At 43.7% G+C, this 71,534-nt stretch overlaps 2 protein-coding genes and 3 non-coding genes across 8 annotated transcripts; 2 read left to right on the top strand and 3 right to left on the bottom strand.

Moving 5' to 3' along the window:
* The first annotated feature begins 310 nt into the window (after nt 1–310).
* On the top strand, nt 311–383 carry trnak-uuu (transfer RNA lysine (anticodon UUU)). Its single transcript has one exon. It is a non-coding gene; the product is annotated as a tRNA-Lys (tRNA).
* Nucleotides 384–3,001: 2,618 nt separating this feature from the next.
* LOC142391433 (histone H3-like centromeric protein A) lies at nt 3,002–9,575 on the bottom strand. The gene is made up of 4 exons (XM_075477196.1): nt 9,458–9,575; nt 8,857–8,978; nt 6,230–6,304; nt 3,002–3,139 (listed from the first exon to the last, which is right to left on the bottom strand). Exons 1-4 carry the CDS (start codon nt 9,573–9,575, stop codon nt 3,017–3,019), a joined length of 438 nt encoding a protein of 145 aa, XP_075333311.1. The 3' UTR covers nt 3,002–3,016.
* Nucleotides 9,576–16,444: 6,869 nt separating this feature from the next.
* trnas-cga (transfer RNA serine (anticodon CGA)) lies at nt 16,445–16,526 on the bottom strand. The gene has a single exon. It is a non-coding gene; the product is annotated as a tRNA-Ser (tRNA).
* Nucleotides 16,527–18,717: 2,191 nt separating this feature from the next.
* trnas-aga (transfer RNA serine (anticodon AGA)) lies at nt 18,718–18,799 on the bottom strand. Its single transcript has one exon. It is a non-coding gene; the product is annotated as a tRNA-Ser (tRNA).
* A 5,475-nt stretch (nt 18,800–24,274) lies between these two features.
* On the top strand, nt 24,275–64,183 carry LOC142391891 (NLR family CARD domain-containing protein 3-like). 4 transcript variants are annotated; one of them, XM_075478077.1, is made up of 11 exons: nt 24,275–24,440; nt 24,536–24,746; nt 26,951–27,061; nt 27,147–27,308; nt 51,583–51,661; nt 51,824–52,031; nt 52,184–53,972; nt 54,196–54,369; nt 61,855–62,028; nt 63,694–63,867; nt 64,021–64,183. In XM_075478077.1, exons 3-11 carry the CDS (start codon nt 26,994–26,996, stop codon nt 64,028–64,030), a joined length of 2,838 nt encoding a protein of 945 aa, XP_075334192.1. In that variant the 5' UTR covers nt 24,275–24,440; nt 24,536–24,746; nt 26,951–26,993; the 3' UTR covers nt 64,031–64,183. The 4 variants fall into 4 exon arrangements, with proteins under 4 accessions (XP_075334192.1, XP_075334191.1, XP_075334189.1 ...); XM_075478076.1 differs by having other exon boundaries at nt 24,533–24,746; XM_075478074.1 differs by lacking the exon at nt 24,536–24,746 and having other exon boundaries at nt 24,275–24,476.
* Nucleotides 64,184–71,534: the final 7,351 nt, after the last annotated feature.

Here is a 71,534-nt window from a genome sequence, read left to right as displayed (position 1 = left end):
CTGAGTTTGTCTGAACTCTTCCATCTGTCTGATCCCACATTATCCCAAAGCCTGTGAGCTTTTCCATTCCTGACCACACATCCCTCACACTGTTCTGCTGCAGATAGTTTCCCACCGACTTGCTCTCTTCCTTTTCTCTTCACACTCCTCCTTAACTCCCTGTTTCCCTCCATGAAGGCCTTCTTCTTTATGCTCAGTGGCTGCAACACAAGTTCACATCAACCAGGCGTTTGTTCAGAAAACAGCGTCACAGCTTTGGACTCAGGAAGTGTTTCAGATGTCAGCTGTCACTCAGACACACTTTCATAGGGCCTGGATAGCTCAGATGGTAGAGCATCAGACTTTTAATCTGAGGGTCCAGGGTTCAAGTCCCTGTTCAGGTGTAGAAATGTAATCTACCACTTAACCTGTACTCCCCTCTATGCCTGCACTCTGTTTCTACACTATCACCTCTGACAGAGCCTGGCTGATGCTTTTCCTTCTGTGTAGCTTATTGTTAGCTTTGCTGTTGTTCACAGCTGACACCTGTTACAATGAGTAGAAGCAGCAGAGTGAATACAAATGTCTGCAAAGGCAGCATGTTGAATGAAAGTAATGTTTGTGGTTTGTGTGTTGAATGTGGAAGTTTGTGTCTCTTCTATAGTTCAGTAACAGCTCAGCTCCTTCCTGAGTCTCTCAGTTCCTCTTTGATCTGTAGTTTATCTTCTCTCAGTTCCTCTTTGATCTGTATTTTATCTCCTCTCAGTTCCTCTTCCTCCTGGTTAACAGTCTGAACGCTTCATCTTCAATCATTGTGAGATGAGGAGGTGATACTTGTCGGACTTTAAAGGATGGATCACTTTAACCCTGTTTGAAACACAATGGGCCTCATGCAAGAACATTTTCGTATTTTTATTCTAAATTTCTCTCACTTTTTTCGTAAGAAGGTCTCGTACGAACACGCCACGTCAGATTCAACAAACGCTCTTAACTTCGGAAAAAGTGTGGAAACGACCTGCGTAAATGATGAATCACACCTGTGCGTATCTTAAGTTCACGTGCACGAGGATAGTAGATTTGCATACTGCACGCCCTAAATGAAACCATATAAGGCTGTGCTTCCTCGCTGCTGTGCCAGGAAGTGTTGAGTCATGAGAATACGGGCTCTGAGATTAAAGTTCTGCTTTCAGAGATCCGAAAAGGAAAATCTGTCATTTTTAGCAGTGTCAGCAGTGGAATTACGGGACCTGCTAAAGTGAAGAAATGGGAAGCAATTACGAGTGCTGTTAATACCATGTCACCGAAATAAAAAAATAAATGGTTTGATATGAAAATGGCTTAATAAAAACGTCTCACCATAGCCAGGCGATCGATGACTGCATAAAGCCGTGAAATCAGTTGTTGCCTCATCATGATGGCTCTTTGATGGGGTGGTCCATGAGGGTCTTCTGGCACAACACCTTCTGGTCTGTTCAGGTAGTGGGAGACCCTCGTTCATGGCAATATTGCGCAAATCTGGCATGCCTTATCTGGGCTATTTTGCCCCCCACTGTATCGAGTCACACCCACCTGGCCTTCAGCAGTGCGCACGGGTGTTTTGATGCCTATTTGTGTCTCGTGCTCCAATTGTGATTGGCAGTCCAGCCACGGCATGAAAGTCCCTCTTAATTTGTACTTGTTGGACAGCGGTGTATGGGAATGTGATGTAGGCCTACCATGGGTGATAAACTGATGAGAGCTTTGATGACCAAGGGGAGCGCACGCCTCACAGAGGACTGGGACACCCCCGATCTGTCTCCAATCTCCTTCTGAAAGGTTCCAGTGGCCAAAAATCCAAGGGTGGTGAGGACCTGTACGTGTGGTGGAATTGGGTTTGATCGGCGTGTTTCTCTCTGGAGTCGTGGAATTAAGCTGCATATTTGCAGCAGCACAGTCCTTGGCAATCTAAATCGCGATCTCAGCCATTCGTCTGTCTCCACACGCTCAAGTCAGCCGCTGGTTACGCTTCCCGTTATATACAGATTCAAATTAACCTTCGATTAGTGCATATTTTAAGTAAAACAGAATAATGTCAGCATCATTGTTGGGTATAATGTATATATTTATTTATGTTTTCTTCAAAGTAATTAAATATACAATCCATTAGTCAAGCAAAAGTGATTTGAATAACAGCGGACTATTTTACGAAACTCTTACGACAGCTCTGGATCACTCGTAAATTCTGTTCGTACCTGAAAGAAAACGTAAAATACGAAAAGATTGGTGAATGCGCAAATTCTCTTAAATCACTCGTACGGACGATTTAAGAACAAATCTGTGCGTACGAACGCTTCTTGCATGAGGCCCAATAACTTGTCCTTTTTTCATCACTGTGCCGTTTAAACCAGCTGAAACTAAACATCAGATATTTGTCCCTGATTCTATAAACAGTGAACAGACCATTTAAAAACACATCATTTCACTGTGTTTATATAAGGCAGAAGGTCTGAAACAGTAAAACCTATTATACATTGAAATATTTATTTTCATAGAAATAATATTTTAATATAGTTTACTTTCACATATTTATACTAATTGGTGATTTTCATGTCCATCAGCCCAATAAATCAACAATTTCTCAGGGATGTTTTTATTTCTTCACATTACTGTAATTATGTAAAAAAAAAAGTCAACTTACTCCACAGTGGATGATCAATACACAGCATGCTAAATGAATTATGTTGAAACATTTTGACATCGACCCATGTAGCACATTTTAATGTAAAGAGAACAGGTTGTTTGCTGGCTTTCTAAAATGAAGCTGTCTGCCCTGCAATGACAACATTTCTGTGAAGTCACCAGCTAGCTTCCTGCACAAGTGAAGCTGATCACACTCAAATTCAACTGTTAATTGCAACCAAAATGATTGAAGAGAAAGAAATAAAAATGGATCCAAAGCTTTTTGAACTCAATAAACACACTGAAGGGCGAAGGGATGTGGAGATGTCATCCCGCTGCTGGGACCCCCGCAGCCCTCGTGTTCTTTGGTTATTACATCCTATTCCTCCCCCCGGATAGCCTTGGCCAGCTTAATGTCTAATGATGACACAGTGACCCTCTTGGCATGGATGGCACACAGGTTCGCATCTGAGAAGAGCAGGACGAGATATGCCTCTGCAGCCTGGGAGCACAAGAAGACACACAAACGAATGTTGGATAAGCTCGCTGATCAGGTGTGGGCTCTCACTACTTTCAGTTTTTTTTATTTTAGAGGTCCAACTCTCAAGTTCTCATATAGAACTATCAGAAATGTCAGTGATAATACCAATAATAAAGCACATTTGCCTTTTCATGAAGAAGAAAGCCAATTAAGAAGTCATATATACATTCTTTTTTTTTTTAAAGTAACAGCCAGAAAAATGTTGTTATAAAGCCTTTAATGATCAGGCTCCATGTTATTTGAAATAACCTATATTTCCAAGTCACCCCACAATACCTTTTAGTCTCCAGAGTGCTGACCTACTTGTGGTTAACAGGTATTCTAAGACTAAAACAGAAGGAAGAGCTTGAAGTTTTCAGGCTCCACTGCCCCAGAATCCGGTTCCCAACTTAATACCGACTACCACTCAGATTTTAAGACAAAGCTTAAAACATACTTCTGGGAAAAAATTACTGGTTTGTTTGTGCCCAACTTATTCTCACTTGCTCCTTTTGTTTATTCTTCTCCGTTTATGTTTTGCTTTTATTACTGGGCTGCGACTGGAGATCAGTAGCATTAGGGAGCTCATTCAAAGCAAGAAAATCAAGGAGAGGCTATGCTCGGCCAGTAAAGCACAAAAAGGAGCATCGCCTTTGGTCCAACTGAAAGCACTGAGTGAAGGGCTTTGGAAGCTGTAACCAATTAAAAAGGAGGGACTTTGTGTGTAATTCTAATGAAACCTGAAAACTAGTTGATATGGAAATATGTTCAGTTTTGTCAAATTCACACCAAATAATTGTAAAAAGTCATCTGACTTGAGTTCTGTTAATGGTCATGAGATAACTTTATTTTGTAATATTTTGTAAAGTCAAATCAAATTTCTTTTAAATATAAGAGGTAGATTGTTAACATTTATTTTGTTCTCTGCGGTAAAAGAAGTTCTGCCTTTGACCTGTGGGATGTATGAGGCGCGGTGGTTGCTATGCTACCAGCTGTGAATATGGCAGCCACGTTGTGTGGATGGCGGAGAGCAATAAAGCTGTGAAAGTAATATAAATGTGGTGTTTACTGAAGTTGACAGTTGGTTTCCTTAGCTAAGCTACTTTTTAAAAATCGGCTTTGTATGTTTGAATTGCACTAATGTGGAACCTAATCAATTGGATTCGATTGGATTATGATGTTTTATAAGCGGACTGCAAGAAAGCTGGTGAGACAGTGGCGTTCCTCTAATTTAGAAGAGTCTCAGTAAGTCTGGAAAGATAGTTTAATAATGTATAAGAAAGCCCTTCGTAAAGCTAGAACTGCTTATTATTCATCATTGATAGAAGAGAATAAGAATAATCCCAGGTTTCTTTTCAGCACTGTAGCCAGTCTGACTAAGAGTCCGAGCTCTGCTGAGCCAGTTATTCCTTTAACTCTCAGCAGTGATGATTTCATGAGCTTCTTTATTAATAAAATTGTTTCTATAAGAGGGGAGATCGATGGAGTCCTTCCCACTATTATCACTGATGTATCATCAAGTTGCGGAAACTCATTTCGGCCGCTTGTATTCACGACCTCGTTCTTTCGGTCACTACCCACAGCTCGTGACCATAGGGAGGAGGAGGCGGCCCCGGGGGAGACCCAGCACACGTTGGAGAGACTATGTCTCTCAGCTGGCCTGGGAACGCCTCGGGGTCCCCCCAAAAGAGCTGGAGGAAGTGGCCGGGGACAGAGACATCTGGGTTTCTCTGCTTAAGCTGCTGCCCCCGCGACCCGATCCCCGGAGAAGCAGAAGATGATGGATGGATCATCAAGTACAGCAGCTTTAGAAGTATCTTTACAACCTGATTTGTATTTATTTCTAAACCATCAACTTGTATTTTAGACCCAATCCCAACCAGACTGTTCCAGGAGGTTTTCCCATTAATCAATACTTATGATTACAATGAATTGAATTCCAATTGGCTTGAATTGGACTATACTATCTAAGTGCCTTGAGATGACATTTGTTGTAATTTGCTGCTATATAAATAAAAGTGAATTGAATCAATCTGTCTTTGTTGACAGGATATGTACCTCAGCCTTTTAAGGTTGCTGTAATTAAACCTTTACTTAAAAAAACTACTCTTGATTCAGAAGTGTTGGCTCATTATAGACTTATATCCAATCTGCCTTTTATGTCTAAAGTTCTTGAAAAAATAGTTGCAGCTCAGCTTTGTGATAATTTACACAGAAATAATCTGTTTGAAGAGTTTCAGTCAGGATTCAGAGTGCATCATAGCACAGAAACTGCACTGCTGAAAGTTACCAATGATCTCCTCTTAGCCTCTGATAGCGGACTTGTGTCTGTGCTTGTCCTGTTGGATCTCAGTGCTGCATTTGATACGGTCGATCACAGCATTCTGTTACAGAGACTTCAAAATGAGTCTTAAGTCACACCTTTCTTTGCTTTGCTCTCTTATTAATTTCTCACATGATATTATGTACATGTGACATTATTGTGGTCATTAACGTGCGTTTTCCTGTTCCAACAGGTATCCTTTGAATGGTGTTACAGTGTTTGTTGTCCCCTCTTTTCTGTCTTCTCAAACCCCAGCTGGTGGAGGCGGATGGCCACCCTTCCTGGTTCTGGTTTCTTCCTGTTCAAAGGGAGTCGTTCCTCTCCACAGGCACGCTCAGGACAGGAGATTGGACTGAAGACAAGTTTCAGTACAATCTGTTGTTTCCTTAGCTCGGAAATTGTTTTTGAATTGGCTCTATATGAATGAATCGGTTAATTTTGAATTAATTGGTTTGATTGGATTATGATTACAATGAATTGGACTCTAATTGGCTTGAAATGGACTGTATGATTGCAGTGCCTTGAGATGACATTTGCTGTTATTTGTCGCTATATAAATAACACTGAATTAAATCAAGAAAATGTAATAATCATTTTACAGAAAAATAGCGCTGTTCTCCCAAAGTGCAGAAAATATCACTGTTGTGTTTTTTGCAGGTGGAGTTCAACCCTTCTTGTTAGCAATCTAAAATACATTTGCACCAGTAAGTATATTGGGTTATTACCCAAGTGATGAAGATGCTACTTACCTCCTGAAGGGCCATAAGAGCAATGACTTGCCAGCAGACAGGTCCTCTGCAATACTTCTGGCAAACCTCACGAACCTGATCCAAGAGGAACCAAGCAGCAATACACACAGGTGAAAGGAAGACATGTGATAAAGAAGGCGTACCTTCTGTGTTGTGTAAGAAGACATACTAAAACATCCCATGGTTCTTACTGCGCCTACGGCTTCAGATGAACAACACCATGCCATTATTTCACTAAAACAAAGTTATACAGAAGTAGTGGGGAGGTCCACCCATGATTAAATGACTTGGAAATGATTGTTTCTTGTATGACATTGTGAGTCTCTCTCTTTGCTGTGGAGTCATTTAGTCCAACTTCTCTTTATGTGAGGATAACACTGTGAAGAATGCGTCGTGAGCCGATTCTTCTTTGGCAAAAACTTGAGTCAAAACAGAAGTTTGTACAATGACCAAAACCCAAAGACAAATGTGATTGATTTGTGTGGACAAATGATGACATAGATTGGTTGCTCAATACAGAGTACAGCCCAGGAGATGTAAACTCAGTTTGTAGTGCATGTTTATCACACATAGCAACAGTGGGAGTGTGTGAAGATGGCAGAGACTCCCAAAACCTTTATTTGTCCTGCACACATGGATACACTGAGAATCTTCTTAAAAGGCTTCACTTTGGAAAGCATTTTTAATCTACATCCAGTGATATCCTCATGATGGACAGAGCCACAGCTCTCCACACAACCCTGAGCCATCTGAAACATAAAGATAGTTATGCCAGGCCTCTTTACATCGACTTTGGCTGGGCATCTAACACTATCTTCCTTGGCCTCCCACACTCTGGCTTAAGGACTTCCTCTGGGACTGCCCACAGAGAGTCAAAGCAGGGCCCCAGTTGTCCCGAGCGCAGGGATGTGTGCTGCGTCCCCTACTGTACACTCTGCATACCAGACTGTACCGCGCCTACCCAAGCAACTCCATGTGCAGACGACACGACAGAGGTCATCCCAGGGGAGATGCGTCTGCATACAGGGACGGGGTAGAAAACCTGTCATCATGGTGCAGCAATAACCACCTGGTCCTCAACACCTACAAAACTAAAGGAAATAATGGTGGACTTCCGGAGAAACAGATCTGACCCTCAGTCCATATACATCACGGGGACTGTGTGCAGTGAAGAAAGTATTTTTCTATTCTATGTATTGGTATCTGGGAGAGGGCATGGGTGGGTGGAGGTCTACGTCATCAGAGGTGCGGGACTGATGGGCAGGGCGACACAGCTCCACCACTTTCACATGAAGAATGCAAGGGGCTGAAACAGAGTCATGGCATGGAAACACCCACACCTGGCTTCCACCTACACCCCAACGCCAAGTACCTTATTCCCCTGGAGAAAACTGCTGGGAGCTCAGCCGTTTGCTAGCACAGCTTAGGAGTGCAATTCAACTGCAGTGAAGCTGTCTTGGAATGGCAACTGATTTCTGTGGTGTACGGGGGAAATGACAAGAGGTCCAGGCAATGGGGGGGGCACCTCTTGATACCCTGCACTAGAGCCCCGCTAAGAGCTGCATGCCATGAGTGATGGAGATTGCCAGGATATATCCAGGGTCAAGAAAGCAGGCTTTGCCACCATGTGTCTGATGTCAGAACTGTACACTACTGTTTTTATTGAATATCTATTTAAAGGATAAGACCGGTTTTTTGACATTGGGCCCTTGATTTCACATTATAACATGATGTTCTACTCACCCCTGCTTGTTGTTGGTCATTTGGAGCTGTTCCGAAGAAATTCACGAGGCGTCTGGCTGCTCTCTTGAGATATTCGGCCATGAAACGGTTTCCTATGGGCAAGCTTATACAGGCACAAACTATGCTGTTTATAATTTATTAATTACTCTACACTAGCACTGATAACGTGGAGGTGCGTCGCTTACTTAAAAAAATCCGGGTTATTGTAATTTTGATTTTTTTTTGTCGTAAAGTGGGTGTTACTGACGTCCTCGTCGTGCTACTGCCACAGACAGCCCACAGACCTGCTGCCTATTTATTCATTCGGCTAAAATTCAAAATTAGTAACCCTGATTTTTTTAAGCAAGCGACGCACCTCCACGTTATCAGTGCTAGTGTAGAGTAATTAATAAATTATAAACAGCATAGTTTGTGCCTGTATAAGCTTGCCCATTGGAAACCGTTTCATGGCCGAATATCTCAAGAGAGCAGCCAGACGCCTCGCGAATATCTTCGGAACAGCTCCAAATGACCAACAACAAGCAGGGGTGAGTAGAACATCATGTTATAATGTGAAATCAAGGGCCCGATGTCAAAAAACCGGTCTTGTCCTTTAACACAGCACGTGTACAATGAATCCTGAAAAAAAGAAAAAAAATTACTTTGCTGTGCTGGGGATCACTTTCTAACACCTGCGGCTGGTCTGTCAATACAAATTTGCAGTTGTTATTGCAACAGCCCTCATCAAACCCTGATAGTGCATTGAAAAACGTCATTCACTTCAGCTTGCAGGTAAAAATGTCCCCCCTGTCGAGTCCTTTTTATAAAGCTGAACATAAGATGGAGGGTATAGCAATACAGGTCCAGTTTTTATATTACACTCAGTTTGTTACGCTCTAACTCACCAATCGAGCAAAGGGGGCCTTGGGGATCAGAAGCTCTGTGCTCTTCTGGTACCTGCGGATCTCCATTAAAGCCTTGGTTCCTGGTCTGAACCTTCTCTTCCTGGCAGAGACCGGAGGCTGCTCTGAAAAGCAGGTTCACAGGGATTTTTGGCATGAAAAACTGTTTTTGACCTGCAGCTAAACCATTACATTTACCATTGTACTTATCATCTAACTCTGTGTCAGAGTAAACCTTTCCTCTGTGGTACCAGGTGCCAGTCTGAGATTGTATCCCAAAAAAGATGAAGTAAGAATGAAAATTAAATCCATGTTGCTTCATTAAAAAAAAGGAAATATTCTTTGTGTGTAATAGGGTCGGCTACTTTTTTTTTCCTTTCCAATATAGCTGGATATTATACACATTTATTACATTAATGATTTGGGGAGGGGTTTAATTCAGTTTAATGAACTGAATTAAACTAATTAACGTATTAAATGAAAAGGTACACCAAGGAAAATGTTTTTGAACAGTCAAAGAGTTTAACTGACAAATGCATTGACTTAGTTCTAGTCACCAGATCAAACATGAGCCCAGCCACTTAACACTCACTTAAAGCTTCACTCTTCTTTCCTTGTTTTGAGGACTTTGGCATCGACTTGGATGTTCCTGGAGCTTCCGCTCGAGGAAGCCGCCGGGGGTTTTTGCCCTTCCGACGACTGTTAGATGAACTGTGAGGCATGACTTCCAAAACACAAGTCAGGGCCACGAGAAATATTAAAAAAAAAGAATGGTAGCAACAATCTCACTGAGAAAGAGGAGAGAGACACAAAAAGAAAACATGTTGATGAAGTTTGGGCACTGCTGACAACTGTAATTTGTCTCACTAAAGATTGGGAGAGAACATTTCAGTCAGAAAAAAAGTGTTTCCAGGCATTTTAAAAGTCTGTCCAGCTTCAGGAGGAATTTCAGGGCTTTTACACTTTTCCCAAAGTAAAATTCAAGCCTTTTTTCCAAGCATTTCCAGGGTGAGTTTTCATGCTATATCAGCGCCTAAACAAGGTGATACATTACATGTGCTTTTAAGAGTGCATTAGGGCTGGGCGTGATGGGTAAAAAAGTCATATCACGATATATTTTTTATTTATTTATTATTTATTTATTTTTTTAAATCAGTCGATATCAATATATATTGCAATATAAAACAAATCACTATTTTGTGAAGCTTAAATGTTCCCCGTTACTCTTAATTAAGATCTGAAGATATCAGTAGGTTGATTTCTAATCTGTTGCAATACAATAAGCTACTGCATTTGTAACATCACGGGGTGTAGATTTGTTGTCATACGGCATGGCGCTGTTGCTGCTTCACGGAAGATTAGCTCTTGATCCAGGCTGTTTGAAAAAGTTTGCATTCTCCGTGCTCAAACGGGTGGTGCTGCTTCAGGAGATGAAAAAGATTAGCGCCATCCCCAGTGTGCATATATTCCAAGATGATAATTACACTTCATTAAATAAATGAAAGAATCTAATGTTATAGAACTATAAAAAAGATATTTACCATCTGTACAATTCTCAATAATACCATTTTTACACAAAGGTAGCATGTCTATAAGGATATTTTTTAACACCTTCTGAAACAACTATAAAAAAAGCATACATGTTGTACATGCGTACACACGTGTGTTTATATGTATGTCGAAATTCTGAGTCCACTTTCCCTGAGTAGCTACATGCATCAGAAGCTGCGGATGCATGATAAAAGCAGATGATCAGTATGAAGCTTGCTAACAAGCTTGAGTTATGTATGGATAGCAAATCACAGAACTGGATCATATACTGTCCTCATATACTGCAGATATGTTCACTTCTTTAAAGTACAATATTATTAGTCATTCTAATAATTGCGTCCCACAGACAGATTGCACTGAGTGGAGCAGGTGACCGGTCCAAGATGGCGGCCCCGCGGCTCGTCAGCGCCAAACGGTAAATGCGGCGTCTACTCTTTATATCTCCATGATTTAACTTGCTAAAATAAATAACATCAACAAAAAAAATGTAAACTGACTTGTTTCTCAAACGAGTAACCACCATAAAGATTTCTAACTCCAGTTTACACTAACTTAATCTAGTGTTTGGTTTCCACTTTAAACTACAAAATGGCGAGAGAAACACGAGATTCCATCTTGTTTTCAGCTGCTACGGTCAACGGGTAATCTTAAAAATGGGATTACCACACGTTCCCTAAAACACGACAACTGAAGAGGCCATTCAAGCCGCGACTACTTGATAAAATACAAACAACGCGACAGAAACAAGCAAAGGTTCTAGTTTCTTCCTTTGTTGAACAGCTATTGTGAGACATTTTCCCAGCCAAGATAAAATGAATAAATAAATAAATAGCAGCATGGCAACAACAGATTTTTTCTTAATGCAAAGTATTTTCAAAAAGTGTTCTTATGTCATAACACAAATGTTGCCATACCTGTGAAGGGCTCAATTTCCGAAGTCAGCGTTGTTGAAATTCTTCAGATGGAGCTAAGTGACTGAACAGTCCTCCAATCACACGTGCCACTGAGTTCACTGACGCCCGAACTGGCTTTTACAGGCCGAACGAACACATCTCTATCGCCCCCTGGTGGCTGGCCTAATACATTTTGTAATCTCAGACTAGTCTAAATTTAGGTATTCTCGAGACCCACAATCCTACATCTAACTGTACTCTAAGTTTTGAATGTATTCGGGTTGTTGTGGTCAACTTTTAACTCAAAATGTCAGAATGTCTGAAACAGACTGAAAAGCTTCCAGCCTCTTCCTCTCCTCCCCCAGTGTCCCTCTCTTCCTGTTTCTCTGGAATTCCTTGGATAGTGTTTATTGTATTGTCCACCACCTTTTTATTATTTTTCTTCATCCCAGCCAGAGATGGGATGAAGAACAACCAAACACAGCTCCAGGTCAACTTTGGTCTCCTTGGTTCTCATCTGGAAGGACTGCCTGCTCGCCCGCCGCCAACTCAAAGCCAAGCAACACAGCCTGTACCCTTTCTTCCAGCTTGGATCTCACCTGGACTAAAGTAAGGACAAGCATTTCACCTGTTACAGCATCTCAGGAACCTGGAGCTTCGTCTAACTTTATCCCTCTTCCTGCAGCCTTTCCAGTACCCATGAATTAAGCCTTCATCTGCTCTGTAAATAAATCCTTTCATTTGAATACCACCTGTCTGCTCTTTTCAGGCGGCTAGGACCTAGCCATGACACAACCGTCTTCATCATTTACAGTTTCAGCTGCTTTCACACAGAAAAACTCTAGACTACCTCACAGAGGAGACAAAGACCTGCCTGATGCAACCAGGAGCTCCATATTCACCTCACAGACGCCTCTTATTTAATGTTGTAAAAGGAGGTTTACTGCCCATCTGTCATGTGTTCATGTTAGCTGCACCAAACAGAGACATTTCACTCACTTTAAAAGAAATAGTATCACACATACAGATACATTAACACTAACAGGTTAAAAAACAAAGCAAAAGTAACATAAAATCCCCAAAATGCAAACATTGCTATATCTTTATAGAAGTTTAAAGTGGAGAGTGAAAGCTACTCAGAAGCTGACTCAGGTTCAGGTTGCTTTATTCTGACCAGCAGGTGCAGCAGTTTCACCTCTGAAATCAATCTAAAGCAGAGTTTGTGCCTGGACTTTGTATTTTCTGTCAATTTTGAACTGACGAAGGTGAAATGAGGGCTCAGCTGATTGGAAACGTTTAGTTCATGATCATATTTAATGTGGTATAAACACAGCTTGAATGAATGAATGAATGGACTTGATCTTTATCTGAGTGCATTTTAGATCAGACAGTTATTGCTCATTTAAATCCAACTTATTCCTCAGAAGTTCATCAAACCATTCTTTTCATCCAAGCTCTGCTTGAGCCACATTATTAACTGATGTCATTTATCATGAAGCGATTCACTTTACATTAGCAGCCTCCAAATGAAAATAATCTCTTCTTAAAAGTGGTGCAGAGATTGTGGTTAGGTTGCTGGTTTGGTGGCTTCTGCTGCCTCGTGTTAACCTCGGCTCCCCATAAGACTGATGCTCACTCAGGTGAAAGCCACAGACTGTGCAGTGATTTCTGCACCAGACACGGGCAGACACACCATAAATATACATGCATTTGGATAGTTCCAGGCATGTGTATAGATATGTTTGGAAGCACACAGCAACATCAGCCAGCATGACAGAAACTGACAGAAAGTGGCGTCCTAAAACAGATGCAGCTATAAAAGAGGGAAAGAAGACTGAACTCAACCTTCAACAAGTTTAAGGTTGAACTTGCACAACACTGTTATTCTAGTTTTTAGTATTCAGTCGTATTTTAGAGCAAAAATCATTATTTAGATGCATGTCATTAAACTTGTTTAAAAAGGGTTGTATCGCATCGCATTATAAGGTGAAACAGTGGGAATTAGTTTTACTACAAACTCCTGATCCAGCCTCATTTCTCTCTGACTGTCCTGTCATCTGTAAAGTGGTCCTGATCAACAGTTTTCTGAAGCTCTTTCAGAGCTTTTCTTTGGACATTTTTTGCTTTTTCACTCAGTTTCAGTCCAGTCCTTAACCTATGAACCATTTAGGCAGAAGAAAGGGATGGACCAGTGTTGTGTCCACACAGAACAGACAACTTAGCAAAGAAGCCATTTTAAATTGGATCTTTAGGCACTTTGTTACTAGAAGCCTGTCACAGAGACACATAATTTGTTCCCATTTCTTTAGTTGCATCTATGAAAAACAGCAAAGATAACACAGAAAATATGATTTATGCAGCAACAAGGTGATTCCCAAAGAGCTGTTAGCTGAAAACTTGGCATATCTCAGCATGGTGTGCAGTGTGTCCTTAAAACATTTGAGGAAACTGGACAAGTGGAGGACAAAAGAAGAAGTGTCAGGCCCAAAGAACTATCTACAGCAGATGAACAATATCTGAAAGTGATGTCCTTAAGAAAGAGGAAAAATAATCCAGCAAAGACCTGACACAGGAGCTGAGAGATGCATCTGGACCTTCAGCTGATCCATCTGCTGTTGGCCCAAGCCTCATCAGAAATGGGCTCCATGGAAGGGTGGCTGTCAGGAAGCCGTTCTTAAGGAAGGGAAACAGGGAGAAAAGGCTCAGCTGTGCCAAAGGACACAAGAAGTGGACTGAAAATCAGTGGCAGCAGGTCTGATGGTGGGATGAATCCTCCCCAGAGCCCGGAGCTCAACATTACTGAAGCAGTGTGGGATCATGTTGGCAGAGAACGCAACAAAAGGCAGCCCACATCCAAAGAAGAGCTTTGGGATGTCCTTCAAGAAGCCTGGAGAACTGTTCCTGAAGACTCCTTAAAGGAAGGACAGAAAGCTCGTCTCAGAGGGTTCAGGCTGTGTTGGAGAATAAAGGAGCTCAGACCAAACATCCACATTCAGTCTTGTTGGAATTATACAAATATATTGTCTTCTCTGCTGTATTTCCATTCATTATATATTAGTCTACTTATTTTCAATCAAACAACAATTTAAATTCCTAATATTAATTAGGACATTTGTCTAAACATTCTGATGAAGAAAAAATGTTTCTGTGTTTGTGGTGCTACTTAGCAGCTTTTGAAATGTATGTATCCCCTGAGATACGTTGCCAGATTAGGGGTAGAAATTTGGTCAATGTGCATTTTTCAAAATTTTGTTTTGGTCTGGATGGGATTTTGGGAGACTGGGGAGCGATGAAAGATAAGGCGGGAATAGCTACATTGTTGATAGTGATAATGGTCTCCCTATTGGTGTGTTGCATTATACCCATTCTGAGAAGGTGTTTGCTGCAAGTGATGTTCAAACAAACAGTGGAAGGAATCAGGAGGCAGATGACCATGCGAGACCGGGTCTGAGGACCAACGCATGGGAGAGCGGGTCAACGAATGAAGGTTATCAACGGACGGTTCACAAGACTCTTTCTTCGGGTGTGGAACCAAGTACAGCCTGACAGGGAGAAGAGATGCTGAAGATCTCTTTGATTGGGAGTGACGTATTGGCGACCTCTCCTCCCAGAGTTAGCTTAGCAGTTTCAGACCCAGCCGGACAGATGTTCGGCCAGAAGCAGACGACACCAGAGTACGGGAGATGGGACGGGTCTGGAAGAGCTGCATTACATTGGATTTTATTACTATTGTTGTGTGATAATCAATAATTTTATGTATTGTACTTGGTACAAAACTGTGAATAAGTCATTTGATGGCGGTGTAATCATTCGATGTGTATTATCAATCAGAACTGATCACTGATATGTCCATTGCCAGTTGTGTTAGTCAGGTGAGTGCGACCTTTGGTAAAGTGGTCGGTCGCAAAGTGGGGTGGGGCCGTAGGTGAGTTTTCCCAAAATAAGAACATGAGTTACGAAAGTAGCGGCCAGTGGGTTTTTCGCTCCTATGCACTGAGAAGAGTGGACAAGTGTGATGGCAATGTTAAAATTTGTATTGTTGTTGAATTCAGTATCGTTTAATTTCATCAATTAATGATTTAATGTGATTCGGGTACATATATATTCCTTTTCATTTATTCAATATGTTCCCTTTGACTTAGAATGTAGATTTATTAGAATAATTTAGGATTTCAACTCCTAAGACAGACCTAAGTTATGGCGATCAAGAAAAAGCTTATTTTTTGTTTGTTAGAAATGGTAGGTCTTCGAAATGGGTCAGAGCAAGGAGTTGTGTCTTCAGAGATCAATCTGTGCAGTAATACATGTGATCAACGACACGTCTGGCCTTTGTTTTATTTCACCAAATGGTCAAAGGAACTTGTGCTTCTTTCCAGGTTAACTTTTAGCAACCCTGAGTCAGTAAAGTTATCGTTGTCGGCACGATTCGAACCTACGCGGGGATACCCCATCGCCTTAACCTCTCGGCCACGACAACCACATACACTCTTGTTCACCTTTGACATGCTAGTGTTACAAATCATCATTTTCATGAAGGACTTCAACTGCTGAGACAGACCTAAGTTTTGGCGATCAAGAAAAAGCTTATTTTCTGTTTGATAGAAATGGTCAGTCTTCGAAATTGGTCAGAGGAAGGATCTGTCTCTTCAGAGATCAATCTGTGCAGAAGTTCATGTGATCAACGACACGTCTGGCCTTTGTTTTGTTCATTTAAATGGTCCAAGGAACTTGTGCTTCTTTCCGGGTTAACTTTTAGCAAACCTGAGTCAGTAAAGTTATCGTTGTCAGCAGGATTCGAACCTACGCGGGGATACCCCATCGCCTTAACCTCTCGGCCAAGACAACCACATACACGCTTGTTCACCTTTGACATGCAAGTGTTACAAATCATCATTTTCACGAAGGACTTCAACTCCTGAGAAAGACCTAAGTTATGGCGATCAAGAAAAAGCTTATTTTTTGTTTGTTAGAAATGGTCAGTCTTTGAAATGGGTCAGAGGAAGGAGTTGTGTCTTCAGAGATCAATCTGTGCAGAAGTTTATGTGATAAACGACACGTCTGGCCTTTGTTTTATTTCATCAAATGGTCTAAGGAACTTGTGCTTCTTTCCTGGTTAACTTTTCGCAACCCTGGGTCAATAATGTTACCATTGTCGGCAGGATTCGAAACTACGTGGGGAGACCCCAATGGATTTCGAATCCATCGCCTTAACCTCTCAGCCACGACAACCACATATACATTTGCGTTCACCCCTTAACATTCAATGCTTACAACTTATCATCTTCTTGAAGGACTTCAACTCCTAAGACAGACCTAAGTTATGGCGATCAAGAAAAAGCTTATTTTTTTTTATTAGAAATGCTCAGTCTTCGAAATGGGTCAGAGGAAGGAGTTGTGTCTTCAGAGATCAATCTGTGCAGAAGTTCATGTGATCAACGATACGTCTGGCCTTTGTTTTATTTCATCAAATGGTTAAAGGAACTTGTGCTTCTTTCCTGATTAACTTTTCGCAACCCTGGGTCAAAAATGTTACCGTTGTCGGCAAGACTCTAACCTGCGCAGGGAGACCCCAATGGATTTCTAATCCATCGCCTTAACCTCTCGGCCACGACAACAACATACATGAGTGTTCACCTTTGACATGCAAGTGTTACAAATCATCATTTTCACGAAGGACTTCAACTCCTAAGACAGACCTAAGTAATGGCGATCAAGAAAAAGCTTATTTTTTGTTTGGCAGAAATGCTCAGTCTTCGAAATGGGTCAGAGGAAGGAGTTGTGTCTTCAGAGATCAATCTGTGCAGAAGTTCATGTGATCAACGATACGTCTGGCCTTTGTTTTATTTCACCAAATGGTCAAAGGAACTTGTGCTTCTTTCCGGGTTAACTTTTCGCAACCCTGGGTCAATAATGTTACCGTTGTCGGCAAGACTCTAACCTGCGCAGGGAGACCCCAATGGATATCTAATCCATCACCTTAACCTCTCGGCCACGACAACGACATACAGGAGTGTTCACCTTTGACATGCAAGTGTTACAAATCATCATTTTCATGAAGGACTTCAACTGCTGAGACAGACCTAAGTTATGGCGATCAAGAAAAAGCTTATTTTTTGTTTGATAGAAATGGTCAGTCTTCGAAATTGGTCAGAGGAAGGATCTGTCTCTTCAGAGATCAATCTGTGCAGAAGTTCATGTGATCAACGACACGTCTGCCTTTGTTTTGTTCATTTAAATGGTCCAAGGAATTTGTGCTTCTTTCCAGGTTAACTTTTAGCAACCCTGAGTCAGTAAAGTTATCGTTGTCGGCAGGATTCCAACGTACGTGGGGAGACCCCAATGGATTTCTAATCCATCGCCTTAACCTCTCGGCCACGACAACGACATACACGCTTTTTCACCTTTGACCAAGAAGTGTTACAAATCATCATTTTCATGAAGGACTTCAACTGCTGAGACAGACCTGAGTTATGGCGATCAAGAAAAAGCTTATTTTTTGTTTGTTTGAAATGGTCAGTCTTCGAAATGGGTCAGAGGAAGGAGCTGTGTCTTCAGAGATCAATTTGTACAATAATTCATACAATCAACGACACGTCTGGCCTTTGTTTTATTTCATCAAATGGTCTAAGGAACTTGTGCTTCTTTCCGGGTTAACTTTTCGCAACCCTGGGTCAATAATGTTATCGTTGTCGGGAGGACTTGAACCTGCGCAGGGAGACCCCAATGTCTTTCTAATCCATCGCCTTTACCTCTCGGCCACGACAACGACATACACGCTTTTTCACCTTTGACATCCAAGTGTTACAAATCATCATTTTCATGAAGGACTTCAACTGCTGAGACAGACCTAAGTTATGGCGATCAAGGAAAAGCTTATTTTTTGTTTGATAGAAATGGTCAGTCTTCGAAATTGGTCAGAGGAAGGAGATGTCTCTTCAGAGAGCAATCTGTGCAGAAGTTCATGTGATCAACGACACGTCTGGCCTTTGTTTTGTTCATTTAAATGGTCCAAGGAACTTGTGCTTCTTTCCGGGTTAACTTTTAGCAACCCTGAGTCAGTAAAGTTATCGTTGTCTGCAGGATTCGAACCTACGCGGGGATACCCCATCGCCTTAACCTCTCGGCCACGACAACCACATACACTCTTGTTCACCTTTGACATGCAAGTGTTACAAATCATCATTTTCATGAAGGACTTCAACTGCTGAGACAGACCTAATTTATGGCGATCAAGGAAAAGCTTATTTTCTGTTTGTTAGAAATGGGTCAGAGGAAGGAGTTGTGTCTTCAGAGATCAATCTGTGCAATAATTCATACGATCAACGACACGTTTGGCCTTTGTTTTATTTCATCAAATGGTCTAAGAAACTTGTGCTTCTTTCCAGGTTAACTTTTCGCAACCCTGGATCAATAATAGTTTCGTTGTCGGCAGGACTCGAACCTGCTTGGGGAGACCCCAATGGATTTCTAATCCATCGCCTTAACCTCTCGGCCACGACAACGACATACATGAGTATTCACCTTTGACATGCAAGTTTTACAAATCATCATTTTCATGAAGGACTTCAACTGCTGAGACAGACCTAAGTTATGGCGATCAAGAAAAAGCTTATTGTTTGTTTGTTAGAAATGGTCAGTCTTCAAAATGGGTCAGAGGAAGGAGCTGTGTCTTCAGAGATCAATCTGTGCAGAAGTTCATGTGATCAACAACACGTCTGGCCTTTGTTTTGTTCATTTAAATGGTCCAAGGAACTTGTGCTTCTTTCCAGGTTAACTTTTAGCAACCCTGAGTCAGCAAAGTTATCGTTGTCGGCAGGATTCGAACCTACGCGGGGATACCCCATCGCCTTAACCTCTCGGCAGCGACAACAACATACACGCTTGTTCACCTTTGACATGCAAGTGTTACAAATCATCATTTTCACGAAGGACTTCAACTCCTAAGACAGACCTAAATAATGGCGATCAAGAAAAAGCTTATTTTTTGTTTGTTAGAAATGCTCAGTCTTCGAAATGGGTCAGAGGAAGGAGTTGTGTCTTCAGAGATCAATCTGTGCAGTAATTCATGTGATCAACGACACGTCTGGCCTTTGTTTTATTTCATCAAATGGTCAAAGGACCTTGTGCTTCTTTCCAGGTTAACTTTTCGCAACCCTGGGTCAATAAAGTTATCTTTGTCGGCAGGACTCTAACCTGCGCGGGGAGACCCCAATGGATTTCTAATCCATCGCCTTAACCTCTCGGCCAAAAATGGGTCAAAAGGGACTGCCCGGCGAGGAAAAAAAAGGAGAGTAAAAGGGGGGGGGACGAGAGAGAAAGAAAATGAGGAAAAAAGAGGAGAATGTACACTATATATAATTTTTTACCTACTCTTCTATCTTCTCAACATTGTTTACACACAGTTCTGCACTTATTGCAAGGTTTATCATCACTTTAATCGTCATGTCTCTTGCGGGATACGAACCAGTGCTGTGGCAATATCACTTGCATCTTAGCTTGCTCTCTCGTCTCGCAATGTATTTTGGGTAACGTAGTCATTTTTAACACAGGAACTCTTTTTCCAGACAAATCACCAAAGTAATAACCCTGTGATTATGCAGTTACGCACATGAATGCATTTAATATGATGAAATGAATATGATACAATATTCAAATAATTAACTCAAATTGCCATGTGCTACATTTAAAGTTAAAGTATTAACAATCTATAACTGTAAATGTAAATAAGTCCCACATCATGTTTCCCCTCCTTCTTTATTGTAATCTCAATTATTTGAGAGACTACGTCTGTGCAGCACAAATGAATAAAACAAATTCCAAATTGAGCAGCAAAGAGTGTTGTGTTTTGTGAATAAATGTAAATGATTCTGGCTTTGGTTTTCACAATCACATTCAGTGGATGACACTCACTGTCCTGTTATTCAAGAGGAAATTAAATAAAAACATGAAGGTTGTTGTTGGCAAAAATTATTAACTTTAATTTAACATACACTTTATACATATAGTTCAGGAGGTCAGGAGTGCATTAAAGTATGTACATGCCCGTCCCTCCTGTCTCACTGAAACAGAACCGACCAGAACAGAACTATTGGCACCCTCACGCACACACACACACACACACACACACTCACTCACTCACTCACTCACACACTCACACACACACACACACACACAGCAGCTCCCACACTGTGCACCTCAGCTCTGGCCCTGTCATATATCCACGCCAACAGACAGAGAGACGGACCGGAACAACCCAGAGACAGACAGACAAACACCAGAGAGAGACAAGTAATGGTGACTATAGGCCTCCACTCTTCCTCCAGCCATCCAGGGTCTGTCCTGACTCTGGACAGTACCACCGCCCCTTTAGCTGGGTGTGTCCAGTCTGTTTGTTTTTGTCCTGGCCACACACTTTGCAGGTGTAGTGGTATTTCTCCTTTTTCAGCCTCTTCCGGGGCTGTTCCCCCCTTGCCATTCGCTCCTCATCCTCCTGGGCAGCTTTGTTCAGCCTCCAGGCAGGTTGCCTTGGCTGGGCACCTGGAAGGCCCTCTGGAGGAGCTTGTGGTTGAGGAGCCTGAGAAAAAGCTGGAGCATGTGTAGATGGAAAGTGGGGAAATGGGGGAGCATATGAAAAGGGAGCTTGCTCTTGTTTCTAATATGTGAGCCATGCTGATTTTACATTCATTTATCTTATTAAAATGTGACCAGATTTACTTCAGTTAAATATTGTGCTTTAGAGTAAGGTGTTACAGAAAGTGTTATTGACCTCTGTGACGAGGGGTCCGGGTTCAGCGTCACCCATCACAGCACTCGGAGGATCACCAGCCCCTATCGCAGCTGACTGGCCGACAATGTCAGGCGTGCTGAAGGTGTCATCCGGCTCCCCCTCCTCCTCCTCAGGCACCTGCGAGGGGACTTCAGGGACCTGCGATGGAGCCAGGAGGTCACCTCTGTTGGTCTGGGCCAATAAATATTCCACTCCTATGCGCTCGCCTGTAACCAGTATAAACACAAAGATGAAGAAAGGACATGCATACACATCCATCTCCAACATGAGTAGCACAATCATCACACAGCAGAAATGCATGTCCTCTGAGTAGGGGGCAGCCTAAGGAAGAGAGGAGGAGGGGATGGAATACTCTGGTCAATCAGTGTTGCTTAGTTTGTCCTGTCTCTGTGTCTCCTCTCCCTGTCTCTGTGTCTCCTCTCCCTGCCTCTGTGTCTCCTCTCCCTGCCTCTGTGTCTCCTCTCCCTGTCTCTGTGTCTCCTCTCCCTGCCTCTGTGTCTCCTCTCCCTGCCTCTGTGTCTCCTCTCCCTGTCTCTGTGTCTCCTCTCCCTGCCTCTGTGTCTCCTCTCCCTGTCTCTGTGTCTCCTCTCCCTGTCTCTGTGTCTCCTCTCCCTGCCTCTGTGTCTCCTCTCCCTGTCTCTGTGTCTCCTCTCCCTGCCTCTGTGTCTCCTCTCCCTGCCTCCGTGTCTCCTCTCCCTACCTCCGTGTCTCCTCTCCCTGTCTCTGTGTCTCCTCTCCCTGCCTCTGTGTCTCCTCTCCCTGCCTCTGGGTCTCCTCTCCCTGTCTCTGTGTCTCCTCTCCCTGCCTCTGTGTCTCCTCTCCCTGTCTCTGTGTCTCCTCTCCCTGTCTCTGTGTCTCCTCTCCCTGCCTCTGTGTCTCCTCTCCCTGTCTCTGTGTCTCATCTCCCTGGCTCTGTGTCTCCTCTCCCTGCCTCTTTGTCTCCTCTCCCTGCCTCTGGGTCTCCTCTCCCTGTCTCTGTGTCTCCTCTCCCTGCCTCTGTGTCTCCTCTCCCTGTCTCTGTGTCTCCTCTCCCTGTCTCTGTGTCTCCTCTCCCTGCCTCTGTGTCTCCTCTCCCTGTCTCTGTGTCTCATCTCCCTGGCTCTGTGTCTCCTCTCCCTGCCTCTTTGTCTCCTCTCCCTGTCTCTGTGTCTCATCTCCCTGGCTCTGTGTCTCCTCTCCCTGCCTCTTTGTCTCCTCTCCATGTCTCTGTGTCTCCTCTCCCTGCCTCTGTGTCTCCTCTCCCTGCCTCTGTGTCTCCTCTCCCTGCCTCTGTGTCTCCTCTCTCTGTCTCAGTGTCCCCTCTCCCTGCCTCTGTGTCTCCTCTCCCTGCCTCTGTGTCTCTTCTCCCTGCCTCTGTGTCTCCTCTCCCTGCCTCTGTGTCTCCTCTCCCTGCCTCTGTGTCTCCTCTCCCTGCCTCTGTGTCTCCTCTCCCTGTATCTGTGTCTCCTCTCCCATCTCTGTGTCTCCTCTCCCTGTCTCTGTGTCTCCTCTCCCTGTCTCTGTGTCTCCTCTCCCTGCCTCTGTGTCTCCTCTCCCTGTCTCTGTGTCTCCTCTCCCTGCCTCTTTGTCTCCTCTCCCTGTCTCTGTGTCTCCTCTCCCTGCCTCTGTGTCTCCTCTCCCTGCCTCCGTGTCTCCTCTCCCTGCCTCCGTGTCTCCTCTCCCTGTCTCTGTGTCTCCTCTCCCTGCCTCTGTGTCTCCTCTCCCTGCCTCTGTGTCTCCTCTCCCTGTCTCTGTGTCTCCTCTCCCTGCCTCTGTGTCTCCTCTCCCTGTCTCTGTGTCTCCTCTCCCTGCCTCTGTGTCTCCTCTCCCTGTCTCCGTGTCTCCTCTCCCTGCCTCCGTGTCTCCTCTCCCTGTCTCCGTGTCTCCTCTCCCTGCCTCTGTGTCTCCTCTCCCTGCCTCTTTGTCTCCTCTCCCTGTCTCTGTGTCTCATCTCCCTGGCTCTGTGTCTCCTCTCCCTGCCTCTTTGTCTCCTCTCCATGTCTCTGTGTCTCCTCTCCCTGCCTATGTGTCTCCTCTCCCTGCCTCTGTGTCTCCTCTCCCTGCCTCTGTGTCTCCTCTCCCTGTCTCTGTGTCTCCTCTCCCTGTCTCTGTGTCTCCTCTCCCTGTCTCAGTGTCCCCTCTCCCTGCCTCTGTATCTCCTCTCCCTGTCTCTGTGTCTCCTCTCCCTGTCTCAGTGTCTCCTCTCCCTGTCTCTGTGTCTCCTCTCCCTGCCTCTGTGTCTCCTCTCCCTGTCTCTGTGTCTCCTCTCCCTGCCTCTGTGTCTCCTCTCCCTGCCTCTGTGTCTCCTCTCCCTGCCTCTGTGTCCCCTCTCTCTGTCTCTGCGCCGACTCGGACTCGACCTGCCTCCATCTGAACCTCTGCTGCCTTACTGGAGCCGTCCTCTCTGTTGCAAGTTTGACCATAAAAAATTCCGTCTTAAACTACAGCTGGTATAATTTTATTTTTACATTTTAGATCTGTTCATATTTTTTTATTAATTTTTATATGTAAATATTAGCATTTTTGCTCAATAGCTTCCAGGTCATGTCATCAATTGACTCCAAATCAGTTTGGGATCATGTAACTACACTGGCTGCATGAGATACGCCTTTTATTTTTACATTTTAGATCTGTTCATATTTTTAATGAATTTTTATATGAAAATATTAGTCTTTTTGCTCAATAGCTTCCAGGTCATGTCATCAATTGACTCCAAATCAGTGTGGGGTCATGTAACTACATTTGCTGCATGAGATACACCTTTTATTTTTACAATTTAGATCTGTTCATGATTTTTTATTAATTTTTATATGTAAATATTAGCATTTTTGCTCAATAGCTTCCAGGTCATGTCATCAATTGACTCCAAATCAGTTTGGGATCATGTAACTACACTTGCTGCATGAAATACGCCTTTTATTTTTACATTTTAGATCGTTCATATTTTTTATTAATTGTTATATGTAAATATTAGCATTTTTGCTCAATAGCTTCCGGGTCATGTGATCAATTGACTCCAAATCAGTGTGGGGTCATGTAACTACACTGGCTGCATGAAATACGCCTTTTATTTTTACAATTCAGTTCTGTCCATAATTTTCAATAACTTTATACAGTCGCTCATCTCTGCTTTAAATATATTTTTTTTCCTTTTTATTTTATTTTGAAAACAGGAAGTTGGAACACGCTGCAGTCGTCCTCTCCGTGTGTTTACTGTAAAGTCTGCAATACGGGTACACTTGAAATGTTGGAGTGGCTTGCTTGCGAATGTCTGTCGAATATCCAACTTAAAACTAACTTCACCTAAGTTCTGAACTCTAACTTTAGATCAAACCTCTCTGAGTCACAACGTCCTGCGATTCTCTTTCGATTTCCAAGTACGCGCAAGTGAGCTGGTGTTCTGTCAGGTTAAGGTAAGCAGTCACATCTGTTATGCTCTTTAACACCTGCTCTCGGCAACTTATTCCAGCAGAAACCCGCCGCTTTTTACTAAGTGAATCAACATGTTGAGGAGACGGAGATCATCCGCTGCTTTCCCCGCTGTCTGAGCTGCAAAACGCGGCCTGACTTTGGCCGGACCTCCGCTGGAGAGCAGCTCCGTCTGTCTGCGTCTTCTTGTGCAAATTGAGAGACTCCTGTGATACAGTTGGTGACCTGTTAAAGCCCCCTGGATGTCGTTAAGGGTTCGTGGGCCTGATTATATCATTATTTCCAACAAGAGTTTTTTTATGGTCTATCATTTGTTTTAACCGGCTTTTGAAGTGCTGAAAGTAAACAGGGCAACATTTAACCAACATTAGTGTTGTTCTATTGTTCTATGTTATTATGTTTTATATAAATGTTGTTATATATTAGCAGCTATTTTGCAGGTTTGATTTGATATTTTTGTGTTTTACTGATTTATACCATTTCAGAGCAGAAGTGTGAATTTTACTGCTGTATTTAAAGTCACTTCATCCAGTTCAAATGTATAAAGTAGCTGGCTACAGACTCAGTGTGAGTGTTTTTACCAAGCAGAACCTTTTCTCCCAGTCATGCAGTGGCTGCTGGACCTGTAATCCAACATGAATCGGTTACGTTGAAGCTTTCAGAGACTTTCTACCTTCCCCGGCTGAGGAAACAGTGAGAGCAGAGCTGAGGTCCTCAGTCCAGTCACTGATCAGGATCAACACCTTGTCTTAGGAGCAGTTTCTTAATTAGATCAATATTTGTTTAAATAACACTTCAACATGTTAAAGAAATTAATTTAAAACGGAGACTGAGAGCATTTTATGTTACATTTAAGGGCCTGTCAAACAAATTGAATAATACTAGTTTGCAGCTTGGAAAAAGTGAAGATTATATTTTTAAAATAGCTTTGATTCATGAATAATGCAGCTCTAATGCAACTAATATCTCCTCAACACACGCAGAGTCGATGCTGAAATGATGTACTGTACCTACAGAGTTCTGTTGTTAACATTCTGGTGGCAAACAGACATTTACATTTATCAGATCGAATTTCCACCCTTAGTTATGGAATAATGACATTAATTGGCTGGAATAATGAGGAATTAAATCCTTATCAGTGAGCTGCAGCTCATTCAGAACGCTGCAGCCCGAGTTTTAACCAGAACAAAGAGATCACATCACATCACCCCAGTTCCCAAGTCTTTACATCGGCTCCCAGTCAGATACAGAATAGATTTTAAAGTACTGCTGCTCGTCTACAAATCACGGAATGGTTTAGGTCCAGAACACGTGAATGACATGCTAGCAGAGTATAAACCCAGCAGAGCTCTGAGATCTGCTGACTCAGGTCAGATAGTGGAGCCCAGAGTTCAAACTAGACCTGGTGAAGCAGCTTTTAGCTGTTATGCTGCACACAACTGGAACAAACTACCAGCAGAACTGAAATCAGCCCCAACTGTAAGCACTTTTAAATCCAGGTTAAAAACATTTCTCTTTCGGTGTGCTTATGGTTGAGTTTATATATTTCTTTTTCCCCTCTTCTTTGATTGCTTTTAACTGTGTTTTTGTTTGTCACTTCAGTTTAAATCCACATGATGGAAAAGGATATTTAGGTCTAGGTTCTCTCCATCCTGCAAACACAAGTGTCAAAAATGACGTGTGTCTGTTTTGTTATATTTTTTTGTTCATGTGCAGAACTGCACACCTCCAGACTGATATTTGGATGACACAACTTATTTGAAGTTTTTATGCAGAAACCAATTGAAAATGAGTTGCAGCCGACTAGCTGCTGACACGAATAGTTTCAGATTGAGGTTAATTGTTAAAAAGTAATATTTGTTTTGTTAAAATGTTAAACCTAACCCAGGATTTTATCAGAGCAGAGCGACAGTCTGGAAATGCTTTAAGTGAGTTGACAAGTAGTCTTAATGGGCTGATTTTCAGTATCAGTTTCTGACAAAAGAAACAGAAAAATATGTGAATAAGAGCAGCTTTATTGGGAATTCAGCTGGATTAATTCAGTTATAATAACTTTACTGTTATTATAAAATATATGCGCTAGAGTGCCTAGAACCACTGAATCTTGCTTAGTGTATAGATACAGAAGTGATTCAGTCCCCATCTGCATTATCTGGATCCGTTAGTCTGGATTTAAGGGCTTTGATTTTGTAAGATTATTTTTGTGTGCATTTTAAAAGTCTAGTTGTACTTTTACGAACTCTAGAAACTACGATTGGCCACAGTTCCTGTAGGGTGAACACAAAAAGATCAGTAATTTCCTCCAATAGTTTAAACTGTGAAAAGGTTCCTGTGTGTGCTGGGCTGCTCTTCACTCTGCTTCATCGAGTGGACTGATAGATGGATGTATACCAGCAGCAGCGTGAGGTAGAAGAAGCTGCCGTGCTTCTAAAATTGATCATTTGTGTTCCCTCTGTAGATGAAGGTAGAAAGTGTGTGTGAGCTGATGTGAGTTCAGCAGCATGGATCAGTGTGAGGACACTAAAACCTCTCTGTGTGGGGAACATGAGAGCCCGAGCAAAGCTCAGAGGTGAGAGGACCATCTCTAACTGTCCATGACTCTTCTCCATGTCAGAGCTCAGCACTCACATCACCAAACCACCTTTTATTCACAGGAACCCACCAGAACCTGAACCAGAACCTGAACCAGAACCTGAACCAGAACCTGAAAATGAGTCTGAACCTGAACCTGGACCCAGCTGTTTGTCCTTAAAGAGCAATGAGTCAAAAGGTCTTGGTATTTCATTTCAAACTGACCAACCTTCTGCTGCAAATAGGTGAGTTGCATGTAAATGTTGTAAATATGTGAACTATAACTGAGTCAGTTTCAGTTGTTTTTTTATGCTGCAACTGCAGGTGTTGAATAAAAATTTACATCGAAGTCAAACTTTTTAAATGATTTCTGAAAAGCTTTTGTAGAATATATCAACAAGAGAGCAGACCTCTTTAACCGATCATGGGCAGCTGTTTACATGCAGGAAACAAGATGTCTACCCACCTCATAGTGTACACACAGTTTTTTTTAAGCCTCTGCAATTGAGCCCACAGAGAAGGGGGAGGGAAAGAGATGAGACTGATTAGGCCTCGGATCACACCATGACAAAACACCTCCCTGTGCTGAGTCTGAGACGTCATTGTTGATAGTTTCATCAGTGACTGAAGGCCTCCAAAGATAACGTCTTGTTTGTGGTGTAAGAATTTAAAATATGGGAGCAAGTTGTATTTCTTGTTTTCAATGTGAGCAAATGTCAGGGTGAATTTTACAGTGTGTGTGAGCTTTAATAAGAGAAATACTGTTCTTTCAGGATCCATCAGAGAGTTGAACCTGAACCTGGACCCAGCTGTTTGTCCCTAAAGAGCAATGGGCCTCATGCAAGAACATTTTCGTATTTTCATTCTAAATTTCTCTTACTTTTTTCGTACGAAGGTCTCGTACGAACACGCCACGTGTTCTGCTTCAAATAGGTGAGCTGCACCTAAATGTTTGAACGATTTTGCTGGTGAATACATTGGGCCTCTTTCACCAACAGTTCTGCTGACACACTTTTTAAGAAAACTTTGGCATTCACCAATGTTTTCTTACCTTTGTTCTTAGATAAGAGTCCATCAGCCGCGCGATAAGCTGGTAGTACATGGCTCATTGATACACATCTTTTAAGAATTAAAATGTTCAGATGTTTCAGACTCACCAGGAGATTTTATTTAATCAGATGCACGCACGCACATGCTCGCTCCACAATAGAACAAGCCATAGGCATCTTAAAAGGATGCTGTGTTTGCACACGGCCCTTCAGTCTCATGCCCTTTTATGGGCATTTCTGGGTGTTTGCCTTTGCAAATTAGGGACCGCTGGCACGTCCTTTTAATTCATGAGGAGATTTTTTTTGGTATTGGATGTATTCAGATTGTATTCCGCTCCAAGTTGTTGTTGTCACACCATCGCCTCAGATGTTGAACCTCTTCCCTGTAAGCTGATTCGTTGCGTCATCGGACTTACTTGAGCAGGATGGGTGTGGACCTCTGTGTTGTGTCGGTCAAAGTGGGCGAAGAACTGGTTCAGGGTGCAGGTGTGTGTGTGTCATTGTAGCCAGTGAGTGTTTCCATCTCCTGCCACACGTGCCTGGGCCCTCATTCATCATTAGTGCGTAGAATCCCTTCTAAATCCTGTCGTATGAGTGAAATTTAGAATGTGCCCAAGTACAAAAAAATCGGCATTCATCAAATGTTCTTAGACAGGTCGTACGCACACGGGTAGGTAAACTGCAATGATAAATACCACACCTGCCAGTTCACCTTGCGCGGGCACGAGCAGACTAATTTGCATCATGGAACGCCCCCAAGTAACCATATATGGCACCAACATTCCCTTTAAAAGCCACCGGAACTTGCTTGCGCTTGACTCAGAGCTCGGATCTCGAAAACACATGAGAAGCAATACAGAATCATACGCAGCGGACAGCACAGCTTTATGCCAATTACGCACTCAGGCTCCACACCTCCACACACGCATCGCGTCTGCAATCATAACTCATTAGGGGAAATCACATTTTGCCAATATTTTAGAGACCCCCCAACATTTCCCAAATCATGTTTTCAGGGGGTCTCGTGTCAGTTTCAGGGGTAGTTCGAACACTGAATATAACCAATGTTGCAAACATGCTGCGCAACACTCACCAATAAGCCATCCATCTTCAACAGCTCCTTCCTGTAAACGAAGGCCCACGGAGCTGTTCTTCAAAATAAAGGAATCGTGCGTCCCCCCTGGCCATCGGGCAACGACATTGAGAAGCAGCATATCACTGTCGCATATAAGCTGTACATTAATGGAGTGCTTCCCCTTCCTATTCATGAGGTTGTATTTGTGCTGTGATGGTGCTTTTAGTGCGACGTGAGTGCAGTCTATTGCTCCTATGACGTTGGGGAACTGCGCGATACCATAAAACTCTCGCTTAATGTCTGCCTGGCGTGGACCCCCATAAGGGAATCAAATGTAAGTCGGGGCCAAAGAAATAATCGCATCCAACACTGGTGGCAGAATTCGGCTCATGGACGGCTGAGAAATGCCGCATCGATGGCCCCAATTCACGGCAGAGGTCGATCAATATATGTTTTGGAAATCTGAACCTGCTTAGAAGCCACTCACTACTTTCTGTCAATAAATCTGCACGCTCCCTAAACACGCGCTCCCTCCGTAGCGCACGGTTTTCCAGATCCTCAAGCAATGCAAGATGGGCCATGTTGCGTTCTGAATGGCATGTCCTACGTGTGCCTTTTATACCCATATCAATTAAACTAGGCTGATTATTATCAGGTCTTCTGGTGAAACAATTATTGTTACACTCTGAAAGAAATGCAATGAACGCCAGGTAGGTCTAATGCACCGTGCTTTGGAATTGCATAGGCTACACGGACCCAAATGCCGTCAGACATACTGTAATGTAACAATTGAATGAACATTGTAATATTCCCCTGGCGATCAACACCATTTGCAGTTTCGTAATTCTACCACTAGGCAATGTGCGTAAGCATGGTCAAAGCTGTGCGTAGATTTAGGCACATTTCTAAGTTCAAGTACATGTTCATAAATCCCACACTTTGCTCAGGAATGATCGCACGCACGCTTTACGCACAGATCTTTTCCCAAGAACGCTTGATAAATGAGGGCCCAGGGACGTTGCTAGGCATACAGCTGTACAGGGTCACAGGCCCCCAGCCCAGGCACGTCACCCTTTTTACCGGGGCACGTGACCCTGTAAACATGCGTTGTGCCCCTGATAAAAATCCCAAATACATCCTTCAGACTACGCTAAGACTGATGTGCCAAGGAAGAATAACATAGGCACGATTTTAATTATTAAAATCTACTTACCCACTTTAGCCTGCATAGGTCTACCAAAGAGTGAAGTGAAGAGGTTGTATTCGCAGGCATTGAAGTCTGTGCATGTTCAGCGAATTGCCGTTTGTGAGACGTAGCGCGCAAAATCAGAGTTGGAAGTTAAGATACTGCGGCCCGCACGTCATAATTATCAGCGGATAGTAGCCCACACATTTTGCCAATTGAAGCGTAGTAGGCTATATGAACCCCTGTGCCCCTGTACAGCTGTATGCCTAGCAACGTCCCTGCCCCAGCCAGAACCCCGCCAACACTTCCTTACTGTATACAGAAAAGGAGCCTGTACTGGAAGTATAAGAACAGGTTTAACAGAGCTACAGGCTATCTAAGCAAATAAAAACACCTCAGTTCAGCCATTTAGCTTTTCAATTCCTCCTTCTGTGGCTCATCAAACATAATCAAGTAAACCTTTTACCAGAGGAAATATTACTAAAAAACACAGTATGCACAGTGTTACCATTTTCAACAGATACAAAATAATCAACAATATTTCAGTCCAGGAACTGAACATGTTTTAATCTCACTGTGGCACAGTCATTAAATACTTCTACAAGAGGGAATATTGCTAAATAAAAAGTCAAAATCTTAAATTAAGAGTTCCTTATATGGTCTGATAAGTTATTCCCCTGATTGAGTAGCCTTTTAAACTAGCCTACCCACATTTTACCCATTATTAATGCCTAAGGAAGTTTAGTAAATAGGCTATAATAGGCAGAATAGGATATTGTCTCGCGTTTTTCATGTGCTATGGAACCAGACACTGTTTATTTGGTGTAAGAAATTAGAGTGGCCTATAGGTAGGGGTGGGCGTCGACACAACAGAAAACAAATCTCTCACCTCCCTCCACTTCATGCTCAGTTCTCCTTGTTGCTTCTGATTCTGTAAGAATTTCCTTATGTCCATGACCACGATGACGGCAACCCATCAGTGTGTAGTGGTTCATACAGCCTACTACGCTTCGATTGGCAAAATGTGTGGGCAACTATCCGCTGATAAATATGACGAGCAGGGATGCAGTATCTTAACTTCCAAATCGCGCGCTACGCGTCACACACGGTCCATTCGCTGAACAGGCGACGCACCCAATGCCTGCGAATACAACCTCCTCACTTCACTCTTTGGTAGACCTATGCAGCATTGGCTAAAGTAGGATACGTGGTTGAAATAGGGAAAATCGTGCCTATGTTATTCTTCCTTGGCACATAAGTCTTAGCATAGTCCAGGGATGTCCAAAGTGAGTCCTCGAGGGCCGCTGTCCTGCAGGTTTTAGATGTTGCCCTGCTTCAACACACCCAATTCAGATCAAGACATCGTTAACAGGCTTGTGCAGAACTTAAAAATCTGTTGAAGGGATCCATTGAAGATCACAAACCTGTTGTGATTATTTTTTGATGCTTCATTGACGAGTGACGCTTTGCTTTGCGGTAAGACGTATTGCATCACTTCCTGTTACCTTGCTTGTGTACTGTGGAATTTCTTGCTCCTCTTGGACTACTGATAATCACTTTATTTCTATCTATAACTTACACAATTTTGCATAGCTAACTCTATAGCTTACCGTTCTGTTCTAACACACTCCTACAGATCTTTATTCTCACTTTTTAACGGTGTGTCTGGTTCTCTAGCGTAGCATTGCTACCGGTTCTCTTCCTCCTTCTCCTGCTTTCACCTGCTCCGTGTGTCAGATGTTTAGTTACTGCTCTGCCTCCTTTAGCGATAATGGTACATGTAACAAATGTAGTCTTTTTGTAGTTTTGGAGGCGAGGTTATCTGAATTGGAAGCTCGGCTCAGCACTGTTGAAAATCAACCGATAGCGAGCCAGGTCCCTTTAGCCAGTGTGGAGCCACCTAGCGTAGCTAGCTCAATTAGCCTCCCCCTTGCAGAACCCGAGCAGCCGGGATTACAACGTGGCTGGGTGACTGTCAGGAAGAGGCATAGCTCTAAAGTCAAGCCCGTTGTTCCACATCGACCTGTCCACGCTTCAAATAGATTTTCCCCACTCAGCGACACACCCGCTGAGGACAAAAGTCAGAAACGTGGCATTAGAGACACCAGCGGCCATAGTCAAATGCATTCCAGGGGCCAGAGCGGGCGACATAGAATCCTATTTAAAACTGCTGGCTAAGGATAAACGTAAATATGGTAAAATAGTTATTCACGTCTGCGTTAATGACACCCGGTGTGTAATTTTGCCAAAACAATGTCGGACTCCGTAGTTTTCTCTGGACCCCTGCCAAATCTGACCAGTGATGACATGTTTAGCCGCATGTCGTCCTACAATCGCTGGTTGTCTAGATGGTGTCCAGCAAACAACGTGGGCTACATAGATAATTGGCAATCTTTCTGGAGAAAACCTGGTCTGATGAGGAGAGACGGCATCCATCCCACTTTGGAAGGAGCAGCTCTCATTTCTAGAAATATGGATGAATTTATTTGCCACCCTAAAACATGACAACCCAGGGCTCAGACCAAGGTGCAGAGTTGTAGTCTTACACACTTCTCTGCAGCTTCCCACCTGCTGCTACCCACCCAATCAATTAAAGCAATACTATGTAACATTTCTACCTTAAAATAATGTTGTGGAGAAAATAGAGACGAGTACGCGGTCGGTCAGCAGTCCATTGGGGAATTTATTGAACAAACTGTCACAGCAAAACGTGCATACAGAATGTACAAAATGTCCACCGTCTTCATTCTGGGACACCCTTTTATACCGTTTTATCATAACAAGTGTACGTGGCCCTCTCTGGAGGCGCCTAGCTTTCGCAGTTTATCATAAACACGCTCATTCTAACCATCAACAAGGCCCAGGATGTAACTAGGCCAGAAGTCATGAACATGTCATGACATCCTTCTCCCACATAGTCCCCCCTGAAATCACTTATCAGTGATTTAATAAAGAAATAATCTAAAATGAAAGAAAATCATCCCACATAGTTAATTAAGAATTAATTAACATAATCACACTAAATTATTCTAATAATTCTACAATATCAATCAACGGGACCAATTTGAAGAACTGAAAAGGAATATATATATGCGTACTCTAATCACATCAAATGATTAAATTAATTTACACGATATTGCATTCACCAACACTACAAGTTTTACATTGCCAACATAATTGTCCACTGTTCGCAGTGCATAGGTGCGAAAAACCCACCGACTGCTACTTCCGTAAGTCATGTTCTTATCTTGGGAAAACTCACCTACGGCCCCACCCCACCTGGCGACCGACCACTTTACCAAGGTCGCACTCCGAACAGTTGACTGACACAGTTGGCAATGGACATATCAGTGATCAGTTTTGATTGATAATAAACATAGAATGAATACACGACCATCAAACCGATTAATCACAGTTTCGTCTCGAGTACAATACATAAAATTATGGATTATCACACAACAAAGGTAATAAAAAGCAATGTAATGCAGCCCCTCCAGTCCCGTCCCATCTCCTGTGCTCTGGTCTCGTCTGCTTCTGGCCGAACATCCGTCCGGCTGGGTCTGGAACTGCTAAGCTAACTCTGGGAGGAGAGGTCGCCAGTACGTCACTCCCAATCAAAGAGATCTTCAGCATCTCTTCTCCCTATCCTACTAACCGTGGTTCCACCCTCGAGGAAAGAATCATGTGAACCGTCCGTTGATAACCTTCCTTCGTTGGCCCGCTCTCCCATGCGCTGGTCCTCAGACCTGGTCCCGCATGGTCATCTGCCTCCTGGTTTGTTCCATACTTCGTTTGAACATCACTTGCAGCAACCACCTCCTCAGAATGGGTATAATGCAACACACCAATAGGGCAACCATTATGAATATTGACAACATAGCTAATCCCGCCTTCACTGCCATCGCTCCCCACTCTCCCAAAATCCCATCCAGACCAGTCCACCACCCTTCACCACCACCAGCATTACTCTTTAGCTCCTCCTTCAGCTCCCTGATCTTCTTCATGGCCGTTGTGAACGTACCATCAGCTGCAGTATTCCCGGGTATAAATGTACAACATTTTTCCCCAACCATCTGGCAAACGCCACCTTTCTCCGCTAATATCCAATCCAAAGCTTGTCTGTTCTGCCAAGCCATCCTACTCGTCTCATGTAGTTGTTCTCCAAAGGCTGCAAGCCCTTCACTCGTGTAGTTAAGAATTCTCTGTTGGTTGTAATAAATGTAATTAATCCACTCCACATTTTTGTTAATCGTGATCCACGGCAAAATAGACTCAAATCCAGCTGCAACCTCACTGCGTGCTTTGAACTCAAAAGGAATCCCTCTCGGCTGCCCTATCGCATCCAAGTAAACGTGCTTATCCATGATATAATCACCACTAGATCTTTTAACTCTCCCATTTTCCACATCCAACCCCAGTAACTCGTTTACCTTGTCGTACACTAACACAACCGAAGTTTTCATCCTCACAAGTGCACACAGACCTATCCACCTGTTGGGTAACACATTTAACAAAACATCATCTCCACACATCCAGTAGCTATCAGCTATTGGATGTGTCTGATCCCCAAACAGGTAGAGAGTCGGAATTGTCATTTCGATATCCTCACATTTTTGATCCAAAGGAACTGGATTTTCAAACCACACAGGTTTCCTGATAAATATTGGTTTCATATTTGCGTGTGGAAACCAAGATAAAACCCATGTGACGTTGCATTTAACGGTAGTATTACCTACGTGAGTTCCACTGTCATTAGTAAATCCACCACTCGTAAAGCATTCAAACTCACCATCGTAATCTACTCTATAATCAGTCGGAGGCCCGTCCTGTGTTGTACTAAGATTAAATTCAGCACACGATGACTCCAATTTGTGGCCCCTCCCTTTTTTGAAAAAGTCCTGTAATTTATTTGCCCCAAACATCAATCTGCACTTAATCCCACACATAGGAAGTTCAAACAATAACCATTTATCCTTCTGCGGTGTAAACCTACCTTCTCTGCATTCCCGTTGCTGGACCACTGCACAGTCCCTGAAGGTGTGTGGCTCTGGAACAACAACAGGCAATGCCCCCGGAGCGTCTGCGCATATGAGGCACTCCGTCGCCGTTAGTTCTCTTGTAGTGTACCATGCCCATCTATACCACATATTCTGTGCTGCCTTCCCCCACAAACCATCTTCCACACTTACACTGTTTTCCTGCCTCTTCCTGTGCATGTACCCTCCATATGTTCTTGGATTAACATGATTCTTCCGTCCTGTAGTGCTAATGGTATCAAGTCCCCCTAGATTCTCACGAGACATCTTCCTATTCTTACCACCATTGTGAACAACTCCTTTCTGGCCCGAGGACACCCTGATTTTCCCAGATTGTCCCTTCGTTGTAGCGTCCGGAGGCGGTGGCTTGGTCGTCTCCTCCACCGGACCCATGATCCACACTTCCTCACCATCCTTTATTCCAACATACTTAAATTCAAGCTTAACATCTGCCTTCTCATGAGTAGCTCTAGTGTGTAATGCTGGCAAAGTTTGTGGCGCGGCATGGTCCGAGTGGGTGTGTGTTGTTGCATCATACTCATCTGACCCAGGCTGGCTACTTCCCCCGCTCGGTGTCTTCCTCACTGGACCCCTTCCCGCCTCTCTTGGATGTGGAATCCCGTCCCACACCTCCAGGCCTTGCTCTCCTGAGCCCATACCGTCGGCCCACACCCACACCTGGATGCTCATCAGTGTCAGAAATCTTAACATCTTCCTTTCGTTCATTCTCCCCCTCGGACTGAACTCCGTCTGTGCCTTTAACCCGAACCTTAGTGCAGTGATTCAAATGGTACCATGTGTTGCTACCTTCCACTTGAACTGCTGTTGGCGTTGCTCGCACCACTGCGTACGGTCCTTCTCGTCTTGGCTCGTGCCACTTCCTTCGGAACACTTTGATGTACACCTGGTCGCCTGGCACCACTGGTCTCTCAACCGGCTGCTCGAGACTCACGTCTCTGGACTTCTCCCGTAGATAGATTGTTCTGTGGATTGCAGTCAGCTGCCTCATATAAGCTTTCAACTCTGTTTGCAACTGTTCAAGTGGGGGCCCTTTAAATGGACCTCTCAACTGAGGTGCCGGCATGGGTCGACCCGTTAGCATTTCATGCGGTGTTAGGTGCGTGACTCTATGAGTCTGCATACGATAGCTCATTAGTGCAAGCGGCAAAGCATCTACCCAGTTTAGTTTAGTTGAAGCACAGATTTTATTCAATTTCACTTTCAAGGTTCCATTGATTCTCTCAACCATCCCTTGACTTTGTGGGTGATAAACGGCCCCGCAGCGCTGCTTAATTCGCAGCTGCTGCAGAATGCCTTTCGCCACCTTCTGAACAAATGCTGAGCCGTTATCTGAGCTAATCTCTGCTGGAATGCCAAACCGAGGAATCACCTCTCTTACCAAAAACTTCACGACCGTCTCTGCTCCCAAATCCTTGGATGGAGTTGCTTCGACCCACCGGCTGAAACGATCAATCACCACTAGCATGTACCTTTTCCCTTGTACTGTTTTAATCATGTCCACATAGTCTATGACCAATGACTTAAAGGGTCCTTCTGGCACCGGAATGTGTCCCACTGGTGTCTTCACACCCTTTCGCACATTATTCTGTGCACAGATTTCACATTGACCCAACACTTCATCAACCATTGCATGCATGTATGGTGACCAATAACCTTGTTGTTTTACCTTTTTCACTACCTCTGCCCTGGCGCAGTGATCCACACTGTGAACATCAGAGATCAGCATTGTCAGCAGAGCCACTGGTGCCACCAGGAGACCATCCTGTGATCTCCACAATCCCTTTTCGTTCTTCGTGGCGCCCCTCCGCATCCAGACATCGTGCTCCCCCACCCCTGCTTCCTGTTGCATTAGAATGATGTCTTCTGGCGTGACAACTGGCTCCAGTGACACCATCGGTGCCAAAACGGCCACCTGGCACCCTGATGCTACTTTCGCTGCTTCATCAGCCGCGTTATTACCTTTACTGACCATCTCGTTACCTTTCCGATGTGCCTGACACTTTATCACTGCCAGTTTCGAGGGGAGCATCATGGCTGCAATCAGCTCCCTCACTTGGACCTCGTGCCGCACTGGACTCCCGTCTGCCCTTCTGAATCCTCTCTGCTTCCAAACTGCTCCAAACAAATAGCAAATACCATGAGCATATGCAGAATCTGTGTACACATTTGCAACCTTACCCTTCGCCAGTCGACATGCTTCCGTTAATGCCCTCAGTTCAGCCAACTGTGCCGAACATGGCTGTTCACACTTCTCAGCCTTCACCGTCACAAAGTCTCCGTCCTCCTGCTTCACGACTGCAAAACCTGCATGATTACCCAAATGATCTCTGAAACATGAACCATCCACAAAGTATGTGACATCAGCCCGCCCAAGCGGAGTTGCTTCTAAATCAGGTCTCAATTTGGTATATCTCATAGTTTCTGCTACACACTCATGTGGTTCTCCTTCAAACTCGAGTGGAATGACATCCGCCGGATTCAATGTAGTACACTTCTGTATTCTCACATCCGGATATGTCAACAGATGCATAAACTGCAAACACCTCGCCTGAGTCACAACATACTTTCCCTGATTTATTAGTTCTGAGATGTTATGGTGTGTCATGATGTTGACTGGATACCCCATTGTTATTGTGGATGCTTTCTCATAAGCATACTGCACTGCGGCCAACCCTTGATAACACGGTGGCCAGCCTTGTACAACATTATCCAATTTTGTACTGTAATACGCAATGGCTTGTTTTCTTCGACCACTACACGTTTCCTGCATCAGCACTGCAGAAGCATACATGTTGTGTCTGTTCGAGACATATAAGAAAAATGGCTTCTCATAGTCTGGTATTGCCAGTGTTGGTGCTTTTTGCAAATCCTGTTTCAAACTTTCGAAGGCTAACTTAGCCTCGCTGGTCCACTCCAGTGGTGCTTTCAACCTTTGGTCTTTGGATTGTTTCATGATCCCTCTCAGGGGAGCGCATTTAATTGCATAATCTTCTATCCAATCTGCACTGAAACCTGTCATCCCCAAAAAGATCATCATTTCCTCGATTGTTTTTGGACATGGTGCTTTACTCACTCCCTCCAAGTGTGTTGGGGAAATAGCAATCGTTCCCTGCGAGATTACCCTCCCCAGATAATCTACTTTAGGTTGACAATACTGCAGTTTTGATTTAGAAACTTTGTACCCTCCCTCTGCTAGCCTCTCAAGGATCTTCATAGAGTCCTGATGACATGCCTCAAGTGTTGGTGCGCACAGCAAGAGATCATCAACCTAGCGTAGTAGGGTACCGTTCAATGCGAGGCCCTCTAGGTCCTGTCCAAGGAGCTGGTTAAACACATGAGGGCTGTGTTTAAACCCTTGAGGAAGTCTGGTGTAGGTGTACTTCTTACCTCTGTATGTGAATGCGAACAAATACTGGGATTCCTCAGCTAGAGGAACGCTGAAAAATGCAGAACATAAATCAATTACTGTGAAAAATTTTGCGTCAGGAGGCACGTTGGTGAGGAGTGTGTATGGATTTGGCACCTCTGCTGGCCAATCTTCCACAATCGCGTTTATCATGCGCAAGTCATGTGCTAACCTGTATTTAGATTTGTCTGCCTTCAGTACTGGAAATATTGGAGTATTACACACACTGACTGTCTCAACCAACACTCCTTTTCCAACAAAACCTTCTACTGTCCCACTTACCCCCTCCTCTGCTTCTGGCTTGAGTGGATACTGAGGACGATTAGGAAGTTTGACATTAGGTCTTAACTCTACTTTCACTGGGTTAGCAGATTTCACCAAACCAACATCGGCCTCATTCTTAGACCACACTTGGTTTGGGACGTGAGCTATCATTTCTTTCAACAAATCATTCTCAACACTTTGTGTCTCACTTTGCTTAGCTGTCTGGACTGCTTGGTTCGCCAATGCCATAACAGCCTGCGGTTTCGCCAATGCTGCCACGCTGCATAGGATTTTAATCATCGTGGCATCCTGTGATTGGAAAATTAACGGATTCTCTGTTCGCTCCCACTTTACTCCTAACGCTGTTTTCATCATGGGCCCCACATCCTTTGCTTTGAAATTCTCATTCACCAACAAAGTAACATGTGGAGCAGATTCTGGCACATTGTACCATTTTGAAATAAATGCATTTGATTCCACATTCATGGCTGCCCCTTGTTTTCCAATGATAATGTATTGAGTTGTCAAATTTATCTCAGAGTGTTCCGTTTGTTTGTCCCATGGCTCTTCGAACTCTCCACTTTTTGAAACATCATAATACATTGTACAATGATAATCCAGCGTAGGTTTCCTTGCTTTAGGGCACTGGGCTTGAAGGTATTTTTCCCATTTGTTCCAAGCCACTGTTACTGGCTCAGAAATGTCTCCCAACCAATAGATTCTTGCTGTGTCTGCCTGTGTTGACTCTGGAAACTCCAGACCTCTTTTATCCAAGATTATGCCTTGCGGTGAACACCAAATCTTAATTTTTAATTTGCACAGAGCATCCCTCCCCAGCAAGTTAAGGGGAGTCTGAACCGATACCCCGATTGGCATCCTGATTTCATTTTCCCCTGTGGAGATGCGCACGGGGGCGGTCATTTGTACTAGCTGCTTAATTCCCGAGAATCCTATTGTCTCAATAAATTTATTTGACATGGGGAGGTGTGTGGCATAATGTTGACTTACACAAGTGTAGGTGGCTCCAGTGTCCACCAACATTGGAGTTGGCTCATCCTCAATTAGAACCTGCAGCATCGGTTCTTCATCAGCTCCCATCATTACGACTGGAAACTGACCCTCCCCTCTAGGACTCTGTGGGCACCCCTAATAACCAAAGTTTGGACTCACCCATGGGCCTGCCGGGCCACTTGATCCACCCCGCGGGGACTGGCCGCGGTCCTGCCGCACATTCTGGTTTCCTGGTGCTCGCGGACATCTGTCAGCAAAGTGTCCAACCTCGCCACAAGTCCAACATGCTCCCGAGGACCTCCGTCTCCCAGCTGTGCCTCTCCCGAACCCTCTCTGGGCTCGATACTGGCCTCGTCCTCCTGCCCGTGGTGTGTATGGTGGTTGCGGGTAGGCTTGAGGTGTGACGGGTTGAAAGGGTGCAGAGGGTGTAGAAGGTGTAGAGGGTGCAAAGGGTGGAGGTACCTGTTCAGTGGTCCCCGGTGTCATCAGGGCCTGGCCTCCCACCTTTGGTCCTTCCAACTGCATCTGTGTGAGTTTCCTCTGCAAGTTCCTATCCTGCTCCTTCCGTTTCCGTTCACTTTGCCTGTATTTGTCAATAGCATGCACAACATTATCCCGGAATGCCGCATGTGTCATTGATTTCAACTCTACCACATCCTCCAGCCTCGCTCGAACTGGGTCGGGCATGGCTTCTAGGATAGAGTCTCTGAACACAGAGTTGAGCACTGTGTTAGGTTCAATGTCTTGTTCCAGTTCTTGTTTCCATCTTTCCAACTGGCGTGCAACGTACGCCGCTGGATTATCTGTATCCAACAGTGTATCGCTCTTTAACGCTTTTGGATCCGTTTTCGTAGGATACTCAGCTCGCAGAGCTCCCCACAGTGCAGGTCGATGTGCATCGAACCCAATTCCATCTGCTCGATGGCCCACCATCCAGCCATTCATACTGTTTCTCAAAATGCCCTCCATGGTAGTAGTTCCAAAACACCTTGCCCACACGGCCTTGATGTCTCCCACCGCCAACAGTTTGCCCACAGTTTCTTGTTCAAAAGCTCTTATCCATTTGCTTGCACCTGTGTGAATGTCCGGCAGTCTGGCAACCAGCCCCGCTAGGTCGAGCATCTGCCACGGCACATACTGTCCCTGCATCCCATTCACCAAAATCGGAAAATTACCCGCAGTATATTTCTGTGGTGCATGAATATTTGGTCGGTATCTTAAATTAAACTCTCTGTCCCTGCCGTTTCCCTGCTGGCCGGGTGGATCCTGTTCCTGAACCTGCTTTTCTGCTTGATTTATCTCTTGCTGTAAATCAACCATGGAATGAGCATGCTCTATCCAATATGAATCTTCTGTAAGTTTCCCCTCATATTCTGCATAACAGTCTAACCCGTGTGGTGTCTTCCTGGCCGTACTACAATGTTTGGGAGGCCTTTCATGTAACATGGATTTTTCTTGTGACGTCCTTTCCTGTAGTATAGACTTTTCTACTATGGGAGTGGTGGTACGATCTAGGTGTAGTGCTTTTTGGTGATCTGAGGCCTGTTCCGTTGCTGAAGCTGAGGCTGTTGGACTCCTAACCTCTACAACAGATAGTGGTTTCGGATAACCTAAGGCCTGGGCTGATGTTGAAGCCGTTGGACTGTTGTGTTCCGTGCAAGATGAACATTGATCACATGATGGTTTTTGATCTGACGCTGCCTGATATTGTGGGGGGTTTCCCCTTGCAACCTGATCTGAACCACCGACAGCGCCTGGCTCAGGAACTCCCTGACTGCTCGAAGCCGCTGTTTGTGGTTCAGGGCGTACATAAGGTACTTCCTGATTTTTCATCTCAAAGTCTCCTTTTATGTTCATCACCCCTGACAGTGTTGGATATAGTCCTGCAGACTCATGCTGCTTGACCTTCTCCACTACCGGCTGTTCCCCCCTCAGTATGGCTACACCTTCCTTCAAATTCCTTCTGTAACGACGACCTTCAGTTTCAAAGAAGTGCAAAATTTCTAATTCAAGCTCCCTCTTTTTCTGTCTCTTTTTGCTTTTGTTTTTTGATTTGTGGTCGTTGATTCTTTGTTCCATAACTTCACAGACAGCTACGTCGAAAGTGCCATCCTTTGGCCAGGGTGGGAACATATTTTTGGTTCTTTTTTCCCATTTTTGAGATAACTTTTGAATGTCTTTGTAACGTCCTGGATGCCTAGCGCTAACGATTATTGTTGGTGTTACATCCATCGTCTCACCTAGTTAGTTCCCTAGAACCGGGAATAATAATTATTATTATCCCTCCCCCCCCTTTTTTTTTTTTTTTTTTTTTTTTTTTTTTTTTTTTCAAACAAATTTTGAAGACCAATTTCTAAATTTCCTAATTTTTTTTTTTTTTTTTCAAACAAATTTTGAAGACCAATTTCTAAATTTCCTAATTATTCAACTCTACTGCTTATTTAATGCTCGGCTAAATTTAGCTTAGATGCAGCTAATTATTGGATTGGATATTATCAATGCTACTGTTAAGCTAATATAGCTCGTTGCTATTTTGATTCCTAATTGGGAGTTAGGTTCTTATTAGCTTATTGTTAATGCTATTGTTTGCTATCCAATGCCAACTGCTGTTGGTTTCCCAGCTGTTGTTAATGAATGCTAGCTTATTGCCAATTAAGATTTAAACCAATATTTGCCTTATTGCTATTGTTGATCAATGCTAATTGTGTTTCTGATCAATGCTAATTATGGCTAACGAAATGCTAACAAATGCTAACAGATGCTAACAATGCTAACTATTGCTAATCAATACTAGCTTCCTTGTTGACCAATGCTAATCGAATGCTAATTATGCTATTTAATGCTAATTATTGCTAATCAATGCTATCGATTGCTAACCAATGCTAATTTATGCTAATTTATTGCTAATTATTGCTAATCAATGCTAGTTATTGCTAATCAATGCTAATTTATGCTAATTTATTGCTAATTATTGCTAATCAATTCTAATTTATTGCTAAACAATGCTAGTTATTGCTTACTCTGTTTAAAGTGACTCAGGCTTGGCGCCGCCCCAACCCTTGGTCACACCCGGATGTTTCTGATCCAATCCACACACAATGTCCTCCACCAATCCAGATGATACAATGCACGTCACAGCTACGTCAATTTCGACCAATGAACTCTGAACACACCTCTAAATCCGACTCCAATGAAACACGTCTACGACACGTAACTTCTAACCAATGAAATATGAACACACCTCTAAGCCCGCCTCCAGCGAACCACGTGAATTGTAACCAATCAAATATGAACACACCACTTAGTCTACCTCCCAGGCTGTTATTAACTCCTCCCAATCATAACAATTGGACCAGACATAACACTTGAACCACACCCAAACTCAAAATGGCGTTTGTCACACTTTGTAACAAGTTAAGAAAAAGGAGGAAATACAAACTTTCAGCTGGACAGAGAAGAAATACAATTTAACACAGAAATAACAGTTGCACTATTCTTCACCTCGAAATGGCATTTGTTAAGAAAGAGAAAGAAATACAATTTAACACGCTGTGGACAGGGAAACTACAAATCAAAAGATACAGAAACAATGCATAAGCGAAAAACTTACTTTATCAGGAATGTCACATTCAACTTGACTAGAGACAGCAACCTCTTCTCTAGGATTGCGAAACCCTCATTACTCGACTGATAGCAACTCCGCAATTAGCACATTACCTAAAGAAAACTAATAATTATTACAGTTCAACCATAAATTGCCCCTGGAAGACACAAGGAAAGAAAGTGTGATCACACACGAACATTTGAAGCAGCAGGAAACTCTCAAGGCCAGAGCCCGCGCCTCCACACCGGCCTCGTGAACGCGCAGCACCCTCTGTCCCCCTGAGAGCCGGAACACAATTCACTCGCCTGTTAAGAATAGAACTTTAGAAACTTAACACCAATCACAGCAGTATTCAATAATAACAAGATGCACTCAACGAAAATATAGAGTCTTAAAGAAAGAAACCCACAGCGTTTAAAAATAACAGCACATTTCGGCAACAACACCTTATTTCCCCAAGTTATTAATGCGGCAACTATCACAATTAAGCAGATTATACCAGTGAAGCAAATTATGACCATAAAGCCAGTTATGCTAATGAAGCAAATCTGAGTGTGAATTAAAATACTACGAATACTCAAAAGTCAAGGGATGATATGAGTCAGAACCTTTTCTCTTTTCTTCTCTTTCTTGATTCACACAAACATCAGATTTCACACACACATTGACAGACAACAGAGACCGGTCCCACACACTCAAGTCAGTCGGTCAAAAGTTTTGTATCAGTCACCGTTCAAATCTTCACATTTTTAAATTATCAATTTCTTTCAATTAGACTTTTAATTTTTTCAGGAGATGTTGGTGTCGGCAATATATGGAATACAAAATGTGTTTTCCCTACAAGCCTTGTGATATGGTTTCTTGACCAATGCAGCAAATGCTGACGTGTATTTATCAGCTTCGCTGTGACCTCTTAATAAAAATCTCCTGTGGCCAATTTCATAAACGAATTTGACTTTTCTTCTCCAAATGTCTTTATACTGAGGTCTCGGATAACTCCAAAGAGTTCTAAGCAGATATATAAAATGATATAAACATATATACTTAAAATGTGCCCGTATAGAACTGGAATTGACTTTTTCAGAGTTTTCTTGAACTGCCGTTTTGATTCCACCTCCAAACTTTTATGTTCGCAAGTCAATCAAATACCAGCATTCGTCTACTCCTTGACTAGTGAAAATAATTCTTCACATATATTAATGACTAATGCAAACCATAATCCCACGGTAGCCCGAACCCCCAATGCATTAAAGGTCGGCCGTCGGCTTTATGACATCACTATGAGCGGGTGATTTCCACCCTGCCTGCTCTAAAAGCGTATCTATTATTCCAGTTTAAACTCATCGATTTATTCCCTGCCCGAGCATGAGCGACTAGTCCTTCTTAATTATCACAACAATACATCACACGATAGCCCGACCAACTGCTCACAGCTGTCTGCTTTACAACTCACATAAGCTGCTGTTCACCCAATTTTTATCTCAATTAAAACACTTGGCTCCCCTTGGCCCACAATTTCAACAATTTCAACAGCCCCCCTGCGCAGAGGTAACAATGAGATGCTTACCGAATATACTCGTCCTTCTCCCGTGTTCTTTTAAATTTGTGGAGCTGTCGGAGGCCCGTCACCTGTACACCAGCAACAGACACCGCCGTTTTCAGAAAAAAAGGAAAAAATATGTCGTACCTGCAGGTTTAACGACTGATCTCGGCTGTCGGCGCACAGAGGACGCGTCCCGTCCGGCTCCAGCTGCCAAAATCTCACGCACTCGGGGTCACCATTATGTTGTGGAGAAAATAGAGACGAGTACGCGGTCGGTCAGCAGTCCATTGGGGAATTTATTGAACAAACTGTCACAGCAAAACGTGCATACAGAATGTACAAAATGTCCACCGTCTTCATTCTGGGACACCCTTTTATACCGTTTTATCATAACAAGTGTACGTGGCCCTCTCTGGAGGCGCCTAGCTTTCGCAGTTTATCATAAACACGCTCATTCTAACCATCAACAAGGCCCAGGATGTAACTAGGCCAGAAGTCATGAACATGTCATGACATCCTTCTCCCACAATAACAGCTTGAAAAAAATTGTGCGGCTAGAATGAGTTTTAATATTACGATTGGCCTGTCTCCTATGCCCTTCAGGGGTCTGAGTTGGAATAACTGCGCTATGTAACTTTGCTGGAGCAGCCCGGGAGCTGAGCGGAAGTACTTCGACTTGCTTTCTGGCACACAAAAACAAACAAATAGACCCCTCTCACGCTCCCAGGTACATTTGATTACTCTTACCTTCTCAGTCGACATAGCTTGCACCTTCTGACTCCTCGCCGGTTCGTCAACAAACGTGAAACGTGAAAGCAAAAGGGTGTTGTATTTACGACAGTGTAACCGTACATTACCTCCAAGCCTGTAGGGGGAGCTCCACAGTGGGCTTTTTGAGAAGTTACATTGTATTGCTTTAACACAAAAGGAGCAAATCCTCTTGTGCAAAAAAAAATTAAAACAAAAACTTTAACTGAACAAAAACATCAAACTATTAAATGTGGTTTGCTGAATATCAGATCTCCCCTTTCGAAGTCTCTGTTAGTGAATGAGTTGATTTGTGATCATCATATTGATATATTTTGTCTTACAGAAACCTGGCTGCAGCAGGAGGATCATGTTAGCATTAATGAAGCAACTCCCTGTGACTGTTTAAATGTTCACGTTCCTCGAACCACAGGCAGAGGAGGAGGAGTGGCAGCTATTTTCAGATCAGGGTTACTAATCAGTCCCAGACCCAAGATTAGTTTCTCTTTTGAATCTCTGATTCTCAGTTTTTCCCACGCAAAGTGGAAATCACAGAAACCTCTTGTGTTTGTTGTAAATAAAGTCATTGTAGTGGGTGACTTTAATATTCAAGAAGATGTTGAAAATGACAGCCTGAATATGAACTTTAATTCTATATTGGACTCTATTGGATTTTCTCAGAGTGTTCACAGACCGACTCACTGCCTTAATCACACCCTTGATCTTGTGCTGAGTTATGGCATTGAGAGTGAACAGTTAACAGTGTTCCCTCTTAACTCTGTCTTATCTGACCATTTTCTGATAACCTTTGAGTACATTACTTGACTATACAGTTTCTGAGAAGAAATTTACATATAGAAGGTGTCTATCAGAGGATGCTGTAACCAGATTTAAAGAATTAATTCCATCATCCTTTTCTTCACTGCCATGTGCAGATATGACAGAGGACGACTACCTAAACTTTACTTCAGCAACACTTGACTCTCTTGTTTACAGCACTATAGTTTCAATGCGTACAGCACTGGACAATGTTGCCCCTCTGAAAAGGAAGGTAATCAGTCAGAAGAGGCTGGCTCCTTGGTATAATTCACAGCTGCAAGCAAGCTGGAGAGACAGTGGCGTTTCTCTAATTTTGAAGTCTCAATTAGTCTGGAAAGATAGTTTAATAACGTATAAGAAAGCCCTTCGTAAAGCTAGAGCTGCTTATTATTCATCATTGATAGAAGAGAATAAGAACAATCCCAGGTTTCTTTTCAGCACTGTAGCCAGTCTGACTAAGAGTCCGAGCTCTGCTGAGCCAGTTATTCCTTTAATTCCTTTAACTCTCAGCAGTGATGATTTCATGAGCTTCTTTATCAATAAAATAGTTTCTATCAGAGAGAAGATTGATAGAGTTGAGTCCTTCCCACTATTATCAGTGATGTATCATCAAGTACAGCAGCTTTAGAAGTATCTTTAGAACCTGATTTATATTTAGACGGCTTCTGTCCAGTTGATCTCTCTGAACTAACAACAGCAATAGTCTCTTCTAAACCATCAACTTGTGTTTTAGACCCAATCCCAACCAGACTGTTCAAGGTGGTTTTCCCATTAATTGACAATTCCATATTGGATTTGATCAATCTGTCTTTGTTGACAGGATATGTACCTCAGCCTTTTAAGGTTGCTGTAATTAAACCTTTACTTAAAAAACCTACTCTTGATTCAGAAGTGTTGGCTCATTATAGACTTATATCCAATCTCCCTTTTTATGTCTAAAGTTCATGAAAAAATAGTTGCAGCTCAGCTTTGTGATCATTTACACAGAAATAATCTGTTTGAAGAGTTTCAGTCAGGATTCAGAGTGCATCATAGCACAGAAACAGCACTGCTGAAAGTTACCAATGATCTCCTCTTAGCCTCTGATAGCGGACTTGTGTCTGTGCTTGTCCTGTTGGATCTCAGTGCTGCATTTGATACGGTCGATCACAGTATCTTATTACAGAGACTTGAACATGTTATTGGGATTAAAGGAACTGCATTAGGCTGGTTTAAGTCATATTTATCCGATAGATTTCAGTTTGTTCTTGTAAATGAAGAATCTTCCTCACACACCAGAGTAAGTCATGGAGTTCCCCAGGGTTCTGTGCTTGGACCGATTCTTTTCACTTTATACATGCTTCCATTAGGTAACATTATTAGACAGCATGACACAAATTTCCACTGCTATGCTGATGATACTCAGCTGTACTTATCTATAAAACCAGATGAACCCAATAGGTTGGTCAGACTACAAGCATGTCTTAAAGACATAAAGACCTGAATGACTCAGAACTGTCTGCTTCTAAATTCAGACAAAACTGAAGTCGTTATCTTTGGACCTGAGCGTTTCAGGGAGAAATTGTCTAGCTATATAGTTACTCTAGATGGTATTTCCTTGGCTTCTAGTTCTACAGTGAGGAACCTTGGAGTTATTTTTGACCAGAATTTATCATTTGACTCGCATATAAAACAGGTTTCTAGGACTGCCTTCTTTCACCTTCGTAATATTGTTAAAATCAGGAACATCCTGTCTCAGAGTGATGCAGAAAAACTGCTCTATGCATTTGTTACTTCAAGATTGGACTACTGTAATTCTTTATTATTGGGCTGTCCCACATATTCTCTGAAAAGCCTCCAGCTGATCCAAAATGCTGCAGCCAGAGTTCTGATGAGAACTAACAGGAGAGATCATATTTCTCCAGTTTTAGCTTCTCTTCATTGGCTCCCTGTTAAATTCAGAATAGAATTTAAGATTCTTCTCCTTACGTATAAAGCTCTTAATGACCGAGCTCCATCATATCTTAAAGATCTCATTGTAAGATATTTTCCTAACAGAGCACTTCGTTCCCAAACTGCAGGTTTACTTGAGGTTCCCAGAGTTTCTAAAAGTAGAATGGGAGGCAGAGCCTTCAGTTATCAGGCCCCTCTATTGTGGAATAAGCTGCCAGTAAATGTCCGGGAAGCAGACACCCTTTCCACTTTTAAGACCAGGCTTAAAACTTTCCTTTTTGATAAAGCTTATAGTTAGGGATGGCTCAGGTGATCCTGAAACATCCCATAGTTAAGCTGCTATAGGCCTAGACTGCTGGGGGGCCTCATCTGTCACACCTTTCCTCACTTTACTCTCTTTATGTATATGTGACATTATTGTGGTCATTAACTCGTATTTCCCTGTTCCAACAGATATCCTTTGAATGGTGTTACAGTGCCGCCGCCCCCCCCCCCCCCCCCCTTTTCTGTCTTCTCAAACCCCAGCTGGTCGAGGCGGATGGCCACCCTTCCTGAGTCTGGTTCTGCCAGAGGTTTCTTCCTGTTAAAAGGGAGTCGTTTCTCTCCACAGTCGCCTCAGGCACGCTCCGGACGGGAGATTGGACCGAAAAAGAAAAAAGTTTCAGTGCAATCTGTTGGTTTCCTTAGCTAGGAAATTGTTTTTGAACTGGCTCTATATGAACGAAATCTATTATTTTATGAATAATTATGATTACAATTAATTGAATTCGAATTGGCTTGAATTGGACTTTATTATCTATTTTCCTTGAGATGACATTTGTTGTATTTGGCGCTATATAAATAAAAATGAATTGAATTTAATCGAATTTAATCTGAATCAGGTGTGTTGAAGCAGGGCAACATTTACCCCATTGAGGCCGGGAAAGCGTTGCCGCATTTCTACCTTTAAAGCCGGGGGGCGCTGTTTCGTTATTCTACCCTTAAGGCCGGGAAAGCGTACACGTCCATTATTGACCTCTGCGCTAATTAAATGCATTATAATAGACACGTGAGAGTGTCGTCATGTTCCTCGTGTCATTGTTTTGAAGTTAAGTTACATCGAAAAAAAAAAAAAAAGTTAAGTTTCATCGAACAAGCATGGAGGACTTTCAGTGGGAAGACATTTCAGACGGGAGCGATTGTGAGGAGTTTCTTGGCTTTGATGATGCTGATGAACGTGCTGACCCAACTGATGGAGATTTATGGCTAGCACATATGTTTGAAGATGATTTTGAAGGGTTTGAATGTGAGTGGAAGACTGACAATTACCACCGTAATCGACGGAGAGATTTCAACCGCACACCAGGGGTGAAAGTCGATTTACCTGCAGATGCCACACCGTTGCAGGCATTTAATCATATTTTTACTGAGGAGCTTTGGGCGCATTTAGTTTCCGAGACGAATAGATACAGTGACCAGGTACTTCAGACTCCAGCTCGAGCAAAGATGGCAAGGTGGTCACACGTAACTGTGCCGGAGATGAAAACGTTTATTGGAATGTGTATGGGCTCCTTGTGCTGCCAGTACGAAGAGATTAAATAAATAATTTAAATATAAAATTACATTTTATTTTATTTTATTACTGTTTTTTTTATTGAAAATAGCGCTGTTCCTGCACATGACTTTTTATTTTATTTTATTACTGTTTTTTTTTTATTGAAAATAGTGCTGTTCCTGCACTTTACATTTTCTATTTTCGTGAAGGTGTATATAAATAAACTCAATTTCCAAAGAAAGCCACAGGTGTAAGCTCTCAAATACTTTTTGAATTTTGTTTCTATCTGCTACAGAGGCTGAGAAATCAATCATTTAGTAATTGCTGAATTTCCAGAAAAACTTCAGGTTTTAGGGGGTCTTTCTGAAATCGCCCGTAGGTTTTACAGGCATTCTTTTCCAGGCGTCTCAGGCCTAAATGGGTTAAAACCTGCAGGACAGAGGCCCTCAAGGACCGACTTTGGACATCCCTGGCGTAGTCTGAAAAATGTATTTGGGAATTTTTACTAGGGCACAACGCATTTTTACAGGGGTACGTGCCCCGGTAAAAAGTGTCTGGTTACCTGCCTGCTCCAGACTTGAAGGTCTCAACGCATGATTTGAACCAGGCCTGCACCTCACTGTTGTGAGGTCACGGCTGTCACGGCTTCTGGATTGGGAACACAGTGCCAGTCTTTGTTGTTGTTGCACGTAGCATGGCCCATTAGCTCGATCACAGTGAGGGGGGTAAGAGAGTCCAATCAAGTCTCTATTATGACAATCCCACAGTAATCCAAACAGCACAAGGTAATCCGCAGTTGTAGCTCATCCATCTTGTTATTGAGTGACTGGGAATTTGCGAGAAAGAGACTTGGAATGGCTGGTTTGTGGGGTTAACGTTTAACTTAGCCTTCAGTCTCCCTCTCTTCCCCCTCTTCTGTTACCTGTGCCTCCTCTGCTGGTCCCACTTCAGTGGGGGGATGTTCAGAGTAGAGTTTGTGGTGTTATGGATCTCTGAGGGAATGGAGTCCCAGTCCCTGCTCAGAAACCTGAGCAGTTCAGTCCTGCTCTACTGCACGAAGAGCAACTTTAAGAACAACTTAAAAAAGAACTTTAGAAAATTGTGAAGGAGATATTCCTTCTCTCAGTGTTATAAGAACTTACATACACTCTCAGTGGGCTCAGTAGCACTTGTGAACTTATTCTTCTCCAGGGAGGTTTATTAACTATTCACATGTAGATGGAGCTTTACCTTGTGTTGGTCTCTGTGTGGACAGACAGAATGTGAGCTCATTCTTCATGATTCCTCCACAGAGTGGACCAGCAGAGCTCAGAGGGTCCCAGTGTTCCGTCTGCCCAGCAGCATCAAACACAGCTGGACTCCATTTTTATGGTCTGTACATGTACAACAACTACTTTCCCATCTGTTCTGTTTACAGTCCTCTCCATGCTGCACTCTGTAGACCATTGGGTTGTCAGTGTGTCCAACATGGATCTGATGTTTGGCTCCATGGTTTCAGTCTGAGTGGCTCATTCATATAGTTTTCTGTTCCAGCTGCTGGAGGACAACATGCTCACTTTTGTAAAGGAGGAGCTGAAGAAGATCCAGAAGGTTCTGAGTCCAGATTACCCAGAATGCTTAGAGAATCAGAGGGAGGGTGAGGATGAAGAGCAGAGGAGCAGCAGAGAGGCATTAGTGAAGATCACAGTTCACTTCCTGAGAAGAATGAAGCAGGAGGAGTTGGCTGACCGTCTGCAGAGCAGTAAGAGGATTCCTCTAAAGATTTAACCTGCTGGATAAAGGACACATTTACTGATGTCTCAGCACACAGAACAGCAGATGTTCAAATATTACTTATTTGGTTGAATTGATTTCTTACTAACTAATTTAGTCTTGTTTGTTGTGGTCATTTAGAGCTTCTTCCTTCAGTTTCTCAACTTAAACTTAAATCTGCTCTGAAGAAGAAGTTCCAGTGTGTGTTTGAGGGGATTCCTAAAGCAGGAAAGCCAACCCTTCTGAATCAGATCTACACAGAGCTCCACATCACAGAGGGAGGGACCGGAGAGGTCAATGATGAACATGAGGTCAGACAGATTGAAGCAGCATCCAGGAAAGCAGGCAGAGCAGAAACATCCATCAGACATGAAAACATCTTTAAAGTCCCACCTGGAAGAGATGAACCAATCAGAACAGTGATGACAAAGGGAGTGGCTGGCATTGGGAAAACAGTCTTAACACAGAAGTTCACTCTGGACTGGGCTGAAGGCAAAGCCAACCAGGACATCCAGCTCATGTTTCCATTCACTTTCAGAGAGCTGAATCTGCTGAAAGAGAGAAAGTTCAGCTTGGTGGAACTTATTCATCACTTCTTTACTGAGACCAGAGAAGCAGGAATCTGCAGCTTTGAACAGTTCCAGGTTGTGTTCATCTTTGACGGTCTGGATGAGTGTCGACTTCCTCTGGACTTCCACAGCAAGGAGCCCCTGACTGATGCTACAGAGCCCACCTCAGTGGATGTGCTGCTGACAAACCTCATCAGGGGGAAGCTGCTTCCCTCTGCTCGCCTCTGGATAACCACACGACCTGCAGCAGCCAATCAGATCCCTCCTGGCTGTGTTGGCATGGTGACAGAGGTCAGAGGGTTCACTGACCCACAGAAGGAGGAGTACTTCAGGAAGAGATTCAGAGATAAGAAGCAGGCCAGCAGGATCATCTCCCACATCCAGACATCCCGAAGCCTCCACATCATGTGCCACATCCCAGTCTTCTGCTGGATCACTGCTACAGTTCTGGAGGATGTGTTGGAAACCAGAGAGGGAGCAGAGCTGCCCAACACCCTGACTGAGATGTACATCCACTTCCTGGTGGTTCAGGCCAAAGTGAAGAAGGTCAAGTATGATGGAGGAGCTGAGACAGATCCACACTGGAGTCCAGAGAGCAGGAAGATGATTGAGTCTCTGGGGAAACTGGCTTTTGAGCAGCTGCAGAAAGGAAACCTGATCTTCTATGAATCAGACCTGACAGAGTGTGGCATCGATATCTCAGCAGCCTCAGTGTACTCAGGAGTGTTCACACAGATCTTTAGAGAGGAGAGAGGGCTGTACCAGGAGAAGGTGTTCTGCTTCATCCATCTGAGTGTTCAGGAGTTTCTGGCTGCTCTTCATGTGCATCTGACCTTCATCAGCTCTGGAATCAACCTGATGGAAGAACAATCAAAGTCTCAGGAGTCTGAAACACTGACAGAGACTCTCTTCTACCAGAGTGCTGTGAACAAGGCCTTACAGAGTCCAAATGGACACCTGGACCTGTTCCTCCGCTTCCTCCTGGGTCTTTCACTGCAGACCAATCAGAGGCTCCTACGAGGCCTGCTGACACAGACAGGAAGTAGCTCACAGACCAATCAGGAAACAGTCGATTACATCAAGAAGAAGATCAGTGAGAATCTGTCTGCAGAGAGAAGCATCAATCTGTTCCACTGTCTGAATGAACTGAATGATCGTTCTCTGGTGGAGGAGATCCAACAGGCCCTGAGTTCAGGACGTCTCTCCACAGATAAACTGTCTCCTGCTCAGTGGTCAGCTCTGGTCTTCATCTTACTGTCATCAGGAAAAGATTTGGATGAGTTTGACCTGAAGAAATACTCTGCTTCAGAGGAGGCTCTTCTGAGGCTGCTGCCAGTGATCAAAGCCTCCAACAAAGCTATGTACGTACAACATAGATATATTTCTTTTCAAATACATTCTTTACTTATTAACAGAGAAAAAAACTCTATTTAGCTTCTTTTATTTTATGTTTTTACTTTATTTCCATGGACATATGAACAGAAACAAACAGGGAAACAGAATTCTTCCAATAATGAAATTCAAATGTAGTTTAATTGATTAGTGTCGATCAAGTTATTTCCTTCCATCTCATTCCCTCCTCAGCCTGAGTGGCTGTAACCTCTCAGAGAGAAGCTGTGCAGCTCTGTCCTCAGTTCTCAGCTCCCAGTCCTCCAGCCTGACAGAACTGGGCCTGAGTAACAACAACCTGCAGGATTCAGGAGTGAAGCAGCTTTCTGCTGGACTGAAGAGTCCAAACTGCAGACTGAAAAAACTCAGGTAAGGATTCATGAGCTTTTCAGCTGAGAGCTGATATAATTCTGGCTTAAATGGATTAAAATCAGCTTCCAGGTACCTTGATCAATGAAACAGGTTGATCTGTTCTGCCTTTTGATTATCTGGCTTAAATAACTCTGATAATTGAATATAACACACACAGCTTAAAGACATACCAAAGTGCTCTTTTACTCCTTTGCATTCCTGTAGATTTGTCCTAAAACACAGATCCATCACATACCCAAAGTAAACTACTTTACAGAAATATGAGCTGTTTTTTCCTCTAAATGTGAGCATCAAACCTCCTTTAAATGTGGACACACTGCACTGGAACAGAGTGATGATATCTGTATGGTTATTTGGTTTGAGGTGAACCTGACCCTTTGTGAATTAGACAGATGTGCAGCCTCTGGTTTGCTGCCATTTAACGGGCAACAAAGCCACATAATCCTTTAGTGAATCAGAAGCTGAATGTATTTACCAAACACACAGAATCCTTCTAAGTGTTACTGGAAGTGAATAAGACATGTTTGAACACACTGGAAAAAAACCTCATGTCCAAGTGATTTTTATAAACAGATGCCTGTAGATGACAACAATCAGGATCTGCAAGTCCTGCTGCTCACCAAGTCTGACTCCTAATATTAAAATGGAAAAACAGGATATTTTACAGCTTTTTATCAGACTAAATCTAGAAGCTGTCCAAAAGCAGCTCCCCACAGTCCACAGAAATGTTGCTGTTTTTATCAGATACTTCCTCCCCAGACTCCTCAGAGTCATGATGACTGCATGTTTTCAGTATGTCAGGAAAATGAATAAGAATACTCAGGAATACTGTCTGAAGTTCAAAAGCAGAGGACATTAATTATCCTGCAGCAAGGAAACGTTTACATACAGAAGCTGTGATGCAAATGTTCAGAGATGCAGAGCTCTCAGGAAGCTTTTATAGGGCAGAGAAGACGGATGCTTGCGTCTATGCATGAGACATTTCCTTCTGTCCTGCTGGGAGCAGATAGTGGTGCTGATACCGCCCAGGCTGTGGGACACTCAGTTCTTAGAGCGGACAGTGGTGATCTCCAGAGTGCAGCTATTAATCTCATGCATGCGTCAACTTAAGCAGTTACACAGAAGTAGAAATGATAATGTGGGCATAAAGGATCAGATTTTTTTCTATCACAGTACGTCCTGAAGTGTAGATTTAGTTTTGCTGTCCGTTTTGAACATGAACATGAAACTCTAAAAATAAATAAATAAATAACCAAAGTGCAGTTTAAGCTTTTTAATGTATTTTTCTGTGGAAACTTTTTAAAGTGAGTCAAAGTAAAAGAAAAAAAGCTGTCCTTTCTGTATTAATATCTTGGAAGAAAGGTCTGTCAGTCCTACAGAAAGCATGGCGGTCTGCAGAGTGACACACAAAGGCTGCAGCTACTGAGCCCCGCTCGGCTTGGGTTAGAGGAGAGTAACATGAAATATTTCCACATGCTAAGTTGGAGTTTAAAGGGTTATTGAGGGACCAAGGGGATCAAAAAGACAAGATAAACCTGATGACTTTAGGGCAGAAGGGCTAAAAGGGCCAATCCTTGCTGGGTGATGACACACTGGACTTTGCATGAAGGAGGGAGGTTGAGTGACTTCTCCAGAGGCCGAGGGCCTTAAAGGGGAAGTTCGTTTTTTTTAAACCTGAACTTTATTTCTGGCATAAAATACGTTCATCTACTCACAGATAACAGTTTGGCGAAAGTCAGCGTCCTTCGGACACTATTTATATCACTCGAGATCCGCGTAGAGAAACGGGCTTAGACAATACAGTGGGATGACATCATCGATGCGTGCCGCGCCACTAGACGCGTGTATAGAAAGCCCCCGATAGCCCCAAATAACAACAGCATGGCAGCTCTGAGCTAACAGTGCAATATTACACGTTCATTCAGTCATTGGTCTTAAAGTATTGGTGAAATAAAGACAGATAATGCCTTATTTAGAGGCTGTATTGTCTGCCCTGTTCACTCCGGCAAAACAGCTGACTGTCAGTGTGAGAAGATGCTTTGCTCACATGGTGTTCTTTGCTGAGCTGAGATCATCAGTAAAAAAAACAGGATGAGCCGATAACAGCAGAAGATACATCTTTTAGTTTCTGCTTTGGTAGCGAGCATCTGTACTGATCTGCTCATTAGTCCAGTGTTTGGATTTTCTGAAGATGAGTCTCTCAGTGGAGCTGCTGCCGGCTGTGTTTCTGTCTGCTTCTAAATCATGTGACTCTGATGGAAGCTGTGATGTTTAAAGAGTGAATGGAAACACTGAACTTAACACTCTGACTCCTCCTTGACTTCAGCTTTGTAGCTTCCTGCTGGAGATGGGGGAGGTCTCCCAACCATCAGCCTCAAACTCCACTGATTCTGATAGTTAGTCAAAGCGTCCATCAGCATCCATTAATCAGCCAAACTGATCAATCAGTCCACCTCTGGATGCTTCCAACACTTTTCTAAGGCTCTGTAATGTTTGGACTGACTGAAATATTCAAACACAACAAGTCACAGTAACAAGTTCTGCTGCTGTCGACTCTTTAAAGAAGTTAGATTCCATGATTACATTAAACATCACTGCAGCATGTTTTTGTGCCTTTAACCTTCAATAAAACAGTGAACCTGATCTCCATTTCTATCAGTTTGTTCCCATTTGCTCCAAAGTTCCTCCTGACATGTTTGTTTTCTTTGAAACTTGAATCATTTGGCTGCACAACATGAGTTTGTATGGATGGAGCCACTGGTGGAGCTGGCAGAGTTTAAGAGCTGAAGTCACTCCGTCTTTATTGAAGCAGCAGCATGTTGTCATTAATATTAATGAGAGTGTGGAAGTTGCCTTTAGGCGAAAAGATGAGCCGAAAACTTCTCACATTAAGACTCTGTGAGTCGCGTTTATTAACTGACAAAAACTCTCAGTTCCAACTGACAAAAACTGACAGTTCCAACTGACAAAAACTGACAGTTCCAACTGACAGCTCGCGCATCAACAGAACAGCTGTTATCATGAAACGTCACCGGATCTCTTAAAGAGACCGCAACTATTAAATGCATCATAACATTCAAGACGATGAACCAACAACATAACAGATAACAGAACACATATAAGAAAGTGAATTATGCCGTCAGTGTTGAGAGCACTACACATGCCCCCCCAGAATTCACTCTAACAGAAAACCTGAGAAAAAATATCAACGGCGTGGGGGGCGAATCAAACGTCCAGTGCGGCTCCGCCGAATTTGAGAGTGCAAAACCGCCCCCTCAGTGGCTGTCTGTGGGGCTCCCCTGCGGCATGGTCGAGGGGCAGGAGGAACGGAAAGGGGGGGCCTAGTCAGAGGCCGTCCCCGTTTTGGGGGCTGCGCCAACTCAACTGGCCTGGCCAGATCAAGGTGAGCTGGTTTAAGGCGGTCCACAGAAATACACTCCGGTTTGCCCCCAATGTCCACCACAAAGTGCTTGTCCCCAGTTTCCACAACACGGAAAGGGCCCTCGTAAGGCGGACGGAGAGGTCCACGGTGCCCATCCACACGAATGAAAACATACCCAGCAGACTGTAGGCCACTGGGGACGTGAGAGTTTGGTAGACCGTGGCAGGAGGTAGCAAGTGGAGCAAACAGCTTGGCATTGTCTAACAGGCTGGAGCGCTGGAGTGTGGCTGACCAAGGGGTCGTGGTGCTGGGGACGAAATCCCCGGGGACCCGCAGTGGCTGACCGTAGACCAGCTCTGCGGAGGAGGCCTGGAGGTCTTCCTTCGGCGCTGTCCTGATGCCCAGCATGACCCATGGGAGCTTGTCAGCCCAGGAACTGTCCTTCAGGCTGGCACGCAGGGAGGCTTTCATGGACCTGTGAAATCGTTCACAGAGGCCATTGCTCTGGGGGTGGTAGGCCGTGGTGCGGTGGAGTTTAACTCCCAAGCTCCCTGCGTCAGCGTTCCAAAGCTCGGAAGTAAACTGAGCGCCACGGTCTGAGGAGGTGTCTGAAGGGGCGCCAAAACGGGACACCCAGGTGCCAATAAATGCCCGTGCCACGTCCGCTGATGTTATGGATGACAGTGGAACAGCCTCTGCCCACCGTGTGGTCCTGTCGACCATAGTGAGTACATGAGTGTAACCCTGCGAGGGTGGAAGTGGGCCAACTAGGTCGATGTTGACGTGGTCGAAACGTCGTTCAGGCACTTGAAATTGTTCCAGTGGCGCTTTGGTGTGGCGGTGTACTTTGGCACGTTGGCACTCTACACAGGTGTTCGCCCAGTCCCTCACGTCCTTTTTAAGTCCGTGCCACACAAACTTTGCTGCCACCAGCCGTTGTGAGGCCTTGGTTCCGGGGTGTGAGAGGCTATGGATGGCGTCGAAAACAGGCCGCCTCCACTTCGCAGGCACAACAGGCCTAGGGGAGCCCATAGAGATGTCGCAAAGCAGAGTGGTGCCAGCGTCGTCGAATGCCACATCCTGAAGCTGCAGCCCAGTAGCGGATGAACGGCAAGCCTGCACGTCCGGGTCTGTGGCCTGCTCCGTTGCCATGCTGCCGTAGTCCAAACCGAGGTGGACCGCCCCCGCAACAGCACGGGAGAGGCAGTCTGCAACCTGGTTGTGCTTCCCAGAAAGGTGTGCAATGTCCGTCGTGAACTCTGAGATGTAAGTCAGCTGCCGCTGTTGCCTGCCGGACCATGGCTGAGTGACTTTGGACATGGCGAAGGTCAGAGGCTTGTGGTCCACAAAAACGGTGAACTGGCGTCCTTCCAGCAGTGAACGAAAGTGTCGGATGGCGAGGTACACTCCAAGTAGCTCCCGGTCGAAAGTGCTATACTTCCGTTCACTGGGACGTAACTGCCTGCTGAAAAAGGCGAGAGGCTGCCAAGCATTACCCACCCACTGCTCGTAAACCGCACCGACCGCGTAGTCCGAGGCGTCCGTGGTAAGTGCGATTGGGGCAGAGGAGGCGGGATGGGCCAACATGGCAGCCTTAGCCAGGGCTGTCTTAGCGTCCACAAAAGCCTTGTCTCTTTCCGGGTTCCAGTCCACAGTGTGCTTAGGCTTGGCACCTTTCAGAGCCTTGTACAGGGGCCGCATGGTTTGGGCAGCCCTGGGGAGAAAACGGTGGTAAAAGTTAACCATGCCAAGGAACTCCTGTAAGGCTCTGACAGTGACTGGGCGTGGAAAAGTGGTGATGGCCTCCACTTTTGACGGAAGGGGAACAACCCTGTCCTTCGTGACTCTGTGCCCCAGAAAGTCTATGGTGGACCGACCGAACTCGCACTTGGCTGGATTGATGATGAGCCCGTGCTCGGTAAGTCGCTCGAACAGAGTGCGAAGGTGCGAAAGGTGCTCTGGAGGTGATGAACTGGCCACGAGGATGTCGTCAAGGTACACAAACAGAAAAGGCAGATCCCGTAACACAGAGTCCATGAGCCGCTGGAATGTTTGAGCAGCATTTTTGAGCCCAAATGGTGTGCGCAGGAACTCAAACAAACCAAACGGTGTGATTACAGCTGTTTTTGGAATGTCGCGAGGGTGTACGGGCACTTGATGGTATCCTCTGATCAGGTCCACCTTCGAAAACATGACCTTACCAGCCAGGTGCGCTGAAAAATCCTGGATGTGCGGCACTGGGTAGCGGTCAGGCGTTGTCGCGTCGTTGAGCCGTCGGTAGTCCCCGCAAGGACGCCAGCCCCCCCCTGGTTTGGGGACGAGGTGTAGGGGAGAGGCCCAAGGACTGTTGGAGCGTCGAACAATCCCCAGGCGCTCCATGGACTCGAACTCTGTCTTGGCTACGGCAAGCTTGTTCGGCTCGAGGCGTCGAGCGCGGGCGTACACAGGTGGGCCAGTGGTGTCGATGTGGTGCTCTACACCGTGCTTGGCTGTAGAAGAGGAGAAAGTGGGCTGGGTGAGTGCTGGAAACTCGGCGAGCAGCCGTTGGAAACTGTCCGTGACAGAGAGCAGGCTGGAGAGGTGTTCTGCGCCAGAGTCGCTGAGCGCGCAAGCATAAGAACAGAAAGTGACGGCGTCGATCAAGCGCTAATTTTTAACGTCCACTAACAGTCCAAATGCACACAAAAAATCTGATCCTAAGAGGGGAACAGCGACTTTGGCAGTCACAAAGTCCCAGCCGAAGCATTGGCCGTCAAAACACAGTTCAACATGCCTTGTGCCGTATGTACGGATAGGGCTTCCATTGGCGGCTTCCATGGGGGGGCCGTGGGTGTCAGCCACCACGTCCACCTGTGAAGCAGGAAGTAGACTCCGCTGTGCCCCTGTGTCGCAGAGGAATCGCCGGCCGGAGATGGAGTCGTGGATGAAGAGCAGCCCGCCGGCATGGCCGACGCTCACGGCCACTAGTGAGCGCCGGCCTTGGCGTTTCCCGCTCCACTGAAGCTGCATGGAGAGCGGCATCGTTTGGCCTTGGGGCCAAACCTGGCATGGTAGTAGCACACACCTGAAGATTGCTGCCGACGCGGGGCTGCTGCTGCGATGAGCATGTGATCATCGGATATTTCTGATACAGCAACAGCACCAGCAGGAAGAAGGGCAGCTGCGCAGGGCTGTTGACTAGCCAGGAAACACTTGTCAGCCTCAGCAGCCAGTTCTCTACAATCAGTGCTGGCAGTGTTGGCCAAAGCAGCTCTCACATGAGCAGGCAGTTGGCGCAGGAAAAGGTGGAGGAAAAGGAAATCTGGCTTGTTGTCACCTAGCAGATCGAGCATTCGGTCCATTAGCTCTGAGGGCTTGCTGTCACCGAGCCCTTGAAGAGAGAAAAGCCTGCTAGCCCTCTCTGTGTCAGATAGTTCGAATGTTTTCAGTAAGTATTCTTTCAGAGTTTCATACTTTCTCGTCAGAGGAGGACGTTTAAGAAGGCTCACTACTCTCGATGCCGTAGAACTTCCGAGAGCAGATACCACATAGTAGTATTTCGTTTCGTCGGCCGTTATCTGACGCAAGGCAAACTGTGCCTCAGTCTGAGCGAACCAGGCAGAAGAAGACGATTCCCAGAATTCGGGGAGCTTGAGAGACACAGCGTTTGCGGTCATGGCGATCTGGATACGTCCAGTAAACAAACGTCGGGGTCACCAGTGTGGAAGTTGCCTTTAGGCGAAAAGATGAGCCGAAAACTTCTCACATTAAGACTCTGTGAGTCGCGTTTATTAACTGACAAAAACTCACAGTTCCAACTGACAAAAACTGACAGTTCCAACTGACAAAAACTGACAGTTCCAACTGACAGCTCGCGCATCAACAGAACAGCTGTTATCATGAAACGTCACCGGATCTCTTAAAGAGACCGCAACTATTAAATGCATCATAACATTCAAGACGATGAACCAACAACATAACAGATAACAGAACACATATAAGAAAGTGAATTATGCCGTCAGTGTTGTAAGCACTACAAGAGCTCTTTTTCACTTGTTCTGTTTGTCTGTTTTAACCTGCATCCTGTTGACTTCAGCTCACATGTTTTATTCTTTATTCAGATTGGAGCGCTGCTGGTTGTCAGAGATCAGCTGTGCTTCTCTGGTCTCTGCTCTGAAGTCCAACCCCTCCCATCTGACAGAACTGGACCTGAGTGAGAACAACATCAGTTACTCTGCAGCGAAGGAGCTGTGCAGCTTTCTGCAGAGTCCACACTGTGGACTGAAGACTCTGAGGTCAGACACCATGTGTTAGTTGTTTGTTCAGATTAATATGATGTGAAAGATGTGCTGGTCTTCATGGTAAAGTCTGTTTTCTTCTTCAGTGCTTTAGTTGATGAAATGATGATTCATTAAATAATGAGAAAACACAGTGAATCTGTCAGACAGAAACAAATGTAGAATCACTGGCTGATGCTTCTAGAGCTCCAGAGTTGGTGAATATTTCTGTCTGAAACAATAACAACAGTTTGGAGCAGCAAAACTCCAAAAGCCCGTTAATCAGCTGATACTAACAAACTCCCCTCCAACACTGTTGGAAATGAACAATCTTTGACTTGGTTAGAAAGCAGCTTTCATCACAGCAGCAGTTACCTTCAGTCAGATTCATTCATGATGACAAAATGCAGCCAAAAAGCTTCTCACACTAATAACTGAAAGGAAATCACTTTCAGTTGAGCTTTATTTCATGAATTCTATCAATAATTCCCTCTGTTACACAATGTCAAGTCCAACTGAAAGTGATGCTGACATTTAGTGACTGTGAGGAAAATACAAAGAAGAGTTTATCAGAAGAAGAATAACATGATTGGACGATGGATGGAAGAAAAGCTGTGAGCTAACTTGTTGCTAGGTAACAGCAGATGGAAGGAGGTTGTGAGTGTGTGTGAGCAGCTTTTTTATTTCCACTTTAGTCTCCTTTCTTCATATTTGAGATATTTTCTGTTTTCAGATTCAAACTTTCTGTCAGATTCTGAACTTTTTTCCACCTTCTGATCCGTTTTTTCACTTTCAAACTTTTGCTGCTGATCTGCTTTGAGAGCCAGGACGTCAGCTGACAGGGGTGGTAAATCCTGACTGCCAGAATAACAGAGGAGGCTGAAGGGAGCCCCATCATGCTGCCTTCAGGGACTGTGGGAACTGCAATCCTTTCTTAGACACCTCCTCCACACTATATTTCCATGAGTGCTGGTGAAAATAACCTGCAGCACTGACACACTTTGTTAATGTCAGCTGTTTCTGTCAGCACTCAGCACAAATCACAGTTGCTCATCGTCCATGATGGACAGCAGCTTGTTCAGAGTCCTTTTCTCTGCATCTGATGTTAAGGACTCCAGCTCTGCAGCAGCCACAGAGCCAGCTTTCCTCAGCAGCCTGTCCAGTCTGCTGACATCTCTCCTCTTAAAGTTGCCTCCCAGCACACCACCGCATAGAAGAGAAGGCCAGCCACTAAAATATGAAGAATAACAGAAAAGAGAAGATTTGATATCAAATCAAAGTTAGCTTCAAACTAAAATCATCTGTAAGACTTTGAATGAAACGTCTTTTTAAAGAAGTTTGATTCCATTAAACATCACTGCACCATGTTTTTGTGCCTTTAACCTTCAATAAAACAGTGAACCTGATCTCCATTTCTATCAGTTTGTTCCCATTTGCTCCAAAGTTCCTCCTGACATGTTTGTTTTCTTTGAAACTTGAATCATTTGGCTGCACAACATGAGTTTGTATGGATGGAGCCACTGGTGGAGCTGGCAGAGTTTAAGAGCTGAAGTCACTCCGTCTTTATTGAAGCAGCAGCATGTTGTCATTAATATTAATGAGAGCTCTTTTTCACTTGTTCTGTTGGACTGTTTTAACCTGCATCCTGTTGGCTTCAGCTCACATGTTTTATTCTTTATTCAGATTGAGGAACTGCAGTTTGTCAGAGATCAGCTGTGCTTCTCTGGTCTCTGCTCTGAAGTCCAACCCCTCCCATCTGACAGAACTGGACCTGAGCGGGAACAACCTGAATGAATCAGATGTGAAGGAGCTGTCTGATCTTGTGAAGAGTCCACACAACAAATTGCAGACTCTGAGGTCAGTAGAGGGTCGGAGGTCCATGCAGCTCTCAGCAGTATTTTATTAGACTTTATTTATTATTTATTATATTTATTAAAGCTGATGGCAGCTGACAGCTGAGGAAGAGATGCTCTGAAGCACTCCTTTATCTCTTCTTTCTTCTCTCTACAGATGGAAGTGATGGTGATGAACAGGACGATGTGAGCTGAGAGGATGAAGCAGCAGCAGCTTGTGTGCAGAGAGACTCTGACTGGATGATGATGTATATCATGCTGATGTGTTTATATTCTGTGTTTTTCTTCCTTTGGAATAATAAAGTTAAAGTTGTTAGAAATGATCAGTAATGAAATGATCCATAAATCCAGCTGCCATCACTACCTGCAGTTCCACCTGAATTTAAAGAAAAGCCAGCGTGTAAAATCTGTCTCCTGTTTTATTCTCTTTGCTTCCAACTTGACCTGGTTACATCTCACTTTGTTTGATTCTGATGGATTTGATAAACATCCATCAGTGGAAATGAGAAGCTGTCAGTGGGATTGCCTTCTTTTATGATTTTATGTAGCTGTACAGCACTTTGAATTGCCTTGTGTACGAATTGTGCTCGAGAAATAAAATTGCCTTTCCTTTATTCAGTCAGAGACGAGCAGCTTTAGAGACAACTAACCTGATGGAAATGTGGGGACCTGGAAGGAAGATCTTTCTCTCTTTTCACTTTGGATGTTTTCATCTGAAGGTTTTTGTACAGGCTGCAGGGATCATTTCTCCCTGTGGAGACCAGACTTCCAACACCTGCAGCAGTAGGTGGCTGAATGATGGAGTTTAACTTTCTGTATCTGCAACTCACAGCTGTTCTGTTTATTCACAGCTGAGAAATCATCTTCCTGGGGATGACCATAACCTTTATAAACATCACCACTATCTTTATTATTATGGGTGCCAATGCCGAAGGTATTAGACACACATCTTACTCCTGTGCCAGACTCTTATTTTCCCATTTCCGCCCTAAAGTTCGGTTCGCTACTAGTCTGGCAGCGATGGTCCCACCGACATAAAAAGTGCACCGTTAGGTGCGCATTGATCGGGAATAGTGTGCAAAGACTTTTCTCTCTCATTAATCAAAAGGAATTCCCGCAAAATGGGAAAATATTGGAAAATTTAAACAGGGAATCCTCATCAAAAAGTAAAAAAAATGGCGATTTTGGCCCTTAAAGTGATACTCCGGAGTAAATTCAACCTGGGGTCATTTGAACGGTGATATCCAGCCAAGTAGCCCACCCGCAGTTTTTTCGATCTTGGCTGAACATCAGCTGAGTTACTGAGTTATCCCGAATAGCTTCGTACAAGGGTTAATGGATCCAGGTCCGTATCTCCAAAATTACCACACTAAAATCACATGCCATGACACCAAACTTCTACAGTAGTACAAATATGGTCTGTACTCACCAAACGATGCATTTGGAAGTTTGAAAATAGTCCAGGAGTTTATTATTATCAACACAAGCCTGATAGCTTCTCTGCAGCTAAAGCTACGTCGACGTCACTCCAAGGCGCCGGGAGCTTCAAAGTAAGATGAGGGTTGATCTACTACTGTAGACAACAAAGCAAGGCTGCTCAATTTCTCCATTGATAAAATAATTTCACAACTCTACAACATAAAAATTCATAAAAAAACATGTAAAATATAGCATATACTTTGTTGTCTACAGTAGTAGATCAACCCTCATCTTACTTTGAAGCTCCCGGCGCCTTGGAGTGACGTCGACGTAGCTTTAGCTGCAGAGAAGCTATCAGGCTTGTGTTGATAATAATAAACTCCTGGACTATTTTCAAACTTCCAAATGCATCGCTTTGTGAGTACAGACCGTATTTGTACTACTGTAGAAGTTTGGTGTCATGGCATGTGATTTTAGTGTGGTAATTTTGGAGATACGGACCTGGATCCATTAACCCTTGTACGAAGCTATTCGGGATAACTCAGTAACTCAGCTGATGTTCAGCCAATATCGAAAAAACTGCGGGTGGGCTACTTGGCTGGATATCACCGTTCATATGACCCCAGGTTGAATTTACTCCGGAGTATCACTTTAACGAGCTTGAAAAAGGCATTTTTAGAGGCCTTATAACTCAGCCATACAGCATAGTACAGACCTCGTTCAAAGTTTGTAAGTGACACGAGACTCTCGGCTATAACTAAATCGAAGGGTTTGAATATATTCAATACGGCTTTGACACGACGGCAGTTAACTTTTGAGGGTGCCAAAATCTCAGATCTGACGTCTCTCGCACTCAAACTCTCACTCTAAAAATCATTAATCACGGATTCTTCAAACAAAACTCTCTCATGTCTGAAATATCTGGCCGATCTGGACAAATTTTGATCACAAAACGTAGGTATTTTTGTCCTCTTTCAAACAATGTTACACTCATTGACCTCTGCCACACAGATTTATCACAAATTGCCTCTGAGCGCAAAGTTCCGTCCCTCAATCCCATTATAAATGGCTAATATCCTAAAATCAGTGTTTAAATGTGATTTTAAAACTGCCATTTAAAACGAGCCCGAGGGGGTAGCCGAATGAAAATCACACCGCTGGATTCGGCCATCCCTTGTGGCGCTCACGGTACAAAAATGATTCGGATACGAGCTTTACTTTTCGAGCTATGACCGTTTGTTCGAGAAAGTAGGCGGAAATCAGAAATGCTCCTTTTTTAACAGGTAATAGTGTGTGTCATTTGCAGCACCTGTCAGTTGGAGCCTGTGCGCATGCTGACGAGCTGTCTCCAAGCAACAAGCTTAACAGCCTGCTATGGGCTGAGACAGGGACTGCTTAGGAGGAAAAAGCCAAGATGGAGCTCTTAAGCTTATTTAAAATGGCATAAAAACTGTTTTTTACACCGGACCTTGATAAAAATGACATAAATGTCTCCCCCATTTAGGGGCTTGCAGAAGCGCAAAATTGAATTGGAAAATCGATTGATAAGCAGAAAATGAGGCCATTTTGAAAATGCCATTAAAGCTGTATTTTAACCAGGACCTTGATAAAAAATGACAAAACTGTCTTCATCAGACCTCTCTTAGGAATTTTGGGTCTCGCAGAGACCGATCGATTGAAAAGCACTTAACCAGCCCCAAAATGCATTTAAAAATGCTAAAAACCCTGTTTTTTAAAAATGGACCTTGATAAAAATGACATGGCTGTCTACAGCAGACCTGTCTGGAAAAATCGATTGAAAAGCACTTAACGAGCCAAAAATGCCAAAAAATGCCCTGTTTTGGAGGCCTCATAACTCTGTCATACGACATCACAGAGACCTCATTCAAAGTTTATATGGGACAGGAGACTCTCAACTTTATAGGGTTTGTTCCAGGCATATGCATCAGGATTAAAACTCATGTTTATAGGAGAGAAAAAGAAGACACTTTTGCCTAAATGCCAGAAACTGCCCTATTTTGGAGTTGCCATAACTCAGCCTAACGACATCACAGAGACCTCATTCAAAGTTTATATGTGACAGGAGACTCTCGACTTTAACTTAACTAAACATTTTTTTATTATTGGGCGGGCAGTAGATTGGCACCCATCAAAATTTCTTCAGGAATTTTCTAGTTTTATTTATTATTACGGTTCACCTTCAGCTCCACTGACACACTGATGCTGTGAATTAATTTCAAACGGACATTTTTATCAGTGCTGCAGTCTGTCCTTCACTCACATGGTGGTAACCTGAGATTTCTTCTGACTCCCAAACACAACAACATTGCTGTCACTGTGCTGCTTATTGGACTGTGAATGTTGTCAGAACAGCTTTTCAGCAACAAGCTGCAGATGTGGCTGTTGTGCTGCTTCTGATTCACAGTCAGTGTGGACAATATGGAAAGTAGAGCTGAGGAGGAGCAGCTGAAGCTTCTGCTTCTTCCATCATTACTTAGAGAGATGACACTGGAATGACACTCAGATGCTTTGGTATTCAGAGCTTTTATTGATTCTTTAAGGGTGACAGCTTCATGACACTTTATCCAGTCTGACCCTCACTTGGAACACAATCAGACATACTGGGACATGTGGGAAAGGATCACAGTGTTCACACTGTACATATCTGAGAACATCCACAGGAAGGCACTTTATCATTTACATGTTGATTCTCTCTTTCAAAGTCAGATTCTTACTGGAATCCATGTTATACACTGTATGCTGACACGTAGAAATAATCCCATTCTGCCTGTAAGCAGCTCTGAATAGAAACAAGCATGACTACACTGTTATTACTGTATTATGTTGATGCATGAAAACAGCTGAACAACATACAATAAAGTAACATACAATAAATACATTATTACTGACCTGGACAATGATGCATTCAGGTTCAGTTCCTGTTGTCCAATTTTTAATCACATATATATAAAGGATCACTGCTTCTGTTTTCATTTACACCTCATACAGCATTCATACAACCCATGTTTGCCACCATTGCCTAGGCTCTATGAACATGTGCTGCATATTTTTTACAGTTCAGATCATAAAGCTGAAAAAGAAAGCAAAACAGCACACGTGATGACTGCTGACTGAGAACAGAGCACCACTGCTTCTGAAGTCACAAGAAGTGATGTCATCACTGATTATCACTTCACAGTTTTGCATGACATCACAGTGGAAACATGACATCAGAGGACATGACATCACTGTAGTTTCTAAAAGCCTGAAAGACAAAGCGCCTGAAAAACAACACGTACTTAAAAAGTCATTTAGACAAACGCTAAAAAACAACAAGCAAAACGAGTCAAAGCAGAATATCCTCTCCTGCACTTCTGTGGGGTGACATAGTAGATGAAGAGATTCTGGAAAATGAGTCTGAGGGTTTCGACATATTTCCCTTTGAAAGTGGCAAAGAGGAAAGTTGTGAGGAACCCGCCAACAGGCCAGAAGCTGTAACAGCGAGCTCAGAACACCATCAATCCCAGGTCTCTGCTGCTTCCAAGACAGAATGCAGCTTCTCCATGTCTGGTTCTGACTCTGGGAACTGATAGAAGACCAGATCCAGATGACCTGAGGGGTCTGGAAGGTTCATACTGGGTCAGGAGGTCACTGATGTAGTTTGACTAGTTTTTCCAGGTCTTGCTGACACATCAGATCTTTTAACTTTGATATATTCTTAAGGTGATATTAGGCTGACTTTGTTATTGCCTTAATGTATTTTTCCAAGTTTAGGTCTGAGTACATCACTACACCCAGATTTCTGGCCTGGTTGGTAGTTTGTAGGTGTATAGATTGAAGCTCTGTGATGACCTGTAATCATTTCTCTTTGGCTTCAAAGACAATTACCTCAGTTTTGTTTTTGTTTAGCTGAAGAAAGTTGTGGCACATCCAGTCATTAATCTCTTCAATGCATTTACCAAGAGCCTGTACAGGACCTCAGTCTCCTGGTGACATTGTAATATATATCTGCGTGTCATCTGCATAGCTATGGTAGTTTATTCTGTTGTTTTTATAATCTGTGCCAGTGGGAGCATGTACATGTTAAACAGAAGAGGTCCCAGAATGGAACCTTGGGGAACTCCACATGTGACTCTTGTGTGCTCAGATGTAAAGTTACCTATTGACACAAAGTACTTCCTGTTCTCTAAGTGTGTTTTGAAAGAGTTTAGTAGAGTTTAATATGTCATTAAACACTTTGGTCAGAGCAGTCTCAGTGCTGTGGTGCCGTCTAAAACCTGACTGGAAGGTGTCATAGCAGTTATTTTGTTTTAAAAAGTAATTAAGCTGTTGAAAAACCGCTTTTTCAATGATCTTACTTAAAAATGGGAGATTTGAGATAGGCCATAACAAGCAAGCTAAAGAGCTCACTGCTGTCCTTGAAATGTTTGGTGTAACTCAGCATGTGACTGAGCCCACCCACAACAGAGGGCACACTCTAGATGTGCTCATTTCAAGGGGTGTTATTATTTCAAACGTGGATGTCGTCAATGTTGCTTTATCTGATCATTTCTGTGTTTTCTTCGACATATCTATTGTAGTAGTGGTTAACTTAGTAAGAGGATATTTTCAAGATATTAGACTGTGCTTAAGTACAGCAGGTTTCACAACAGGTTGGCAGAGGCTAGAAATAGGCATTATGGCAGGGTGTACAATTTCTCCATTAGCATTTACAATGGCCATGGAGATAATTATTAGAGCTTCCAAGTGGGTTGTAGGAGGAGAGAGACGTCAGGATGGCATACGCCTTACGCCAATTAGAGCATACATGGATGATATGACGTTAGTGACTACAACAGTACCATGTATGAAGAGAATACTTGAGAGACTTGATAAAAATCTAAAGTGGGCTGGGATGAAAATCAAACCTACTAAGTCTAGAAGTATCTGAATAAGTAGAGGGAAATTAAGTGATAGAAAGTTTGTAATAGATGAAGAAAGCATTCCAATAATAAGGGAAAAGGCAGTGAAGAGTTTAGGCAGGTGGTACCAGGCAGACATGAATGATGGAAAGCAGTCAGTGCAGTTTCGTGAAGATGTTGTTGAGGGACTGGATAGAATAGATAAATCAGAGCTTCCAGGAAAGTTGAAGCTGTGGTGTCTGCAGTTTGGATTGTTTCCTAGGTTGATGTGGCCACTGTCTGTGTATGAGATTCCATTATCTGTTGTGGAAAAAATGGAAAGATTAGTTAGCTTTTATATTAGGAAGTGGCTAGGTGTTCCTAGATGCTTAAGTACTGTGGCACTGTATGGGAAAGGCATACTCCAGCTCCCAGTATCTAGTCTAGTAGAGGAGTTTAAATGTACTAAAGTTAGGACAGAGCTCCTGTTAGCTGGGAGTAAAGATGTGGTAGTTAGTAAGGTGGTTCCAAACCCAACCAAGGGGAGGAAATGGAAACCAAGATTGGCAGCTCAGGAGGCAGAAGCAACTCTTAGACATACAGAGATTGTGGGTAATGTGCAAATAGGCCGGGGAGGCTTGGGGCTTGGCCCAGGCAAACCGGTGTGGAGTAGAGCAGGTCCCAAGGAGAAGAGAAAGCTAGTTGTTGAGCAGATTCGTAGACAGGAGGAAATGTTGAGGGGTGCAAAGGCAGTGGCTCAGGCTAAGCAGGGACGATGGGTGAATTGGGAAGGTGTAGAAAAGAAAAAGCTTAGTTGGAAAGAACTGTGGAGTATGGAGGAAAGGAGTATTAGATTTTTGATAGGGGCAACATATGATGTATTGCCAACTCCCCAGAACCTAAAACTCTGGGTAAATGGAGACCCGTTATGTTCGTTATGTTCAGGTACTGCAACTCTAAAGCATATTTTGTCAGGTTGTAAGGTTAGTCTGTCACAAGGCCGGTATACATGGCGACATGACCAAGTATTAAGAAGTTTAGCTGCAGGTATTGAAGATAAACGAAGGCAGGTAAACTTAGGAGGGTCCAAGGTACAGAGAGTTGCAATTCAGTTTGTTCAAGAGGGGGAGAAAGTTAAAAAGACGATAAGGAGGCACGGTAGCTTGGAGGATGCTTGTGATTGGGAGATGCAGGTAGATTTAGGAAATAAGCTTGTTGTTCCCCAGGAAATAGCCTCTACAAACCTAAGGCCTGATATAGTCTTGTGGTCTAGGAGTAGAATGAGAGTCTATTTCATAGAGCTGACTGTTCCTTGGGAGGAATTAGTAGAGGAAGCATATGAAAGGAAAAAGCTTAGATATGTGGAGTTGGG

The sequence above is a fragment of the Odontesthes bonariensis genome, chromosome 11, assembly GCF_027942865.1.
Source record: "Odontesthes bonariensis isolate fOdoBon6 chromosome 11, fOdoBon6.hap1, whole genome shotgun sequence".
In the NCBI taxonomy this organism is placed as follows: Eukaryota; Metazoa; Chordata; class Actinopteri; order Atheriniformes; family Atherinopsidae; genus Odontesthes; species Odontesthes bonariensis.
The sequence above is the reverse complement of the archived record's forward strand: the minus strand, read 5'-3'. Positions and strand labels throughout refer to the sequence as shown.

Coding starts and splice junctions, on each gene's coding strand:
- LOC142391433 (XM_075477196.1), bottom strand. CDS start 9,575: ATGCCTCACAGTTCATCTAACAGTCGTCGGAAGGGCAAAAACCCCCGG. Junction 8,979..9,457: donor CTCAAAACAAGGAAAGAAGA/GTGAAGCTTTAA, acceptor CCTGCTTTTCAG/AGCAGCCTCCGGTCTCTGCC. Junction 6,305..8,856: donor AGGCCCCCTTTGCTCGATTG/GTGAGTTAGAGC, acceptor CTCTTGGATCAG/GTTCGTGAGGTTTGCCAGAA.
- LOC142391891 (XM_075478077.1), top strand. CDS start 26,994: ATGGATCAGTGTGAGGACACTAAAACCTCTCTGTGTGGGGAACATGAG. Junction 53,973..54,195: donor AAAGCCTCCAACAAAGCTAT/GTACGTACAACA, acceptor TTCCCTCCTCAG/CCTGAGTGGCTGTAACCTCT. Junction 62,029..63,693: donor TGTGGACTGAAGACTCTGAG/GTCAGACACCAT, acceptor TTCTTTATTCAG/ATTGAGGAACTGCAGTTTGT.